Below are 72,089 nucleotides of genomic sequence, written 5' to 3' on the forward strand. Positions count from 1 at the left end.
CTTTTCACTGTCTGTGAATGTCCAATTTTGATCCTAAGGTCATATCAAAGGCAGCAATGCAAGTCTATAGGTTTGTGAAAAAAATCGGACCGCAGAAAGGAGATGGTGTAGAAACTGTTTTTTATTTTCATGTGCAAAAAAAAAAAACGATCACACTTAGATTACTCTCTGGTCAAACTCTGATCAAAACAATCAGTTCATTTTTCTTGCCCGTGCTAAAAACTAACATCTGAATGAGGCCTCATTTTTTCTCACGGTACAAGCAAAACCGACCAAGTTTCATCAGTGATTTTGAACAGGTTTTTTTTTTCCACTGGTGAAAGGAGAAACTTTTATTTTCTATCAGTCAGTGAAAAATGAGCAGCACATAGATGGCATCTTATGCTATCAGATTTTTTTTCCCACTCACCCATAGATTTGAATTGCTGATTTTGATCCAACACTCAGATCAATATTGGACATGTTTCCGCGATCTTGCACAGACTACTCAGTCCTATGAAAAAGTCAGATATGTGAACAGCACCATAGACTGTCATAGATACGATTACTATCCGTGAATAAAAACAAATAGCACCTGTACGTGAAAAACTGACCAGTGAATGAGACCTTATTTTGCAGTAGTTTCTGTCACAAATTGACTGCAATCTCCTGAGCTTTTATTATCAACTCCATCAATGCTGCTGTCTCTTGCCATCAAGAGATCCTCACACAGCATGACTGCTCTGAACTGCATAAACCCAGAGATCTGTATATATGTACTCCATCCCTTGCCTGTAAACGTTTGCAAACACAACTAATGTGGTTAATTCCCTTCTCCCTGGAGCCTATTAATAAGGCACAGTCACGCTTGTTAGGGTGCAGTCAGACGGCCATGTAGCACAGATGAAAATCGCATCGCAATGCTCGGACTGGCCTGCGGCTCTCCTGACCCAAGCATGGCAGCCTGTATTTCAGGAGAGCTGCCGGCCAGTCCGTGCACTGCTAATCATTCATCTTCGATGTTATATGGCCGTCTTCACACTAAAAGTGATATTCGCAGCAAATCTATCACATATACATTGCGACTTGCTTCTTCCAGGCCCAATGATATGTTTACTTTAGGCCACGTTTACACGTTGAGTATTTGGTCAGTATTTTACATCAGTATCGGTAAGCAAAAACCAGGAGTGTGCGATAAATACCGAAGTGGTGACGTATTTCTATTATACACTTTGTCTGATTGTTCCACTCCTGGTTTTGTCTTAAAAATACTGATGTAAAATACTGACCAAATACTGAATGCCTTAAAGAAACACTTTGATTATTCAGAATCACCTTCCCCTTCTTGCATGTCTAAAGGGGGTGCCTAGTCTGCTTGTCTGACTATTTTGCATATGATAAGAGTTATACACCAGAGGACTTGGCGCGGAATCATTGTCTATATTAATAGCAGCTAAATAATACTTTCATATCTTCCTTATCTCTTCTAGGAAACCATGTTGCATTGAGTAATATTTTTTATCCATCATCAATCAACATGTCAACCTACATGCACAAGGAATTTTCTCAGTTGCAGCCAATGCAGCATATTGGACACTCCAAAACTGATATCAAAAGTTCCCCATCTGGTCTACCGTCTGCTCTTGAATACAATGGCAATCAGAACATTATGCCAGTTGACCAGAGTCCAGTGTACATTCCTTCTTCATACATGGATAACCGCCATGAATACTCCTCTCTGGCGTTCTGCGGCCCGTCAGTCATAAACTACAATGTTCCTGCTAATTCTAGTGATTCTGAGGGTTCTGTACTGAGACAGACTATGAGTCCAAGTGTAGTATGGACCGCTCCAGACCACATGTCCCCTGTAACTTTACATTGCCAGTCTTCATTGCTATATGCAGAGCCGCCAAGGAGTCCATGGTTCGAAGCCAAACCAGAAGAACACATGCTGCCAATTACCAGGTGAGCAAAAAAATTATTGGGGCATACAGTACCATGACTGGCCACTTGGCGGAAATTTGGATTGAGTTTCGTATAAGATTTTCCCTGAAGAAGCTTAGGCGAAACGTGTTGAAGTGAGTGGATCAAACAGATGAGCTCTATAATGAAAACACATCTGTAGATTAGTTTTTGACTTTAATTGAATTTATTTTTTGTCTATTCTCTCATAAATGTATGTTCATATTTACTTATTTATTGGGCTTGTTCAATCTACCACTTATTGATTGCATCTTTATTGTTCTGCATATCGTCAGCCCACTTTATATTTCGCTTTATATATACTGATCGGCATTGCCAATATTTGCTTTCATTGGCTCAACGCAGCATTACATATAACTAAACCTTTTCACATCTGTTTACAAGGCTTAGTCTGGACCGTTCACTTAATTTTCTAACTTGTGTGATTTTATGTTTTTTTTCTTTTTTTTTTATCTTGGCCCTTTAGTTATTTACAATAAAGTAAGTTATTTAGTGATTCATCTTATTCCAACTTTTTGTTGCTGCTTTTTTTGTATACTATTTTTAAGGGATTTTTTTTCTAATCTTTTGTTTGTTTGTTTTTTCACCTTTGACATATGCACTGGGAAATCTTCAAATGCATACACCTAACCATAAGGCCCCATGGAATATTCCTAAAGAGCCTTTTTTATTACACTAGAGTCATGGGGTCACTAATTCCACTCTATGCCTATATAGTGGTCCACAGCACGGCCGTCTCTCTGAGGTATATATGACCATTTTAGAGCGTGAAGATGTTCATACCCATTATTCTAGATGTCCAATAAAAGCTTATATAGCCAAAAAGCAATTCGTCCCGACTCCTCTTCACAAATGCATGGTCAATTTGTGTGTAGTTTATGGAAAAGGAAAGGAAAGCTGCTGCAAAAGACACCTCTGCCAGTTATATAACACGATGAGAACAAAAGTATGTAACAAGTCAAAATCCATCATGGTGATCTCTTTTTTCCAACATCAGCCATCAGGGCAGAGTCAAGACACCCCTATACACATTAGATGATAGGCTAGACATCCATCTGTCTTTAGAAAATTTGCATTTCTTTTATTACTACTATTTCATGTTACTTCTAAATTTTATGATTTTTTTTTTCTAAATTTGTGCATTAAAATAATGGCCTTTCATGGTTTTTAACTTTTTATTGGAGGCGTAGAATAAAAAACCAAGGAGAGGTAAATTCCCCGTTATCAGCATGAACATTCCCTTTTCACTAAGGTTGGGATGAATGGAGCTTGAATGAAGATTTTAAGATTTTGTTGTACGCATAGCTCCCAACCGTCCCGGATCTGGCGGGACAGTCCCGTTTTTATTTGCCTGTCCCGCTGTCCCAGGCGTGAGCTTATTTTTCCCACATTGCACTGAGCCGCCACACCCCCCCATGCACCGACCCCATCCTCGCCCTCCCAGACAGACCCACCGGCATAACTCCCAACCATCCGGATCTGGCGGGACAGTCCCACTTTTGTTTGCTTGTCCCACTGTCCCGGGCGTGAGCTTATTTTTCCCACATTGCACTGAGCCACCACACCCCCTCATACACCGACCCCATCCTCGCCCTCCCAGACAGACCCACCGGCCACCGCAGCCCCTCACTGATAAATCCCTGCTCTGTGCACACAGGACCTGTGATGAGGTCACAGGAGGGGAGGAGTCAGGGGTCACATGATCAGGGGCATCGGTCAGAGGCCCCTGATCATGTGACCCTTGACTCCTCCCCTCCTATGACCTCATCACAGGTCCTGCGTGCACAGCCCTCGGTGTATGCAGGACTCTGCTGTGCTGGTTGTCATCGTGGTGGATGAGGGAAGTATGTGTGGGCTCAGGAGGGGTTTACAGTGTGGATGCAGCAGAGCCGTGTGTGTATGAGGTGTACGGAGCTGAGCTGCGTGTGTGCAAGATGTACGGAGTGGAGCTGCATGTGTGCAAGGTGTACGGAGTGGAGCTGCATGTGTGCAAGGTGTACAGAGCGGAGCTGCATGTGTGCTAGGTGTACGGAGCAGAGCCGTGAGTGTACGAGGTGTAAGGAGCGGAGCTGCATATGTGCGAGGTGTACGGAGCAGAGCTGCATGTGTGCTAGGTATACAGAGCAGAGCCAAGCGTGTACGAGGTGTACGGAGCAGAGCCACGTGTGTACGAGGTGTATGGAGCAGAGTCGCGCATGTGCTAGGTGTGCGGAGGGGAGCCATATATTCAAGGTGTATGGAGCAGAGCCGTGTGTGTATGAGGTGTAAGGAGCGGAGCTGCATGTGAGCGAGATGTACTGAGCAAAGCCACATGTGTACAAGGATTACAGAGTGGAGCCATGTGTGTACAAGTTGTACAGAGCGTGACCCCGTGTGTACAAGGTGTACGGAGCAAAGCCACGTATGTGCTAGGTGTGTGGAGCGGAGCTGTGTGTGTATGAGGTGCACAGAGCGGAGCCGCGTGTGTGTACGAGGTGTACAGAGTGGAGCCACTTGTGTATGAGGTGTACGGAACGGAGCCACGTGTGTATGAGGTGTATGGAATGGAGCCGTGTGTACAAAGTGTATGGAGCTGAGCAATGTGTTTACGGAGCAGAACAGAGCCATGTGTGTACGGGGTGTACGGAGCAGAGCTGCATGTGTACGAGGTGTACGGAGCAAAGCCGCATGTGTACAAGTTTACGGAGTGGAGCCATTTGTGTACAAGGTGTACAGAGGGTGGCCATGTGTGTACAAGGTGTATGGAGCAAAACCGCATGTGTATGAGGTTTACGGCATGGAGCCGCATGTGTACGAGGTTTACGGAGTGGAGCCATGTGTGTACTGAGTGGAGCCATGTGTGTGCAAGGTGTACGGAGCGGAGCAGTGTGTGTACAAGGCATACAAAGCGGAACCATGTGTGTATGAGGTGTGCGGAGCTATGCGTGTACAAGGTGTATGGTGGGGAGCATTCATACCTCCCAACCATCCCAGATCCAGTGGGACAGTCCCGATTTTGAGAGTCTGCCCCACTGACCCGGCTGGGAACTTACTTTTCCCGCGGACACAGGAGTACACAGCGGAGCCCCAAGGAGCACTTTAAAACTCGCATGTGACGTTTCATTCAAAGTGACGTGCTGGAAGCTGACCGGAAATGAGGTAATTTCGGGAGGAGATTGTGACGGAACCATGGAGGCACTTCAGGGAATGCTTCAGATCCATCACCTGACCTCCTCCGACAGCAAGATCGCCTTGGACTTGGGGATGTCGGCCATGTGAGCAGATCATGATATGTCCTACACCAGGAGGCTCAGATGGGCATTACAATGTGAGCCGGACTGGTATAGTATCTTCATAGAATCTTTCTTTCTCTCTCTGTTTCTTTCTCTCTCACTGTTCTTTTTTTATCTCTTTGTTCTTTCTTTCTCTCTCTCTGTTCTTCCTTTTTTCTTTCCCCTCTCTCTTTCTCGCTCTAATCTTTCTTTCTCTCTCTGTTCTTTCTCTCTTTCTCTCTCCCTGTTCTTCCTTTTTTTTTCTCTGTTCTTTCTTTCTTTCCCCTTTTTCTTTCTTTCTTTCTTTCTTTCTTTCTTTCTCTTTCTTTTTCTCTATTCTTTCCCCTCTTTCTTTCTTTCTCTTTCTTTCTTGCTTTTTTCTTTCCATCTTTGTTGTTTCTTTCCCGTCTTTCTTTCTCTCTCCCTCTCTGTTCTTTCTTTCTTTTTCTTTTTTCTCTCTCTGTTCTTTCTTTCCCCTCTTTCTTTCTCTGTCTGTTCTTTCTTACCCCTCTTTCTTTCTCTCTCCCTCTCTGTTCTTTCTTTCCCCTCTTTCTTTTTTCTCTCTCTGTTCTTTTTTTCTATCCCCTGTTTCTTTCTCTCTGTTCTTTCTTTCACCTTTCTTTCTCTCACTCTCTGTTTTCTTTTTTCTCTCTCTCTGTTCTTTCTTTCTTTTCCTCAGTACCAGTCAGTGTGCCCACAGTACCAGCCACTGTGCCCACAATGCCAGCCACTGTGCCCTCAGTACCAGTCAGTGTGATTAGCAGTGCTAAATGGGTATGGTTGGGGAGTGGACATGGGTGTGGCTAGTTGTGAAATGGATGTGGTCAGGGGCATGGCCTAAAACAGCCTTTGTCCCTCTTTCCCTTTTTCAAAAGTTGGGAGGTATGGTTGTACGGCTGGAGAAAAGATAGGCAGGAGAACACCACTTTCGAAAGCCAAGGATCTTGTTCTTCATGGAGACTATGTGTAGCCGCCGCTAACTTTTTATAACTGGGAACGTTTTATAGACACCAGGTTTGTTAACCATCCAGAAATTCCTGGACAGCCTGTTAAAATAGGGCAATTTGAGAGAGAGAAAAAATTTGATAGATCCATTAATTTTTTTTTCTGTAGCTGTAGAAATATGAACAATTGATTAAGACTTTGTAATTATCTTCATGTTACAGTTCACAGTGAATGCAGATAATGTGGCCATATCACTATTTTTGGCTGTAGAAATGGTTCAATTAAAATCTTAATACTTTATTATGGTTTTCCAATGTGTGCATAAAAAAATATTGTTGGTCTGTGTTTTTTTGATAAGCTGTCTAGAAAACAATAAAGCTGGCAACCCTGATGGGTACATTGCACTATCCAAAGTTATTGGCACAGAGGCACCGTCCTTGGCCACACCTAAATTGGCAAGATGTCTTCTGAACTTTGGACCATAAAGAACCTTGTTTTGCTTCAATCAGTGACTGCACCGGACTCTGAGAAGTCACTTAGCAAAGAAAGGACGTTCCACATAGAAAACTTGAGAAGTAGGTGACTATAATAAGGTGCTGATAGTGTAGGGTGACATTTTGATGATCCTTGACCATCTGTTTGTTGCTTTCCCTTAGTTTCCCCTAATTTTACCTTTCTTACAGAGAAACCATGAAGAGAAAGTCTATAGGGTCAGAATGCACCAACCATGTTGGAAGTAACCCCGGGTCCAAGCGAGACACCCACTTCTGTGCAGTGTGCAGCGACTACGCCTCTGGTTACCACTATGGCGTATGGTCTTGTGAAGGCTGCAAGGCTTTTTTCAAGAGAAGTATCCAAGGTCTGTTTCTTACGGCTTTGCATTCATGTAAATCTTCAGCGCTGAGGTTGATTAAAGACATTCAATTATGCGGAGTCAAGTTTTCTGCTGTAATTAATGTATTCAGGTTATTAGCAACCGCTTGATAATGACTTGTTCTTGGTGTAACAGAAATCCATTCAAAAGCCGGATTATTATTCTATTCATGTATTATTTTAGTATTGCGGTCACTGCGTGGAAAGGTAAGCTTTCTGTTCGGAAATTTAGGCGTTTCAATTTTTAATTCGGTAAATTCCCTTTTATAAAGTAGTTTTCTATAATCGCCAGTCTCAGTGGTTTTATAACAGGTTATGGCAGAGATATATGAAATTAATACTGGAAATGGTCCTACAGGTTAGCCACTATAGGCACTGGTCTAGGGTGCAATAAGATTTGTGAAGAAGGTGTTTTCCGTAGGGGAACTAAAGTCCATTTCCATGTTGGACACACAGGAATTTCCAGACAGGGCCATACTCCATATATTATACAATAGAACTGAAATATGTTGCATATTCTTGTAACGACTACATATTTTGCATGCAGTTGCCGATGTCCCAATTTTAAGAGTTTGCTATGGTGCATGGGTGATACTCCGAACTACAGCATTTAAACTACTGGACTCTTTGAAGATTTAGAATGTAAAACCTTTAACTGTTTGCAACAAAATTATACTTCTCCAATTTCTCTCATCCAAAGGGACTTCTCACCAATCGCAAGACTAAGGGTCAAGTGTCCCCTCTTGACTGGCTGGTAGAGCATGTGCACTGCACCTCTGCCAAAAATCTATAGAACTGCAGGTGATGGACAAGTACTGGGTCTGCTATCCCCGGCAGTACTACAGTCTTTGAATGTAATAGCCATGCTTGACTACTGACCCATTAAAATGGTGTGACTCTTGATCCCTGCACTCATAATTGGTGGGGGGTGTACCAGTTCTAAGACCCCCTAGAGAACACAATATTATGTAAACACTAATGCTAATTTCAAACATCCATGGAACCCGACGGACTGAGTACAAACTGATGTTTGGACTGACCCCAACTCAAAGCCTCATATACAGTATGCCTATGAGACTGATGAGTTAGTCAGGAGATCCGTAGCCGGTCCAGACATCGCAATCTGTACTCAGTCAATGTTTCACAGGTGTTCAAATTCAGAACATATTGGAAAAATAATCTCTTGTCCAACTCCTTTTAAACAGAATCTGTCACCAGGTTTTTGCTATGTAGAGTAGCATAATGTACTGTAAGGGAAGAGATCATTCCAGCTGAGCTAAATCTGCTGCCTGTTATTAAACCTGTAAGACCCTCTGGAGTATGGGAGCTACCTTTCCCACCCAGCCTCTTTTGGTAGCTCCTAAATCCCGGACCCAAAATCCAGTAAAAAATAAAACCCTCTTAATAACCTATTGTTACTGGTGGTGTGTCACTTACTGGGCTGCTTGCTGTAGTTTTGATAAAATAACTGTTTTATCAACAGGAGATCATGACTAGAGGATTAGTAACCATGCTACCTGTTAGTCTAACCATGCTCCACCACTAACTGGCAGCTTTCTGTATACACTGTGCATAGGCAAAAAGCTGCCAATCAGTAGTGTGAGCGGAGTTATACTGTACAGAACTTAGCATTCAGAGAATTGCTAGATCTGCTGCAGAGAAAACTGTGATTTTATCACAAACTACTGAACCCAGTAAAGTAAGTGACACATCACTGGAATCACGGTCTCTGTCCCTAAAGTGTGCTGCTTTCAGATAAGGTAGAAAAAAAATCTGGTGACAGATTCCCTTTAACATCTCAGAATCTAAGGAGCATAGCAAAAGTTGGTGCAGATTTACCTGTTGCACTCTGCCATAAGAAGACACCAGTCTAATAAATGATGCCTGGTAGAGATTTTGTGGTGGGCTTTTGCTTATACGCAGAAGCTAATTATTATTATTATTATTATTATGCATTTATATAGCGCCATTTATTCCATGGCGCTTTACATGTGAAAAGGGGAAATATAGACAAGTGTAATATATACAAGAGTAATATACAAGTGTAAGACAAGGGACAAGGGACACACAAGTACATAAGGAGAGGGGACCCTGCCCGCGAGGGCTCACAGTCTAAAGGGATGGGTGAGCATACAGTAGGAGAGGGTAGAGCAGGTCGTGCAGTGGTTCAGTAGACCGAGGATCATTGCAGGCTGTAGGCTTGTCGGAACAGGTGGGTCTTCAAGTTCTTCTTGAAGGTTTCCGTTGATGGTGAGAGTCTGATGTGTTGCGGTAGGGAGTTCCAGAGTATGGGGGAAGCACGGGAGAAGTCTTGTATGCGGTTGTGGGAAGAAGAGATAAGGGGGGAGTAGAGAAGGAGATCTTGGGACGATCGAAGGTTGCGTGCGGGTAGGTACCTAGAGACCATGTCACAGATGTATGGAGGAGACAGGTTGTGGATGGCTTTGTATGTCATGGTTAGGGTTTTGAATTGGATCCTCTGGGCAATCGAAAGCCAGTGAAGGGCCTGGCATAGGGAGGAGGCTGGGGAATAGCAGGGAGACAGGTGGATTAGTCAGGCAGCAGAGTGTAGGATGGACTGGAGCGGTGCTAGAGTGCTAGAGGGGAGGCCAGAGAGTAGGAGGTTGCAGTAGTCAAGGCGGGAGATGATAAGAGCGTGCACTAGTGTTTTTGTAGTTTCGTGGTTGAGGAATGAGCGGATCCGGGAAATATTTTTGAGTTTGAGGCGGCAGGAGGAGGTGAGGGCTTGGATATGTGGTTTGAAAGAGAGCGCAGAGTCGAGGATCACCCCAAGGCACCGGGCATGCGGGACTGGGGAAAGAGAGCAGCCGTTGACATTGATGGATAGATCTGGTGGAGGGGTAGAGTGAGATGGGGGAAAGATGATGAATTCTGTTTTGTCCGTGTTCAGTTTGAGAAAGCGAGCAGAGAAGAAGGCTGAGATAGCAGACAGACATTGTGGGATGTTAGTCAGTAAGGAGGCGAGGTCAGGTCCAGATAGGTAGATCTGCGTGTCATCGGCATAGAGGTGATACTGCAAACCGTGGGATTCTATGAGCTGTCCCAAGCCGAAGGTATAGATGGAGAATAGTAGGGGTCCTAGGACAGAGCCTTGGAGAACACTGACAGACTGGGGGCGAGGTGAGGAGGTGGTGTGTGAGAGGGAGACAGTGAATGCACGGTCCGTTAGGTATGATGAGATCCAGGATAGGGCCAAGCCTGTGATGCCAAGAGATGAGAAAATCTGTAGCAGGAGGGAATGGTCTACGGTGTCGAAGGCAGAGGACAGGTCCAGGAGAAGGAGGACAGAGTAGTGTCGCTTGCTCTTGGCGGTTAGTAAGTCGTTAGTGACTTTAGTTAGGGCAGTTTCAGTTGAGTGATGCGGTCGGAAGCCAGATTGTAACCGGTGAAAGAGGGAACAGGAGGAGAGGTGGGAGGACAGTTCAAGATATACATGCTGTTCCAGTAGTTTTGAGGCGTAAGGGAGAAGAGATATCGGGCAATAGTTAGACACAGAGGATGGGTCAAGGTAGGGCTTTTTGAGGATGGGTGTGATTGAGGCATGTTTGAAGGATAAGGGAAGGACGCCATTTGTAAGTGAAAGGTTGAATAGGTGTGTTAGAGATGGGATGAGGACTGTGGCCAAGTTGGGATGAGGTGGGACGGGAGTGGGTCGAGGGCACAAGTGGTGAGGTGTGATCTTGACAGAAGGGTGGAGAGCTGATCTTCTGTCATGGTGGAGAAGCTGGCTTTTTCAGAACAGGGCTGAGCAGTTAAGAAGGGCATTGGGGGCTGCGGGCCAAAGTTTTCTCTGATCGTGTCGATCTTCTGCTTAAAGAAGGAGGCAAAGTCTTCAGCAGAGATGAGAGGAGGGGGAGGAGGTGCTGTGGAGTGGAGTAGAGAATTGAAAGTGTTGAAGAGCTGTTTAGGGTTATGAGACAGGGAGGATATGAGAGATGCGAAGTAAGTTTGCTTTGCGGCAGAGAGCGTGGACTTAAATCTGGCAAGGGACTGCTTGTATGCGTTGAAGTGCTCAGTAGAATGGGTTCTCTTCCATCTCCGCTCAGCGGCCCTGGAAACCCATCTCAGTTCTATGGTCCGGCTGGTCAGCCAGGGCTGCCTGTTGATTGTTCGAGCTTTGCTCTGCGTGAGGGGGGCAGCCGAATCAAGTGTTGCTGTTATTGTGGTGTTATAAAAAGTGGCAGCAGCATCTGTGTCGTGAAGGGAAGCTATCTCTGTAAGAGGGAGAAGGGACTCAGAGAGTGATTGTAAATTGAGGTGTTTGAGATTCCTGCGAGGGTGAACGAGTTTATGGAGCGGGGGTTGCTCAGTGGGAGAGGAGAGGGAAGAGAATGTCAGTAGGTTGTGGTCAGACAGGGGGAGGGGTGAGTTATTGAGATTAGTGAGGGAACAGAGACGGGTGAAGATAAGGTCCAGCGTGTGACCATCTTTGTGAGTGGCCGCAGAGGACCATTGAGTGAGGCCAAGGGAAGCCGTGAGCGATAGAAGTTTAGAGGCAGCCGGGGTGGAAGTGTCAATGGGGATGTTGAAGTCGCCCATGATGATGGTGGGGATGTCAGCAGAAAGGAAATGGAGTAGCCAGGTGGTGAAGTGGTCGAGAAAGGTGGAGATGGCTAGTTCTGGGGGGCGGTAGATGACAGCCAGCTGGAGGTTGGAGGGGGAGTAGATGCGGACGGAGTGCACCTCAAATGAGGGAAGAGTAGCGAATGGTGGCAGAGGAATTGGGGTAAAGGAGCAGGTATCAGACAGGAGCAAGCCAACTCCTCCACCATGTTTGTTGCTGGAGCGAGGGGTGTGAGAGAGATGGAATCCGCCATAGGAAAGCGCAGCTGGAGTGACTGTGTCAGAGGGAGTGAGCCAGGTTTCAGTGATGGCGAGGAAGGAGAGTTTGTTGGTGATAAAGAGGTCATAATCAGAATAATAGGAGCTGCAGTCTGATATATGAGGCTGAGACAGAGCACCTTTCCGTACCTTTGTGGAGCTGCAGGTTGGAATTTGGATGTCCTCTTATTCTGGTCTGTCTGTGCAGCTGTTCTCCTCTATTGTATAACAGTCCTGCACTACAAAAAGCATCTTGCACTTTAAAAGCTCTGGCAATGAAACACTTGTAAAGGGCAGCAGAAAAGACATTATCTACAGTTAGCCTTTTTCCGCAGAGCGGCACTAGCAGTTAGAAATACCTGTGGATTTCGCTGAACTTCCGAGAGCTGTAATTAGAGACCTCACGTCCTGATTTAGACTTTATACTGGAACATCTGAAATCACAGAGAGACAATTCTTCTCTGTCCAGAGATTGTTCTGTGTGCGAGAGCCAATGCAAGGATGCTGCGTGTTACAATGAGCGCCAACTGAATATAGGTCATATTTTTGCTGAAAGTCCTCTTTTTTATGCCCTTCTCTTTTCCAGAACATTGCATTAAGCAATGCATTGTAGAGTAAAATAAATACACCTATTGATTAAATTTGTTTTTTTTTGTGTGTTAAATGTATTTTTTAAAGCTTTTTTCCCCCATATTGCGATATGTACTACAAATTAGAAATCTTGCAATTCTTACTCTGGCCATTGGGGCTTTTGTAGACTCCTACTTCCTTTTTCAGGAAATGCACACGTACATTAGCAGCAATAGACTCAGACTCTATCTATTGTATTGAAGCATCTAATGAACGTGTGAAAAAGTCATAGCGAAGGGTATGGGCGCAAGGGAAGCTGTGTCATTGCCTATTGCATTTGGTGCATCCTGTGTTATCAGTCATTGTCTTCCTGCCTCTAATGATAAGGAGACTGCTGAAAACTCTTAGACTGCTGCTTTTATGGTCATTGACACGCCCCCTGTGCAATTCCAGCTTGATTTCCATATGGTTTATGCGTTGGATCTCTGCAGAAATGGTATGCTTCTTATTGGGGAACAAGCACCTGTACAGCCATACCACCACTGCCAGAAATAAAAATGTGCTGACAGACTCCCTTAAAGTTCCAATAGGGACTGAATGCAAAAAGATATTGTATGCTGGAGTTGAGCAGAGAATTGATAGATTTGGAGAAAGGACTATTAGGTAGGTGCTCAGAATAAACTAGCCTCTATGTACTTGTATAAACACTGGATACTTTGTAGGTCACTGGATGCTGATACCATTTCAATGAGTAGTTGGGGATTTTTTGGCTTCTTGCAGATATGCTTTTGGCAGCTAAATCTGCAGCTCAGCACATGTAGATGGATGCAGCTCATGAGTCCGGTGCTGACCTCTAGCTCCTAGTGATTTGAACTTTCCCACACTTTTTTTCTGACAATGCACAGTCATGACATCCTACAAGTCATGAAGACAAGCTAACCGAGGACATTGACCACCAAGGATCCGTGCAAGATCAGTAGATGGGCTCCTTGATCTCCAACCGATAAGTTGTCAAAAGCAAAGTCTGCCTTGGAGTGCCGCCATCCTGCTTTTCTTCCTCTTCCCTAATTAGAGAGCACATTGTTTCGATTTTTCTGGTGGATCATAATCCTTGGATAATTGTCAGCCATGGGAATCATTAGTGCAGACAGCTCGCTTACCGGGCACAGGCTGAGCATGTGTTATGCTTCTCCTAAATAGAGGTCAACATTTATCTGGGGGCACAATATACACTTCTGTAGTAGGGTTCCCTGAACCACTTAGATCTTTCTGCGATTTCTTGGGGTGTCTCTCCGCTGAGCAGCAAAAAGTTTTTTTTATTAAACCTTTTACATATTTATTAAATGTTATGAAATACTATTTAAAAATAATTAAACATCTAAAGTGCAGACATTTAAAAGTACCAAAGATCGATGAATATTGACATCATCCGCTCAAAAACAAATACATAAGAAATCAGATGAAAAAACCTGGAAAATACATATATATTCTCAGCATTGAAAACGGATACTGACACAAAAATATAAGCTCCAAATGGTGAATATTAAGCCGAAAGATGTAAAATAAAATAGGGAAAAGTGATGTCACAAATAAATATACACAGTGACATCCCTTGACAAAGCTTGATGCGAAACCCATGTCAGGTGCCTTTTCTGTGATTGGTGAGGTTTTCTAAATGCAATTTTTTATATTTATTTATATGTGATATCACTTTTCCCACCCTTTTATAAATTGCATATTTTAGTCTACTCCTATTGTAAAATTCACAATTTTGGGCTTATATACAGTGGGGCAAAAAAGTATTTAGTCAGTCAGCAATAGTGCAAGTTCCACCACTTAAAAAGATGAGAGGCGTCTGTAATTTACATCATAGGTAGACCTCAACTATGGGAGACAAACTGAGAAAAAAAAATCCAGAAAATCACATTGTCTGTTTTTTTTTCATTTTATTTGCATATTATGGTGGAAAATAAGTATTTGGTCAGAAACAAGCAATCAAGATTTCTGGCTCTCACAGACCTGTAACTTCTTCTTTAAGAGTCTCCTCTTTCCTCCACTCATTACCTGTAGTAATGGCACCTGTTTAAACTTGTTATCAGTATAAAAAGACACCTGTGCACACCCTCAAACAGTCTGACTCCAAACTCCACTATGGTGAAGACCAAAGAGCTGTCAAAGGACACCAGAAACAAAATTGTAGCCCTGCACCAGGCTGGGAAGACTGAATCTGCAATAGCCAACCAGCTTGGAGTGAAGAAATCAACTGTGGGAGCAATAATTAGAAAATGGAAGACATACAAGACCACTGATAATCTCCCTCGATCTGGTGCTCCACGCAAAATCCCACCCCGTGGGATCAGAATGATCACAAGAACGGTGAGCAAAAATCCCAGAACCACGCGGGGGGACCTAGTGAATGAACTGCAGAGAGCTGGGACCAATGTAACAAGGCCTACCATAAGTAACACACTACGCTACCATGGACTCAGATCCTGCAGTGCCAGACGTGTCCCACTGCTTAAGCCTGTACATGTCCGGGCCCGTCTGAAGTTTGCTAGAGAGAATTTGGATGATCCAGAGGAGTTTTGGGAGAATGTCCTATGGTCTGATGAAACCAAACTGGAACTGTTTGGTAGAAACACAACTTGTCGTGTTTGGAGGAAAAAGAATACTGAGTTGCATCCATCAAACACCATACCTACTGTAAAGCATGGTGGTGGAAACATCATGCTTTGGGGCTGTTTCTCTGCAAAGGGGCCAGGACGACTGATCCGGGTACATGAAAGAATGAATGGGGCCATGTATCGTGAGATTTTGAGTGCAAACCTCCTTCCATCAGCAAGGGCATTGATGATGAAACGTGGCTGGGTCTTTCAATATGACAATGATCCAAAGCACACTGCCAGGGCAACGAAGAAGTGGCTTCGTAAGAAGCATTTCAAGGTCCTGGAGTGGCCTAGCCAGTCTCCAGATCTCAACCCTATAGAAAACCTTTGGAGGGAGTTGAAAGTCCGTGTTGCCAAGCGAAAAGCCAAAAACATCACTGCTCTAGAGGAGATCTGCATGGAGGAATGGGCCAACATACCAACAACAGTGTGTGGCAACCTTGTGAAGACTTACAGAAAACGTTTGACCTCTGTCATTGCCAACAAAGGATATATCACAAAGTATTGAGATGAAATTTTGTTTCTGACCAAATACTTATTTTCCACCATAATATGCAAATAAAATGAAAAAAAAACAGACAATGTGATTTTCTGGATTTTTTTTTCTCAGTTTGTCTCCCATAGTTGAGGTCTACCTATGATGTAAATTACAGACGCCTCTCATCTTTTTAAGTGGTGGAACTTGCACTATTGCTGACTGACTAAATACTTTTTTGCCCCACTGTATTTATAGGAGTATCTGTTTTCAATGCTGAGTTTATATACAGCATGTATATTCTTAGTTTTTTCATATTGTTTTACATACCGTATTTCTATTTTTGAGTGGATGATGTCAGCACTCAACTATTTTTAATACTATTAATGTCTTTTCTTTGAACATTCAATTGTTTTTAAACATAATTTAATAAAACTTAATAAATCTCTTTTCTAAATATATTGAGTCTTGCACATTTTTTACGTAGATTTTTTTAATACTGTGGCCCTTTACCTACAGCTTGCTATGTCAATCTAGGTTTAGACCGAAAACAAATCAAAACAGGAAAATGGTGAAACAACCTTTTGGGTAAAAAACCTGCCCTTTATTAAGCCAAAAGATAAAAAAATACAATATTCACTATATATGGACAGTTGGCACACTGCATTTGTCAATTTCAGACCTGTCCATCAGATGCCTGATTGAGATGCTTAACTTCGCAGAGCACATTTCCACTGTTACAAAGTCCAGTGGTGTTGGCTCTACACCACTCCATCCGACATCGGGCATGACATTGTGCTTGGTGATGTAAGGCTGAATGCAGCTGTTCAGCCATGAAAACCCATGCCATGAAGCACACAATTTTTATGCTGACTTTAAAAAGCCAAACCTCCTCTAACATTGATTCAGCAGAGCGTTAGAGACTCTTATGCACTATGTAGATTATTTACAAATCGTCTGTGATCGAGCACAATTCCGAAGCAGAAGGAATTAACTGCAATATCCTTGACACTTGGGCATTCCCTATAAGGCTGCTTTCACACATCCGTCTTTTTAAATCCGGCACGATGCGGCGAAAAGTGTGAAAACCGGATCTGGAATCGTCACATTGAACGTAATGATCGCCGCATCGTGCCGGATGGACATGTGGCGCTTCGTTTTTTTGCCGGATACAGCAAACATGAGCCGTCCGGCGTCAGCAAAAAATGTTCCCTGCAACGATTTTTTGCAGCGCCGGAACGGCTTTTTAAACAGCGATCTCTCTCTCGCCCGGACACTGAGTGTTAACCCCACATGTGTCTCTCTCCTCCCCCCCATACCTTTCGGCGGCTGTCTCTCTTGTCCCCCGGTGTATCTTCCTCCTGCGGCTCCTTTAAATCGTGTCCGAGCTGTATCAGGCGCCGCATACTCTTCCGGTGTCACCGCTGCAGGCCGGATCCGGCGACCCGGCTTTTCGCCGCACGCCGCCGGACCCCACACACCGGATGTGTGAAAGTAGCCTTAAATATTCAGTTTTGTGATTTGCCTCATTAGGAAACTGGTGTTAACTTTTGCACTGTTCTTTTTATTTTTCTTGTAGGGCATAATGATTACATCTGTCCTGCCACAAACCAGTGCACAATAGACAAAAACAGGCGCAAGAGCTGCCAAGCATGTCGTCTGCGCAAGTGCTTTGAAGTTGGGATGATGAAATGTGGTGAGGTTTTTCTTTTGCATGGTGAAATCACAATTTCTTTAAGAATATTATTACTGTTTTCCCCTTGCAGTTTTGGACTCAATTATAACAAGTTGGACCTAATTAATGTACCTTTTCCTGGGTAGCACCCGACTCTGCAAAATCAAAGGTTGTTGATACTGTACCATAGAGGCAGCTGCTGTAGAACTTTTGGAGAGATCATTTCTAGTTTGTCCCATCCCCTTTGTTAAACAGGACTCAGGACTCAGAAGTAACATAATGCAACCAATCAAGGTGGTGCGAAAATGGCCAAAGACTTATTAGAGGGGCCAAAAATACTTACCCCTTCTGTCTGGGGTTTCAAAACCTAGCACCATATTGGGAACATTTCTTGCAACCCAACATGTTTGAAAAAGGCAGCTGACTTTACATGCTAAATCAGATTTGTAAAGTGGCATACTAGTATGTTAGTTCGTTCTATTTTACTTTTATGAAACTTCTATAAACTTCTTAGGGTATGTCTCCACGGTCAGTATTTGCAGCGCTTTGGACGCAGCTCCGCCCAAAGCGCTGCTGGCTTTTGTACGCGCGGTGATTCCACAAGTGTTCATTGAACACATGCAGAATCACTGCATCCTATATATAGACAATTATATTTATCTTGCGGAGACTGAGCGTCTCCGCAAGATAAATAGACATGCTGCGGTCTATGAAGACGTGCCGCATGTGCGTATATGCAGGTCTGCCACCTGAGGCTTTGAACGCATAGTGGAGACGCGATTTCATAAAATCCCATCCACTATGCTGTAACATCTGGCCGCTGCGGATTGGACGCTTCGGCTGTGCGCAGCATCCAATCCGCAGCAAATACTGAATGAGGAAATGTAGAATAGCAGTTAACGCGGGATGCAGTGATGAGCAGGAGGCAGAGCAAGAGTTTTCAGGTTTATTACAGGGGAAACTCCACGCAGGTTAAGATACTGAATGTTGTGTCAGGTTAAGAACAATGGTTTATGAAACAGGTAAACTTATCAGTCTGATGGTTTCTGGGCTGTGGAAGCTTGAAATCCCACGGTGGGGCTGCAAGTGATGCGTGAAATCTCTGGCCTGATCCTGAAGAAAGTTGAGGCACTGTCTCCTGATGGAAGTGGCATATCTTGGCTCTCCTAGGCGAGATCCTGCGTGACCGGGGCTCTGTATGCTTCACCAGGTTAGACTTAGGCTGCGTGCTCATAGCAGTCAGCGGAACCGTGCGGGATAAATTCTCAGTGACAGGGGTGAGCAGGCACTATCTACGTTGCTCACAGTCAGTGTGCGCATAGGCTGGAGAGCTGCAGTGCTGGCCTGAACCTTTACGTCCCTCCACGGAGAGTGAATCAACCTCCTGCTGCCCACTCTGTCTTCCCGCCAAGAGACCTGCTTTCCCACGCACCGTCCATTCTATCCCTGACACGCCCCCTATAGTGGAGTGCAAAGGTCTGTCAAGGTCAGAAAGCTTTACCCCCTGCCACAGTGGTGACTGCCCCGATAGTTCCGAAACCGACGCGAGAGAGGTACCACCGGCCCGGTCCATCTTCCTACAGAAACATACCCTTAGGAGCCTGAACATAAAATTATAGGAGGTTGCAAGTTGCCACTTTAGTTATTTTTTACCTCGCCTTCTCTCAAACCCCTCCATCCCCCCCTCCAGTATTTCTCGGCCTAAACACATTTTAGGATTAATATCTAATTTTTGGAATATTTTTATGGTTTGCATATTTCTTACCAGGAACCAGACGTGAACGTTGCGGATATCGCATCATACGTCATCGGCGTCACTCTGAGGAACAGATGCATTGTTTTGGGAAAAACAAAAAAGTGATTGAAGCTATAGGCCGAATAAAAGATGTCCTCCCCTGCTCCACTGACCCAGAACAGTTTGTTTTGTCGCTCATTGAAGCTGAACCGCCGAATGTTTTACTGATGAACCGTCCCTGTAAACCCTTCACTGAGGCGTCCATGATGATGTCGCTAACTAAACTCGCTGACAAGGAGCTGGTTCACATGATCGCATGGGCCAAGAAAATCCCAGGTATGAACAAAATCTATCTTTAGATTAGTATTACTGGATCCTGGTTTTCAGACGAAAATTCTACAATTTACCAGTTAAAAGTAGTAATTTAGGTAAGGTGGGTGCAGAGGTTGCAGTTGTACCTTGGGCTTAAGATTTAGCGGCCAAAAAAGTATCTTTTAATGACTTTTAAAGACCTTTGATAGTTTGGATCCTGTTGGAAAATTTGCATTGGGGCCCACAAGTTTGAAGTTACACCACTAGTTAAAATGATTTTACTCTTTCACCGAGATATACCATGACATTCTGATCTGTGGGAGTCCATCCTCTGTGACTCCGGCTGATCACAAGACCAAAGACATTGGGGTTCAAGTGAATGGGACAGTATCATAGCTGCCTCCACAGTGAGTGGCTGGGGGTATTGTCATGGACCAAAAACAAGCGCACAACAACCACTGCCACCGCTTTATTCTGGGGTTCAAAAGAGCACCATGCTGGTGTTTGGCACGTCTATTAATTCTTTACCTGGATATTGGCACAGTGTTCTTTCCAACCAGATTGGGGAACCTTCTCCAGATATTTATGGCAGATTCTGCGAGTAGCCAAAGTTGGGAGAACCCTTTTAAAGGTCTGATAAACAAAAACAACTTGTTTTTGCAGGTTTTATAGAGTTAAGCCTTTATGATCAAGTGCGACTACTCGAAAGCTGTTGGCTGGAGGTTTTGATGATGGGTCTGATGTGGCGGTCCATTGATCAACCTGGAAAGCTGATCTTTGCCCCAGATTTAGCTCTTGACAGGTAAGTCCCAATATATCTAAAATCATTTTCCATATTTTTTTCCATATTTTTACATGTTCTTTAGTGATTCAGCCAAAATAATTTAGATGTTTCAAAAATGTTATTGGACAAATCTTTGTATTTTTTGGAAAATTAGTCAGTCCGTGATTTCTTACTTGGCGATACAATTAGGAGAGGTGTGAGGCCTTGCTGGCTCCATATGTGCATCAAGAGCCTTAAAGAGAAAGATTTTTTCTAAGAGAGCATAATGCATTTCAAGGGTACTTAGAAAGCTCCTTGGTTTCTTAAAATCTAAATATCACAACTTCACAAACGGTGCAAATTATCTGGTTTACATAAGGTCTTCCAAGAAAGTCTTTCTGTTTAAGATGATTAAATGACTCCAGGGAAGTCTAATTGTTTAATTGCCTTTTCTACTCATTGTGCCATAGCCTCGTATAATGATTGGTCATTGATTAAAATGGCTGCCTTTGCCACCATCCCAAAAGAAGTTAAATCAGTGCTGCACTTTTTGAGCATTGCTACCACTTCATTCTACATTGGCAGTGGTCACAGATATGTCACCATTATCTATTGGGAGATAACTTGGGTCAGCATGGTGGCTCAGTGGTTAGCACTGGAGCCTTGCAATGCTGGGGTCCTGAGATCAAATCTCACCAAAGACAACATCTGCAAGGAGTTTTTACGTTCTCACCATGTTTCCATTGGTTTCCTCCCACATTCCGAAGAGATACTGATAGGAAATCTAGATTGTGAGTGCAGTGATGATGATGTCTGTAAAGCGCTGTGGAATATGATGGCACTAAATAAGTGGATGTAAATAAATAAACTTAAAATTGTCTTTGAAAATTCAGTTTTCAGTAAAAAGGGTCCATAAAGTGCTCTCTCTCTCACACACACATATATATATATATAGGTTATTTTGGCTTGAATAATTTATCTTTGTCATTTATGATATTTTTAAAGAAATTTTCCATGTGGAATAATAAAATAATTTCATACTTTGTTTGTACATGGTGCTTGTTTATGTTTTAAATTTACATATGAAAGAGATAGGGTTTTTAAATATATATATATATATTATTATTATTATTATTATTATTTATTGTTATAGCGCCATTTATTCCATGGCGCTTTACATGTAAGGAGGAGTATACATAAAAACAAGTACAATAATCTTAAACAATACAAGTCATAACTGGTACAGGATGAGAGAGGACCCTGCCCGCGAGGGCTCACAATCTTCAAGGGATGGGTGATAATACAGTAGGCGAGGGTAGAGCTGGTCGTGCAGCGGTTTGGTCGATCGGTGGTTACTGCAGGTTGTAGGCTTGTCGGAAGAGGTGGGTCTTCAGGCTCTTTTTGAAGGTTTCGATGGTAGGTGAGAGTCTGATATGTTGTGGTAGAGAGTTCCAGAGTAGGGGTGATGCGCGAGAGAAATCTTGTATGCGATTGTGGGAAGAGGAGATAAGAGGGGAGTAGAGAAGGAGATCTTGTGAGGATCGGAGGTTGCGTGCGGGAAAGTACCGGGAGACGAGGTCACAGATGTATGGAGGAGACAGGTTGTGGATGGCTTTGTATGTCATGGTTAGGGTTTTGTAATGGAGTCTCTGGGCAATTGGGAGCCAGTGAAGGGATTGACAGAGGAGAGAAGCTGGGGAATAGCGTGGGGACAGGTGGATTAGTCGGGCAGCAGAGTTTAGAATAGATTGGAGGGGTGCGAGAGTGTTTGAGGGGAGGCCACAGAGCATGAGGTTGCAGTAGTCAAGGCGAGAGATGATGAGGGCATGGACTAGGGTTTTTGCAGATTCTTGGGTGAGGAATGAACGAATTCGTGAAATATTTTTGAGTTGAAGTCGGCAGGAAGTGGAAAGGGCTTGGATATGTGGTTTGAAGGAGAGATCAGCGTCAAGGATTACTCCGAGGCAGCGAGCTTGTGGGACTGGGGAGAGTGGGCAGTCGTTTACTGTAATTGATAGGTTCGTAGGGGGGGTCACGTGAGATGGGGGAAAGATGATGAATTCTGTTTTGTCCATGTTGAGTTTCAGAAATCTAGCGGAGAAGAAGGATGAAATAGTGGACAGACATTGAGGGATTCTGGTTAGTAGGGAGGTGATATCTGGTCCAGAGATGTAGATCTGTGTGTCATCAGCGTAAAGATGATACTGAAAGCCATGAGATTCTATGAGCTGTCCCAGGCCAAAGGTGTAAATAGAGAACAGCAGGGGCCCAAGGACTGAACCTTGTGGGACTCCGACAGATAGGGGGCGAGGTGAGGAGGTGGTGTGTGAGTGGGAGACGCTGAATGTCCGGTCTGTTAGGTATGATGAGATCCAGGATAGGGCCAAGTCTGTGATGCCGAGGGATGAGAGGGTCTGTAATAATAGGGAATGGTCCACTGTGTCAAAGGCAGCCGACAGGTCCAGGAGGAGGAGGACAGAGTAGTGTCGCTTGCTCTTGGCGGTTAAGAGGTCATTGGTGACCTTAGTAAGGGCAGTTTCAGTGGAGTGGTGTGACCGGAAGCCAGATTGTAAGCGGTCGAAGAGGGAGCAAGAAGAGAGATGGGAGGACAGTTCAAGGTAGACGTGTTGTTCCAGTAGCTTGGAGGCGTAGGGGAGAAGTGATATAGGGCGATAGCTAGATACAGAGGATGGGTCAAGAGAGGGCTTTTTGAGGATAGGTGTGATGGAGGCATGTTTAAAGCTTGAGGGGAAAACACCAGTTGTTAGTGATAGGTTGAAGAGATGGGTTAGGGTTGGGATGAAGACAGTGGTGAGGTTTGGTATGAAGTGGGATGGGATTGGGTCGAGTGCACAGGTGGTGAGATGTGATCTTGAGAGTAGAGTGGAGAGTCGATCTTCTGTGATGGTGGAGAAGTTGGTTTTGAAGGTGGAGGGCTGGGAAGTCAGGAGGAAGGGCTCTGGGGGTTGTTGACCAAAACTGTCCCTAATGTTATCAATTTTCTGCTTGAAAAATGAGGCAAAGTCTTCAGCTGAGATGAGTGGGGAGGGAGGAGGTGCTGGGGGGCGGAGGAGAGAATTGAAGGTGTTGAATAACTGTTTAGGGTTGTGAGACAGGGAGGATATGAGAGATGAGAAGTAGGTTTGTTTAGCTGTGGCGAGTGTGGTCTTGAAAGTAGTGAGGGACTGTTTGAATGCGATGAAGTGCTCGTTGGAGTGGGATCTTTTCCATCTGCGCTCAGCAGCCCTGGAAGCTCGCCTCAGCTCTTTGGTCAGGCTGGTGTGCCAGGGCTGTCTGTTGATTTTGCGAGTTTTGGTATGTGTAAGTGGGGCAGCGGATTCCAAAGCTACAGCTATTGTGGTGTTATATAGGGCAGCAGCGTCATCTGCATTGTGTAAGGAACTTATATCTGTGAGAGGGAGGAGGGATTCAGAGAATGAGTGTAGGTCAAGGTGTTTAAGATTCCTGCGAGGGTGTGAAAGTTTGTGGGGTGGGGATTGTAGACATGGAGTGAAGAGGGAAGAGAATGTGAGCAGGTTGTGGTCAGAGAGAGGGAGAGGTGAGTTAGAGAGGTTAGATAGGGAGCAGAGGCGGGTGAAGATGAGGTCCAGTGTGTGGCCATCTTTATGGGTGGCTGTAGAAGACCATTGAGTGAGGCCAAAGGAGTAAGTGAGAGATAGGAGTTTAGTGGCAGCTGAGAGGGAAGTGTCAATGGGGATGTTGAAGTCGCCCATGATGATAGTAGGGATGTCCGCAGAAAGGAAATGAAGTAACCAGGTGGTGAAGTGGTCAAAGAAGGTGGTGGCTGGCCCTGGGGGGCGGTAGATGACAGCCAGTTGGAGGTTGGAGGGGGAGTAGATGCGCACAGAGTGCACCTCAAAGGAAGGGAGGGTAACAGAGGGTGGCAGTGGGATTGGGGTGAAGGAGCAGGTATCTGACAGGAGAAAACCAACTCCTCCGCCATGTTTGCTGCTGGGGCGGGGGGTGTGAGAAAGGTGGAAGCCGCCATACGAAAGTGCAGCAGGAGAGGCTGTGTCAGAAGGGGTGAGCCAGGTTTCGGTGATGGCGAGGAAGGAAAGTTTGGTAGTGACAAAAAGATCATGGATGTAGGAAAGCTTGTTGCAGACAGAGCGAGCGTTCCACAGAGCTCCTGTTAGTGGGACTAGGGAAGCGGGGGCTGGGTGAATGGGTATAAGGTTGGAGAGGTTACGGAAGGTTGTGATAGAGCGTGGATGGGAGGTAGAAATGACTGTGGGAATGTGGTGAGGACGACCAGGATTTGGAGAGATATCACCAGCAGTGAGAAGGAGCAGAGAAAGTGTTAGCAGGTGGGAGCAGGAGAGGGCATGAGGGGACTGTCTGTGTTTGGAGACAGAGGATTGTATGTTAAGGAACAGTTTTGAGGCGGAGGTGATGTGGATGGGGAGGATTGAAGAAGAGATGAACAGTTCCTTACTAGGAGTAGGGATTAGGGGAATTAGCAGAAAGTGAAGGATTATTGGGGTGAAAATGAAAACAAACAGAAACATTGTTTACAGTGACTGTACAGTTACCTTCAGTTCCAATTCTGGTTTTAATTCTTAAATTAATCTTCACACTTCTAGAACACACTTATAGAAATCACACTGCAGACTGAAGTCTTTATGCAGACTTGTGCTCTGCAATATATGTACAACTAAGTGCAGTCAGGTGTGAAGCAGAGGAGTGGTCTCTGCTCATTTTGGCCAGACAATTAAGAGTGGACCAGATGTATATGATCAAGCCAGAGTAAACAATGTCATAAATAACACTGGGGTAAGCTGGGGTTAGCTGAAAGGCATACCATGTGAATGCTAGGTGCAGAGGCAAGTCTATGTGCAAAGCTGGGTGATGCACTGTGTGCCCTTCATAGACAGGCAGCAGGAGAGCTGGGTGGATGGACATACCTGTCGGAAGAATATATATCTATATATTTATTTATTTTGTTGTTTTGTGGCAGCCAATGGAATAGGAAGGAGCAGTCTGCTGCCGCGTGCTATACAGTAAAAATAGTCATGCCAATATATAGCATCTTATGGAGACACTTTTGGCCTCCATTGAATTAATTTGTTTATACTGATGATTGGCATGTATGCTAATATATTTCCTGGTACATATGAATACATCGAACATGTTCACATATTATGATAACAACAGATCTTAATGGGATTATCTAGCTTTAGTCTGTGTATAGCAACGTTTGAAGTCCCCGATAATCAGCAGGATCAGCCAACAGTCTAATGTGTAATGGACTTCCATGCTCTTCCCGAAACAGGTGATGTTGGGGAAGAGAAGGATCCGGCATGTTGAATTTCAGCAGCTGATCTTTTTGATCTACCTGGAGATAAGCCTTCGCCAGACGAGTCTGAGGAGGAGAGAGGAGTCAAACAGTGGCACTCTCATATAGAACACAGGAGCGCTTGGCCAAGTTGGCATTCCTGTGTATGGAGGCTGTTGGCCAAACGATCGTTCAATCAATAGCTATCTAATATATATAGGCTCCTTAAGACATTTAAAGTGTTGTAAAATAATTCTTAATGTTGGATAACATCCCCATAATGATTTTGAATGCAACATGCAGTAATAAAGTCACTGCATAGACTTCGCTAGACTTGTAGCAGAAAACCACTTTGGGTGTTGCTTTGGTCAATTGAAAAACTATTTTTTCCAGTAATTAACCATTTCCTTACCGATGACGGAATAGTACGTCATCGGTAAGCAGGGCTGCCACTAGGAATTTTGGGGCCCCATACTGGCAACATTTTCGGGGCTCTCTTGAGACTCTGCCCAGGCTCCACCCCAGCCCCGCCTCCACCCCTCAAACTGTCCACAGTCCCACCATTCTCTCTTGGAAAAACTCCACTTCTCACCAGTCACACATTAACAGTTCCCATCACCAGATCACACATACAGCAGGCAGCTTTTGTTTTGGCCAAAAGATTTTTTAAGCCGCCACCATAACACGGTAGACACTTTTGGCCGAGCTCTACTCTAGTGTAACCTATTAAATATTTGCTAAAATATGCAATGCAATTTAGATATAGTTAAAATATGCAATACAATTTAGATATATTTTTATTTGTTTTTCAATTTTTAAAATGACCAATAATATCACATACAAGGAACAAATACCACCACACCATATCCAGACCACATATTACCACCACAAAGTGGCCAAATAATAGCTCATGCAAGGGACAAATACCGCAACACCATGTCCAGACCACATATTACCACCACATAGTGAATGAATACTACAATACAGAGCAGTAATATAAAAAAAAACAATACTATCACGATAAGTGCCATTATACAGTTGTGGCCAAAAGTATTGACACCCCTGCAATTCTGTCAGATAATACTCAGTTTCTTCCTGAAAATGATTGCAAACACAAATTCTTTGGTATTATTATCTTCATTTAATTTGTCTTAAATGAAAAAACACAAAAAGAATTGTCCTAAAGCCAAATTGGATATAATTCCACACCAAACATAAAAAAGAGGGTGGACAAAAGTATTGGCACTGTTCGAAAAATCATGTGATGCTACTCGCTTCTCTACTTTGTGTAATTAACAGCACCTGTAACTTACCTGTGGCACCTAACAGGTGTTGGCAATAACTAAATCACACTTGCAGCCACTTGACATGGATAAAGTTGACTCAACCTCTGTCCTGTGACTGGGGTAAGTGGTAGCGGTGCAGGGTGGCGAGTGGCAGGCCACCTGTGCAGCTAGCAGCTGCGACGGGGAATCCGCGGCAAGCAGAGGCTCGGCCCCTGCCGTGGATCGGAGCGGGACAGTGGTGGCCGCCGACGGCACTGGACTTGCCGCAACCACGGGTGAGGGCAGAGCGGCTGCGGGTGGCGGGAAACAGGCCGCAGCCATGGGCTGGAGCGAGGCGGCAACGGCCACGAGCGACTGCGGGCAGGCCGCAGCCGCGGGCTGGAGTGAGGCGGCAACGGCCGCGAGCGACCGCGAGCAGGCCACAGCCGCGGGCTGGGGTGAGGCAGCAACGGCCGCGAGCTGAGGTGAGGCGGCGGCTGCCGTGGGCTGGAGCGGGGCAGCAGGTCTCGGACAGTCGTCTGGGCGCCATCCCTCTGATGTCCTAGGTAAGCGTCTTCCCTGGCACTGGTGAGTCGCTGTGGCTCTCAGCCGCTCCCACTGTCTCCTGCTGCTTCTGTCCCGGTCTGCTGACTCATCGGAACTAGCGCTCCCCTCCCCTTTTATACTGGCTCCTCCCTCAGCCCATCTGTCCATCTCAGCGGTCCGTCCCTGAACTCTGTCCCCCGGGAACAGTTTCCCCCGGAACCTAGATGACGGTCCCCTTGGTTACGGCCCGGACACTTGGTGGGGGCCGTTCTTCCCACACAAGCATCACACTGATGGAAAATGAGTCTATCTGAACAAGGCCTAAACCCCTAAAAATTGCACTGAAAAATTGTTCTTCACCTGCTTTCTTTTACTTTTGTAAATAGAGTGTAGGGAGGAGGACCCCCACAAAGTGTCCGTGCCAGAACCAAGGGGACCGCCATCTGAGTTCCTAAGGAAACAGTACCCGGGGAACAGAGGAGAAGAGTGGACTGTAGAGAGTGACAGGACAGCAAGGGGAGGGGCGAGTATAAAAGGGGCAGGGAGCGCGCAGAGGAGTCAGTTGGTGATACGTCAGACACGGAGCAAGAGACGGAGGGGGCGTGAGAGAGCGGGAAGGACACTGACAGTTCAGAGAAGAGACCAGCAGCAGAGGGTAGCTACGCAGTGGCCCTCAGGAAAGAGGGGCCGATCTTACCGACAGGGGACTGTCTCTTCACCCCAAACCTGGGTTACGATCTGCCCCCGGTCATCCTCGGCCATTACCATTGAGCTCGAGCCCTCCGCGGCCTATCCGCTCCCTCTCCCGGCTGCTGCCATCCCCCTTCAGCCCGCGGTTGCGGCCTACCCGCTGCCACCCACGGACACTGCCAGATCACGTCAGCCCGTGGTTGCGGCCTGTCTATCACCGCTCACAGCCGCCTTCACCCCGCTGCAGTCGGCAGTTGGGGCCTGTTCCTTGTCAACAGAGACACTCTGCACACAGCCCCAGGCTGTGCGCGCGTCCAGTAAACTGCCACTCTTGAGCACTGCGACACAACCCTGCTTGGGGACAGGAGTCCCATTGAACTCGCTAACAAGCACAACCCCACTGTTACAACAGGGGGTTACTTCATCTCAGGACTCCATCAGGGCCTGTTGTGCCCCAACTCCTCCTGGGCGCTAGGGCGTCCGAAGACTACTCCAAATCTTCCGCAGCTGGGCCCAGCGGCTGCGATGCCAAGGCAGCCTCATCAAAGACGCCAAAGCAGCCTTATCAAAGACACCAAAGCAGCTTCATCAGCAACGCAGCTTCCACAGAGACGCCGAGGGATGTCAGGACGGATAAGTGACATTATAGAGTATAAGGACCCGTAGACGGCCATACCGTGGCCCCATAGTAACGGGCCTCGGCCAGGTTAGTCGTGTTCTTTCCAAATAGTGTTTGGTTGTACTGAATCCCTGCGAGGACAACTGTTGTTATCCCTTTTTGGTTGCTTAGTATAGCCCTAGCGGCTTTAAATGATAAAAGTTTGCTTTTCAAAGTTAAACCAGTCTCGCGTCTCGTCACTGCATCCTGTGAACCTGCTGTTTCCTACAAGGCCATGAGCATTATTGCTGTTTTATGATCTCATACAACCTCTTTAAATAAGGGTGGTATATTGTGAAGATAATATTTCTTGTTTTTCCTGTGACTCATTCTTCTTATTAGCTGTTTACCCAACAAACATCCTATTAAATCATTTTTACACTCATAATAACACTTGTTAAAAATCCTCGCCACCGCCCGGCGCCAAGACATCTCTCCTACAAGTAAATTCTGTGATCGGTGCGACAAAGCCCTGAGCTCCATGTCAGGATAACAAAATCTTCAAATACTTTTCAATCCTGGTGAGAGCGCTCACAAGGCAACTCATTATTTCTTAATTTGCTCCTCAATGTACTGCAGCTTCTTCTGCATTTCGGAATCTATTCCAATTTCCTTTGAATGACTTGCAAATTACAGCTTTTTTTTGGCTTTTTAGTTGAACCACTGTTTCCTCCTGTGAACCCTCTTGTGATTGGGAGTTATGTGCTGAAATATTCTTCATTCTCCGCATTGTGTTAACAAGAGGGTCAATTCGGATTTGACAGCTGTTGTTCAAGTAAATATGTATTAAGAAACATCCATAAAAGAACATTTGAGAATGAGCGCAGGTTCCCCTGATAAAGATTGTTACTTGTCTTCGTTTTTTATATTATTTTTATTTAAATTTTTTCTTAAAGGCCGAGTACTAATTTCTAATTGTGTGCCTTCACAAAATAGTGATCCAGCACTGAACTGTCCCTTCTTCAAGCTGGAAAATCATAGGCTGTGTTAAGAAAGTTAGTGTTCCGGCTTCCTGGTCCCCAATTTTTCACACTAAATTTTTCCTCAATACTTGGAAAGATCTTGGAATAGAAGACATTTCTCTTTTTATTACCAAGCACCTATTGTGCCCATTCCATAACTTGCATTAGTTTCTCAAGTATCCATATCCTCATAGATGGTAGGCAAGGATATTGGCCTTTCTTGGGATCTACTAGGCTCTGAACCACCAACTAGAGTCACCACCACCCCTGATCTTCTGGTAATAATATATCCTTTGGGAATTTGATAGCTGATGTTATACATAAAATGGACTTGACCAAAGTACCACATTCATCGCTCTTCCTGATGACACAAAGATTACTGTTTCAGCCAGCTGCCAGGTACAGTCCCTTAAAGCCATTTTGGCTTCTTCTCTATTAATCTTCAATTTTTTTTTCTCAGCTCAAAGTCTGCTCTGTATTGGACATTGGAGTTCTGTTACTTTTCTACATGAAACCGATAAGACACTTGTTCTAAATATAAATGTTTAATTACATTGCCAAATTTCTGAACCTTAACCCTGATGTTTCTAGTGACGTGCAACCCTTGGCTTGATGACAAGTCAAAGTAGAATCGAGTGCTCTTCCTTCGTCCAGAGACCTGAACAATGAATTGCTTCACTTACGGTACTTAGCCCCGTATCTAAATATTAGAAAGAAGCCTCTCTGCTTTCCTCTTTAGTGGCAATGCTAGAACTTTCTCTCTTGTAATTATACTCTGATGCCATTAGGTTGGTCTACAACTCTGAGAGCAGTACAGGCTGGAACTTCCTTCTGTGATTCTCTGTAGCCCTGGGGTAGAGCCCCATATCTAACAAGTGACCCATACCCTCACTACTGACTAGCAATGATGCAGACACTTTTCTGATGGGCAACACAATTATTATTCTGCCATGCTGTCTATCTGTAAGGGTTGGACCTCTACTAGCAAGAAATACCATGTTGCTTTATACTTTGTGCCATCATCACCACAGGCAACATCTGGTCCAAGTTCAGGTTTGAGGGGGTTTTTTTAGTTCTGGGGTCTGAATTCATTCTGAGGTATGATGAAAGGGATCATTTGAGCCACTGTAGGGGAGAGGGCCCCGGAAAAGGGGCCCGCCGTGTGTCCGGGTCGGAACTAAGAGGGCTGTCACCTGAGTTCCTGAGGGGTACGTTCCCAGGAGGATCAATTACAGGCCATGACGGACCGTTGACTAGGAAATGTGGGGGCAGATCAAAGAAAAGGGGCGGAGTGACTATAAAATGAGCAGTGCAGACCAGCAGGGGGCACTTGGCGGGGAGAGAGACGAGAGACAGTAGGGAGGAGTCTGAGTGGCGTCCAGGAGCGAGAGTGAGTCAGCACTTTTGGGACAGGAGCGACAGGGGCTCACTTGACAAGGGAAGTGGACGGTGCTGAGCAGCGCGAGGAGGATACACAGCGAGACCTGCGGCCTCCTCTGCCTCGCTTCGTGCCACGGCTGTGGCCTGTACCGTGAGACCCGCGGCCTCCTCTGCCCTGCTCCATACCATGGCTGCGTCTGTACCGTGAGACCTGCGGCCGCCTTTGCCCTGCTCCATACTGCAGCTGCGGCCCGTACCGTAAAACCGGCGGCCGCCTCTGCCCCGCTTCATAACTCGGCTGCGGCCTGTACTGTGAGACCCGCGGCTGCCTCTGCCCCACTCCATACCGCGTCTGCGGCCTGTGCCGTGAGACCACTGCCACTGTTCGCCGTACCGTTTAGTTCAGTGTTATTTTTGTATTTGTGTTTGGCTTCCCTGTGTTGAAAATCATTGTCAGTTTTATCCTTCATCTCTATATAAAAGTTAAATTTAACCCTTGCTCTGCCTCCTGCTCGTCATTGCATCCTGCGTACCTGCGAGTTCCACATTTTGGTGTAGTCGGCAGGATGCAGTCTCTGAGCGTGGAAGCCACAGACGAGGGTGGCCCCCGCACCAGTATATCTATAGGGGCCGTGTTGATTAACCTGCCAAGGTTTACAGGCAATAATACAATGCTGTGGAGCTGGGCTGAGCGAATGCGGGGGTTGTTGAGGATGCACCCGATGACCCCTGGAGGCCGAGGTGGCTCTGATGGCGTTGGACGGGGAAGATAGGGACTCAGTGATGTTATGACCCCCCGGCCAGTGAAACACCTTCCCACGGTATTACAGATCCTGAAAGAGACCCATGGGGATCCTACTGACTTAGGGGAGCTGAGAACCCAGTTGTTTAGTCATGTGCAAAAGAAGGGGGAGACCATAACGCAATACATGAATGTCTTGCAGGAACTGTATACAGCCATTGAACAAAAGCACGGGGTTGGCATGGGGCCCATAGACATAACATTACGTGACCTGTTGGTGACCGGGCTGCGGGATCCCGGGTATGAGTGAACCCGTGTCTGACCTTCTCTGAGATAGGAAATGAGGCGCGCACACGAGAATGGGAGCAGGGGGTGACAGTCCCTGTAGGGATGGTCCGGAGCACCGAAGTCTCCGTGAATGCCGTCGGTGAACCCCAGTGGGTGGAAGAAATGAGACAAGAGTTGAAGAATTGGCTGAGGTGAAGGAAAAGGCCGAGGCCACGTGTAACCGACCGGAGCTGAGCGCAGAAGTTCTGAACGCTTGTGGCCGGCCTCTGCGATTCCTCACCTGCTATGGTTGTGGTGAAGTGGGGCACTTCGCCCGGGAGTGCCCACGGCATGGGAGGAACTCGCCCCACCGGTCATTAAGACTAGAGGGCTCTGAGTTAGGGGGACGCCTCTCAGAGCCAAAATCCACAACGCGGGGTGGTGGAAGTCCTGAAGATTTAGTAGCAAAGTGCCATTAATCTGGGCAGAGTTTGAGAGCCGCGCGATGCGCGGCCTGGTGGATGTGGGGTCACAAGTTACAACCATGCCGGAAAACTACTTCCAGCAGCATTTCCCCGAAGCAGCAAGGCCCCCAGTGGGAGTCTGTAATCAACCTGTTGGCCGCTAACCAGTTACCGATCCCAGTCGCCGGGGTAGCTTGGATGCAGATCTCGATGTGCGGCAAAAAGCTGGGCCGACGAGGCGTGGTCTTGGCCCGAGGGGGCACAGGCAACAGACATGCTGTCACCCTGAGCATGAATGTGCTAAAAGAATTCGGCAGCCTCCTCCTCAGTGAACCAGCTCAAGAGACTCTGAAACAATGGGGCACCCGCACCTCCCAAGGACAGATCTTCCAACAGCTAGTACGGAGCGAAAGTCCAGGAGGCCTGCCAGGAGGGGGAGGTGTTGGGAAAGGTTATTGCACCCGTGGCCACACAGCTAGTGCTGCCGCCAGGCCAGATGGTAATCTCCCTGCCCGTCCGAGCCCGTGTACCCCTGGATGAAGTGGAAGTGCAGGTGGAACCATCGTTTTCCGAGCACTTGCCCCTTGGGCTCCTGGTGGCTTGTGCCCTGGCCACCATGAGGAAAGGGACAGCCCTTCTATGCTGTGTCAATCTCGAGGACCAGGACATCATCGTGAAACCCCGCAGTGAGATGGCCAAGCTGGTAAAAACACTGGAGGAGGCGCTCCCGCCCTGCACTGCAGCTGGGGGTAAGCCTGGGGAATCCCTGAGCCTTGACTGTAAATGCAACCCAGACCTCGGGGTCCCTGCCTAAGCAGGAGAGACAGGCAATATTGGAGCAGGTGCGAGCAGAACTCTCTGGGCTGGGGCAATCTCAAGTACAACAAGTGGAGGCCCTCCTGGCCTATTACAAGGAAGTATTTGCCCATCACGAAGACGATTTTGGCTGTACCACGGCTATTACTCACGGAATTCCCACCGAAGGGACGGCCCCCATCAGAGAGCGCTATTGGTAGATTCCCCCACAATTGTACCAGGAGGTAAAGACACCTTTGGTTCAAATGCTGCGGAAGCGGGTCATCCGGGAAAGTCAGAGCCCCTGGGCTGCTCCCATCGTGCTGATACGGAAAAAGGACGGCACGTTGCATTTCTGCATGGATTATCGAAAGCTGAATGCCTGCACCATCAAAGACTCATATCCGCTTCCCTGAATAGAGGAATCCCTGTCTGTCTTTGGGAAGGCAAAATATTTCTCAACCCTGGACCTGGCTAGCGGATACTGGCAGGTACCTATGTCGGAACAAGATCGAGCAAAAACCACTTTCATCTTACCCATGGGGCTGTTACAGTTCAATCGTATGCCCTTCGGACTGGCCAACGCCCCCGGAACCTTCCAATGGTTAATGGAGCAATGCTTGGGTGACCTGAATTTCGAAACAACTCTAATCTACCTGAATGACATTATCATCTACGCTGCTACGTTTGAGGACCACCTGTACCGTCTGGGCCAAGTAATCGGCCTGCTACAGAAGTATGGGTTGAAGGAGAAGCCCCAGAAATGCCATCTGTTTCGCACACAGATCGAATACCTGGGACATGTCGTTTCTGCCGAAGGTGTGAGACTGTCTCTGGAGAAGGTCGCTGTGATACGGGAGTGGCCTACCCCCGAGACGGTGAAGAACGTGCTGGCCTTTCTGGGGCTGGCAGGATATTACCATCGCTTTGTGAAAAACTTTGCTCACTGAGCCCGGCCCCTACAGGACCTGTTGAAAGGAACACCGGTTGGTGCCAACAGCTGGAAGATTCAATGGCACGAACTGCAGGAATAAGCGTTTCGAGATCTCAAGGCCGCACTCTCGGAGGCCCCAGTGCTCGCTTATGCGGATTTCTCACAACCGATTATTCTGCACACCGAAGGGAGCTTGCACGGGCTGGGGGCTGTGTTGTCCCAGATGCAGGACGGTAGAGAGAAGGTGATCGCCTATGCCAGTTGGTCCCTTCACGACTCCGAACGAAATCCGGACAACTACAGCTCCTTTAAGCTCAAGCTCCTCGCGTTGATGTGGGCCATGACGGAGCGATTCGCAGAGTACCTAGCGGGTTTCGAGGTGCTGGTGCGAACGGACAACAATCCACTAGCTCACCTCGAAAATGCCAAATTGGGGGCCCTGCTACAACGATGGGTAGCCAGGATGGTGAAATTTAAGCATAAAATCATGTGCAAATGAGGAGCGGAGAACGTCCACGCAAACGCCCTGTCCCGAATTCAACACATGACCCCAGGGCCAAGCCGGGACAAGGAGTTGAAAGGGGAAGAAACACCATTTTCCTCAGGCCCCGCCGAGACAGTGGCGGTTGCATGAGAGCAGTCCCGTGAGGAACTGACAAGGGGCCTCCTGGAGCAGTCCAGAGACGAATGGGTGCGCCTGCAAGAGGAAGATGGAGAAATTGCCCCCCTACGTCAATGGGTGGCCGTGAAACAATTGCCCAGTGACGCCCAAAGAAGAACATTCTCTCGGGACACGTTACCAATGCTACGCCAGTGGGAGAGGTTGGCGATCAAAAATGGACTATTGTATCCAAAAGCAGAATTGCGGGCGGAGCCGACATTCTCCTGGCAGGTGTTAGTACCGGGAGCCCAGTTGGCCGAAATTGCCCGAGAAGCCCATGAAAAAGGGGTGCACTTCGGGGCTCAAAAGACCTTCCAGTGGCTGCAGCGGATAGCCTACCATCCCCGATTGCAGACCGAAGTAGAAGAGACCTGCAGGAGATGTCATCAATGCGAACTGACTAAACCACCGGACTGACTAAACCCTCGAACTGTTAATGGTAGACTATCTGACCATTGGCCCAGCCAACCAGGGGTACGAGCATTGCCTGGTCATGGTGGACCCCTTTTCAAGTTCGCCGTGGTGACCCCCACCAGGGACCAAACGGCAGAATCTACTGCCTATGCCATTTGCAAGAGCTTTATTCAAGTCTATGGCTGCCCCCAACGTATTCATTCAGATCAGGGTGCCTGCTTCTTGGGAAAAGTAATGGAGGAGTTGCATCATCTATATGGCATCGACAAATCGCGGACCCCAACCTTCCACCCGCAAGGAAACGAGGTCTGCGAGCCATTTAACCGGACCCTAATCCAGATGCTGCGTACCCTGGAGGGCAATCGAAAGACCCGTTGGCCCGAATACATCCCTGAGTTGGTCTGGGTATACAACAATGGGGTTCATCGGGTCACCGGCTACACGCCATACTCGTTACTCTTTGGCCGAGAAGGAAAAGGGATCACCGAAGTAGAGTTGGACCCAGATGAAGAATGACCGTGGGCAGGGGTCTCCTCGTGGGTCCGAGATCACCGGTATTGCCTGCAGACTCTACACAGGCTAGTACAAACAAGGCTCTGAGAACTGAAGCACCCAGGAAAAGCCCAGTCACAGCCAGCAGAATTCCAAGTGGGAGATTGCGTCCTCGTACGGGAGCAACGCCCCTAGAACAAGTTGGAGCACCGGTGAGAGGAGGATCCTTACCAGGTACTACGTCGAAATAGCCCAGATGGGCCTGTGTACGAAATACAATCTGAAAAGGAAGGAAACCGACTTATCCGAACAGTCCATCGCAACATGCTACGGCCCTGTATATCCACTGACCCCCAACATCCTGAGGTCCTTCTTGAGGCCCCAGATTCAGCATCAATAGTCTGGGAAGATGAAGAAGATGAACACTTCCCAACAGCAAGAGCCGGCTCACCAAGGGCCACTGCCCCCATGACCCCAGCTACCCAGCCGCCTTCCACCACCCCAGATGACTCCATTACACCACCCGAACTGCGACGCTTCATGCGGTCAACTTTGGTTAACCCCCCAAATGTTATGAACAGACCAGTTTGTATGGTATAAATGTCTCCAACGGCAGGACAAACGCACAGACCCCCCAAAGCCCTCGCCCGTGGACTGGCGAGCAAAAAGGGTGGGGGAGTGAAGGGGAGAGGGCCCCAGAAAAGGGGCCCGCCGTGTGTCCGGGCCGGAACTAGGAGGGCTGTCATCTGGTTTCTGAGGGGTGAGTTCCCTGGAGGAACAATTACAGGCCAGGACGGACCGTTGACTAGGAAGCGTGGGGGCGGGTCAAAGAAAGGGGGCGGAGCAACTATAAAATGAGCAGTGCAGACCAGCAGGGGGCACTTGGCAGGGAGAGAGACGAGAGACAGGAGGGAGGAGTCTGAGTGGCATCCAGGAGCGAGAGTGAGTCAGCACTTTCGGGACAGGAGTGACGGGGGGCTCACCTGACAAGGGAAGAGGATGGTGCCGAACAGCGCGAGGAGGATACACAGCAAGACCCGCGGCTGCCTCTGCCTCGCTCTGTGCCGCGGCTGTGGCCTGTACCGTGAGACCTGCGGCCGCCTTTGCCCCGCTCCATACCACAGCTGCGGCCCGTACCGTGAGACCCGCGGCCGCCTCTGCCCCGCTCCATACCGCGGCTGCGGTCTTTACTGTGAGACTCACGGCCACCTCTGCCACGCTCCATACCGCGGCTGCGACCTGTACTGTGAGACCCGCGGCCGCCTCTGTCCCGCTCCATACCGCGGCTGCGGCCTGTACCATGAGACCCGCGGCCGCTTCTGCCCTGCTGCATACCGCGGCTGCGGCCTGACGCGGGGCCTGTATCGCCCACCCCTCACCAGAGCGCAGGAACTTCCGAAGCCTTCGGCAGCTCTTCTTTGGCTGGACCCGGTGGCTAACGCGCTGCCAGGACACTCCCCGGACACCAACTCTGCAGGACATCAGAGACCGATAAGTGACACTCCGTTGCTCATATTCCTGTTTAGTCCAAGGGACCTTAGCCAGCCAAACCTTGGCCATATAGCCGCCACTGCTCGCCGTACCGTTTAGTTCAATGTTATTTGTGTATTTGTGTTTGGCTTCCCTGCGTGGAAAATCATTGTCAGCTTTATCCTTCATCTCTATATAAAAGTTAAGTTTAACCCTTGCTCTGCCTCCGGCTCGTCACTGCATCCTGCGTACCTATGAGTACCACACCACTTCTATTCCAAATTACAAAGTCTATAAAAGTGAGAGGCAACTGTTAAAAAAGCACACAACACTTAGACAGTTTCATTCTGGCTCTCCATTAAGTGATGTCCTAAATCCTAAACCTTGGGAAACAGGAACTTTAAAGATTGCACCCAAGAATTGAAAAAAAAAATGTCATTACTGCATAGCCAGGTATACATTTTTTTCTGTATGCCTCATAACATTATGATGGAGACACCCTTTTGGCTTCGAGCCCAAGAATACATACAATGTGAATTTAGCCTAAAGCGTCCAAAGCTCCATATAGACATTTGTTTTTTTGTTTGCAGATGCCACCTTTTTTTAAGTGGAAACTGAGTGAAAACCCCAAAGTTTTTAGGAAGAATCAGAGTTTTTGCTTCCAAAATTCATCCTAAAACAGTGTGTGCACTTACCCTTACTAACCCATGAAAGTCAGTAGGACCTTGTTCTAGGGCCATGGAGCACTTTGTATATTTATTCTAATGATCTGTTCATTATCTGTATGTGGCACTTTCACAATGCACTGCACGTGTGGCTGATATGTATATGCTCTGTATTTACAGGGATGAGGGAAAATGTGTGGAGGGAATATTGGAAATATTTGATATGCTGCTAGCTACAACGTCAAGATTGCGGGAGTTAAAACTTCAACACCGAGAATATCTCTGTCTGAAGGTCCTTATCCTGCTCAACTCCAGTGAGTATTTCTAGACTGTCATAGTATAGTTTAAAAGTTATTGCTATGGTATAGAGGATCATTCAGTATTACTGTATTAAAAAATCAGGCAAATGTGTAAGGGTCCAATCCATCCACCATCCATGGGTCAAATGTTTATGGTTTAATGTCCGTCGTTGGGTTGTTATACTAATTTTAAGATCATCGGGGTTTCCTGTTATTCATTATGTCTTAAGTTGGCTACAAGAATTGTCTACCAATTAAAGATAAAAACATTATGACTTTCCTCCAAATATAGTGCTGCAACTGTCCATGGGTTCTCTGGAACTCTGGTATTGGAAATTAGGTCCATTGCAGTGTATGAGGCAAAGGTTCAATATTACACACAAACTGTGGACAGGTACTATTTTGATAAGAAAGCAGCCATGTTTTTTAATACATTCTACTAGGTTTGTAGGGTCATCTGGGTCTTTAGGCTACAGCCACTATGTGCCCAATATCTAGCCCAAATTACGCTTTACAGGTTTAGAGCAGATTTACCGAGTAACTGTCACAAAGATGGGTCATGACTTTGAAATGCTTCTACTTTGAATTTCGTCTATGCCTTTTTTGTTCCACTCTTGATTTAGATATCAATTCAGCAAATATTTTACAAAATCAGATTTAGCTATTTCCTCGTCATGGAGCAGATAATGAATAGAGATTATCAAATTAATTTGCCAGACTCTGGTTCAACAGCCATGTCAGTAGTCCATGGTTGCTGAATCTAAGCCCTTATAATCACTACCTGACAGCATCTCTGTCTCCTCTTTTGGCTAGCCAGTTTGGTGGGTCATTGCTGTGACGTCAAATACACATGGTGTTGTGCCATGCCTACTAGTCAAAGGAGGAGCTACAGATGCTGTCAGGCAAGAGGCTGTTTGCGGGCCTCCCATAAAGCGGCCATGGAATACTGACCTGTGAGGTGGACCTGAATTCTGTGAATCCATTCACTCTTATCTCATAATCAACAATCAACCATAATTTCTTTTTTTTTGTTATCTAAAAGGCGTTCCTGCTCTAATTATAGTGTTGTGGCATTAGTATATGTTGCATACGTGCACCATATATGATTGCTTGTATGACCAAGCTGAAAACGAGATGACCATACAATCAGAGATGAGCTAAATTTGTGACCTGGCTCAACTTAATCTATGCTGTTTCTACTCATTCTCCATGATGGCGCCAGAGGACATGGACTCCACCAGTTCAGAGAGGTTTTTGGGGGGCAGGGCACTGTGGCCAGTAGCAGGGTGTTGCTCAAAACTTTTACTCACTCAGCAGCAGACTGCAATGGGGGTATCCCGTCATCCTTTCAGGGCTATGCCTATCTTCTATGGGCTAGACCTGACCACTCTGCCTCCTTCAGTTAGTATAAGTGGGCTTCTAGGTGAGCTTTGGTCCTCTTCGAAGCCTAGCGTCACGTCCCTCATTTGCATTGTGGGTTTCTGGTCTTTCTACTTCTGGACCTTCTTTTCTGTTGCCCTCCAGTTGGATTGCAGGCTACTTCCATTGGCGCCAAGTTGTTCTGTGGACTTCTTCAGCAGCTTTGGTTTTCTGTAGCCAGTATGGTGGCGCCAAGAAGTACCATTTACAACTTCTGACAATACCATGTGTTTGGAGCTTCTTTAAGTGGTCATTGCATATCCATTGAGAGTACTCTGTGTGATCCAAAGCTGTGGAATAGCCGCCAACCATCCAAATTGAGCTAGTGCAAACAACACAAGTTAGTTGCTTTGCTGACAAGCATAGTGATTACTATAACACTGAGATTGTCTTAGGATGTGCCCAAAATCTCTGCCAAGTTACAATTTTTTTGCGCACAATTAAATGTTTGACCCTCAACTTGGGGTCCCAGTTGCTATTTTTAAACTTGTCCTTCAGTGATAAAATGCACTACATACTGGCATATGTTGGCCAATGACTGCAGTGGTTGTGTGCACATGTAGGACACCTCAAGAAGACTGACATCAGTTGCCTATTGGTTATCTTATTTTTGTAGCTTTAAGGCATTTATATAAAAAAAAAAAACATCCTGGGCACCCTCTTTACAGATGAACAACCCTCTCTAATTGAATTTCTTGTCTCACCACCAATATGATTTGTCAATCTTCTTTGACCTCCTTTTCCAAGACAATATACTGTCAGTATCTGCTCCTGTTACAGAAGAGATGAGGAGACTCATACTTGAGGAAAACTCTAATTTTCGATTCAGGTAGTTACTGGTTTTCTTTTCCAATGAAAGATCTATTCTTTCTTATCATCTTCTTGTAGTGATGAGTTATTACAGATTATAAGAAGCGCCATGAATATAGAAATGGTTATGAAAAAAAAGAACTGTACAGGAAGAAATGTTTGTGTAGCCTCTTCCCGATTCAGGTCATATTTTATGTTTTGAATGTTTATATGACAGGAGCAATTTTGAAAAAAGCATTTGAGAGAAATAAACTCAACAGAAGAAATTCTACCCTCTATACAACAGGTCAATGGCTTGACATTGCCTGTGCCCCAGACTTTTCTATTATAGAGGGACAAGCCCGATGGCTAACGATGTGGTCGGATGAAATGGTTTTGAAATGTAATCTTTCTACGCTACCTTTTGAAGGTGAATTTGTTTTCAGACCAGTTCTAGATAAGATTCTTGAAAAAATCAAGACAAATGGAAGGGTTTTCTTACACCTAAACAATTCAATATGGTTGTTTTCATCCTTCTGGTTCCAAACTGGAAAAGTCCTGGAAGAAGCATGAGGTCATATTAAAAGGGGGCAAGGGAAGACATGCACTATCTTTCTCAGTTATGCAAATCATAAAAAAACAATTACACCATGTTGGACAAAAGGTTCTTCACCTCGTAAAAGGAATGGAAAAATTGAATTAGATCATATGGAGGATGCATACTTTCAAAGTCTTTTCTTTTATTAGAAATTTGACTAGCTTCACGTTTATGGTGGAAATTGTACCATATTTGGGCATATTTGTGATTGCTGCAAAAGCTAAATGTCCATAGGAAATGATATGTCAGTCTTAGGGGTCCATGGCTGCATCCTTAGAGACAGTCGCTTGGTGTGAAGGCCACACGAGACCTCCATAGTCTCTAAACCAATAGTTTCACTGCCTACAAAGACTGTTATGCCTCTCCTCAAACTATCAAGAGTATGGTATGAGAGGCCCTACAGGCATATAACAGTGGAGACAGTAGTAGCCCATCTCTGTCACTAGAGAGGTACAAGACAGGATGTCTGTGAGCCATTTAAAAGTGTGATGCAAACTTCCATCAATCGGGTCGGTGAGATCCATCACAAGCTTGTACACCTCATGTAAGGAACTATGAGAATTCTAGATGACAGAATCATCTTAAAACTAACTTCATCCTTTTACGCAGTGTTCACAGAAGTTCACTTCCCAAGTTATTGTGTTACCTTCCATTTCTCAAAATCTTTGCAATCCTCAGATTGAAAATGTTCCATCCTGGATGTTTGCAGGATGGCGCCAAATAACCTGGAGATTTAAAAGGTTAATTTCCTTTTCTTTCAATTGCAAGATATAAATAAACAAAATAAGTTATTCAAAATTACCTTTTATTATGTCTGGATCAAGAAGACAATTTGTGCATGATAAGTAACCTTGACCTTTTGCACAAATTTTTGTCCAGTTCACCAATACTTTTTGGTGGTTAGCTCATAGAACAGATTGGCTGCTACCTTGTCTACTCGCCATACTGTTTCTACTCATTTCTGTTTGGACTTACTATCTGTAAAAGTAAAAAGTCCACGTTGTTGTCCCTCCGTAAGGAATTGTTCACACTAACTTTTTATTTGGTCCATGTACACAACGGATTGCACATCGATAGCACATGGAATAATTGTAGCCTATGTGCTTGTCCTCATGGGTAAGAGACCTGAGGTCCATGTAGAAAAATTGCAGCATATTCAAGAAGGGTTCAGTTTCGGATTAGACTAATGTGTATAAATAGCAGGCAGCTCCGTTCACTTTTTAGATGAGCACATGGAGCCAGTCAACGTTTTAATTTGTGGACATGACTGGTCCTTTGGGTTCAGTGCTCAGCTGAATTTAGGGTAAAGCTTGTTACTTGACTGGAGAAAATCTAATTAGTTCTTAATTTGGTTTACAGAAATTTTCTTTGACCGAACAGTAATGTTGTTACACTGCTTAAATAGATATATGTAAAACACTGACAGAGTAAAAATGAAATGAGGGGCTTTAAACCTTTATGTTTCCTGTCCCTATTGGGGCCTACATTAACTCTAAAAAATCATGTCCAGCGCTTTCTGCACAGAAGCGCATAGATTCTCTGCAGCTATGGTCATAGGTACACAATTAGGTGACCCTAATACCACATAGCTAAATGCCTTAATATCCAAATCATATGGTGCAAAATGACCATTTTCTTGCTCAATTTAATTTCCAAGGGCCTAATTATTCCCAAATAAGGTATTTTAAAACGTATACTACTGTCATGGGTTTACTGCAACAGAGAGGAGCCAAAAGACTGTAGCGTCTGATTTCTCCTACTCCTGCACTGATTCAAAGCACTTCACCTTCTTATTAAACAGTGCAAGCTTTTTTTGGCAGTGCAGGGGACAATCTGCTCTGTTGAGAACTCCTGAAGCTAAGGCTCTCAGCTGTGACACAGTTAGCCACTCCAATCTCCTATGTAAACTGGCTACTGGCTAGCACTCATTGTCAGAGCGAGCTTATGCTGCATGGCTGGTGGTTGCTGTAGGTATTTGTTGTTGGAGTAGGTGTTTCGTGGATTTATCTGTGACTGTTGCTAGGTTTTGAGTGTGTGATAATTCCCTTTATTCTCCTACTTTGGTTTATATTCCTCTGTAGTCTGTGTGCTTATACAGCTATGGCAAAAATTAAGAGACCACTTCCAAATGTTCAGTTTGTCTGATCTTTCTCTCTATAGGTATACTAGCTGAAGAGCCCGGCGCTGCCCGGGCATAGTAACTAACTGTGGTTAGTTATAACAAATTATAATTATCCTCCATCCCATAGTCCCGTGCCCATATACCCATCATAGATATCCACGATCCCATAGGCCCGTGCCCATATACCCATCATACATAGCCTCCGTCCCATAGTCGAGTGCCCATATACCCATCACACATCCTCATCCCATAGTCCCATGCCCATATACCCATCATACATATCTTCCATCCCATAGTCGAGTGCCCATATACCCATCAAACATCCTCCATCCCATAGTCCCATGCCCATATACCCATCATACATATTCGCCATCCCATAGTCGAGTGCCCATATACCCATCACACATCCTTCATCTCATAGTCCCATGCCCATATACCCATCACACATCCTCCATCCCATAGTCCCATGCCCATATACCCATCATACATATTCGCCATCCCATAGTCGAGTGCCCATATACCCGTCATGCATATCCTTCATCCCATAGTCCAGTGCCCATATACCCATCATACATATCCGCCGTCCCGTGCCCATATACCCGTCATGCATATCCTTCATCCCATAGTCCAGTGCCCATATACCCATCACACATCCTTCATCCCATAGTCCCGTGCCCATATACCCGTCATACATATCCTCCATCCCATAGTCCAGTGCCCATATACCCATCACACATCCTCCATCCCATAGTCAACCATTATGACATCATAATGAGCGGTGGGGCTTGAAACCTATGATGACATCAGCGTCGCCATGTCAACCATTATGACATCATAATGAGGGGCGGGGCTTGATACACACACACTTTTTCCCCATTATGTAGATAGGGGCAAAATTGTTTGGTGAATTGGAACGCGCGGGGTTGAAATTTCACCTCACAACATAGCCTAGGACACTCTCGGGGTCCAGACGTGTGACTGTGCCAAATTTTGTGGCTGTAGCTGCGACGGTGCGGCAAATGGCAGCCATTGAACAATAATTTAGTTAAAATAAGGGCCAACAGTCATTCTCACATGAACTCTAGCTCATGTCCCTGGGCCTACTGAAATAATATGTCTGGATAATTCAGATTAAATGCGATGTCACCACACTCAGGGCCGGCGTTAGGGGCAGGCAGACCAGGCAGCTGCCTAGGGCCCCCGCTCCCCCAAGGGCCCCAGCTAGCGGCACATCATGCTGCCGCTATGGGGCTCCTGTGAGGCAGGAGGGCCCGCCTGGCCCCAGCGCCGACTGCCCGCACCGCCGCCAGCCCCCAGCGCCAACTCCCCCAGCCATCGCAATGATGGAGGAGAGAGCATCGGCTGATGCTCCCTCTCCCATCATTCCCCGCTCTGCCTCTGACACAGCGCAATGACGTCATCGCACTCTCGCTGTGTGCCAGGCAGAGCAGGAGACAGAAGCCGGGAGCAGCCAGCAGCCAGCAGCGCGGGCACGAGGAGAAGGTGAGGAGTTTTTTTTTTCTTTTAATATATCAGTGTGAGTACTGGACTGTGGGGCCATTCTCGGGGGGGGGGGGTGCTATATACCATGGTGGGCTGTGCTGCTATATACCATGGTGGGGCTGTGCTGCTATATACCATGATGGGGCTGTGTTTCTATATACCATGATGGGGCTGTGCTGCTATATACCATGGTGGGGGTGTGCTGCTATACACCATGGTGGGCTGTGCTGCTGTATACCATGGAGGGCTGTGTTGCTATATACCATGGTGGGCTGTGCTGCTATATACCATGTTGGGCTGTGCTGCTATATACCATGGTGGGCTGTGCTGCTATATACCATGGTGGGCTGTGCTAATGTGGTAGTGGCCCGGATTGGGGGGTGGTCCACTGCTTACCGCTACCAGACGACACAGAGACGAAACGGAGGCAGATTTCAGTTGCAACAGGTCCGAGTTTCTTGGCCGTCCTCATGATGACCGTAGCCATACACCGCAGTTCCTTTACAGCTCTCCGTATTCAGGCCCGGGTACCTTCACATTCTTTCTATCGTAGTGACACTCCTCGCGGATCTTTCGCTGGGGCTGTCCTAGATCTATCTACCACCAGCGCTTCACCCGTCCGAGGTCGTCGTCCAATCGGTACCCCCGGGGCCTCGTCTGTCCTGCGGTCCTTTGTGTCAGGGGCCACCCCCCTGACTGTCTCTTCCTGTCAGTCCCCTGGTTGGGTATTTCACCGTTGTCATTCTTCTGTACTGAGTCTTCTCCTCCCGAGCTCCTCCCGGGACTAGCCTAGCCTGGAACCCTGTCCTGTCCTATTTATCCCCCTCCTCGGGAATTTCCCTCCTGGGTTCCTGTCTCCCGCCCCCCATGACTAAGCAGTTTCCTAAGCCCTAAGCTGATATCAAGTCCTGAACTACGCTCCCCCATGCCATCTTGTGGTCAATTCTAGGTATTGCACTTCCTTTTCCATCTACCTCCAGCTGTCTCCCTTCTGTCATTACTACCATCCGTCTCCAGTGCACAAACCATCCTTTCTCCCTCCAGTCAAGTCCGTCCATCAAGTCACCTTCCCCACACTGCTATATACCATGGTGGGCTGTGCTGCTATATACCATGGTGGGCTGTGCTGCTACATACCATGGTGGGGCTGTGCTGCTATATACCATGGTGGGCCTGTACTGCTATATACCATGGTGGGCTGTGCTGCTATATACCATGGTGGGCTGTGCTGCTACATACCATGGTGGACTGTGTTGCTTTATACCATGGTGGGCTGTGCTGCTATATACCATGGTGGGCCTGTACTGCTATATACCATGGTGGTCTGTGCTGCTATATACCATGGTGGGCTGTGCTGCTATATACCATGGTGGACTGTGTTGCTATATACCATGGTGGGCTGTGCTGCTATATACCATGGGTGGTACATTTTACATTATATTCTATGGAGGAGGCTGTGTTATATAGTATGGGGGGCTACATTATATTCTATGGGGGCTACACTATATTCTATGGGGGGGTCTATATTATATTTATTATATTCTATGGGGGTGATTGCATCATACTCTATGAGGAGGTTACATTGTATTCTATGTGGGGCTGCATTATATTGTATGGGGGGCTGCATTATATTCTATGGGGGCTGCATTTTACTATATAAGGAGGGCTACATTGTATTCTATGGAGGGGCTACATTATACTATATGAGGGAGGCTGCATTATATTCTATGGGGGGTTACATTATATTCTGTGAAGTGGCTGCATTATACTCTATGGGGTAGCTGCATTATTCTCTAAGGGGTGGCTGCATTATACTATAAGAGGGGGGCTGCATTATAGTCTATGGGTGGTTACATTATACTCTGTGGGGCGGCTCCATTAGACTATATGAAGAACTATGGGGTGCATTATACTGGGAAGTGAATTGTACTACATGAATGACTATGGCGGTGCATTATACTATATGGAACACTATGAGGATTGTATTATACTATATGGAGGACTGAGCAGTGTATTTTAATATATGGAGGACTATGAGGATTGTATTATACAATATGGAGGACTATGGGCCACATTATATGGAGGACTATTTGGTTTAAACTGTAGATGTGCTGTTGATAGCATGCTACTGTATGGTGATCCATTAGTGATTGTTCTGTCCCCATCATTCCTCCTCAGATGGTGGATCGAGGCCGGGAAACAAGTGTTGAACGATTTCAATATTGTCGATCACACTCATTTAGCGGCCTGATCTCAGCGCATGTAAATACAACCGAAGTGCTTTTGTGTGATGTGCAATATGTTAGCATTTGGGGCCCCATTTTAAACTTTGCCTAGGGCCCCACTTTGCCCAAAACCGGCCCTGGCCACACTACCATTAGGAAATAATTCTGCTCTTATAAATGAAATGCGGTAGCAAAATAGAAATTATCACAATATACCAACCATGACTATGTGTTGTAGATGAGCAATCACAAGTAAGTCTAGTTGTGAGAAGTTCTCAGTATTGCACAGAGATGTTTTGGTATATTGAAGCAGTGGACATTGTCGTCAGCAAACGTGTAGCTATAGGCGTGTGCCAATGTAGCAGTGACACCCAGGTCCTCTTGTCATAAGAAGACTGTCTTATAAATGGCACGTTAAGTGGGGCAGTTACAGATTTTGCATTTGGCCTCCAGGAGCTTCATGTAATTCCTTTCATGGTTGGCTAGTTGTAAAATGCATAATCTCCATGTGTTCTAGCTGCTCATAGTATAATTGAACTGAAGCCATATTATCCATATTGGGATATTTAAATTCATTGCACAATTTCCACTTTATTACCTACAGACATGTTTCCACTATCAACGTCAGAGGAAGAGTCGGAGAGCAGTCGGAAATTACACCAGTTATTGAATACAGTCACTGATGGACTTGTCTGGGTCATTGCCAAGAGTGGAATACCTTTCCGTCAACAGTCCACCCGTTTGGCCAATTTACTGATGCTTCTATCACATGTTAGACATGCCAGGTATGTACACACTGAAAACTAATCCAGAGACCAATACAGCAGTTAATACGTTGCACAATAGAGCAACTGATTCCATTTCTTGATGATATATCACCTATTTGCAGATGGCATCTCATTTAGTAGTGAATCAAGTGACTATTGATGCTCTTAGTGCTAATTTGATACAAAACCTCAGGTACAGAAACCATATTGAACAGAAATAGTCCTAAGGTTGTACACCCAGACTAATGTGGGCTGTAGCCCTGTGGAGCTCCCTGTTAACATAGAGACATGGAGCACATGAACCACAAAAAAAGTAATAATTTAAAAGGTATATTTTAATGACAAATCAGTTCATAAAAGACAATACAAATGTATATCACAATAGTTGCATCCAATAACAGAGCTGTTCAAATCCAGTCAAAAAGGTGCACCAAAAATTTGGGGTCACCCCACATGCACTAATACATGGAAGATGAACACAGAACTATAATATTCAATAAAGTATATATAATGTGACAGTGCTAGTTAGTTATACAAAAAGTCATTAAATAATGACAGATTCACAGACACCACTGAGAGGTTATATAAAGTACCATTCATTCTATAAGGTCAGTGACCATCTAAGCTTGCTTAATCCTAACAGTGGTGGAGCAAATCATGTCAATATTGGCTCTTACCCATATTCATGGACGTAAGTCTAACACACTTCCCTACGCGCGTTTCGCACCGGCTTCGTCAGAGTGCCAAGATGGTTTAGGTGTCCCCAATGTCCTTCTTAAATACCACACTGAATTGGATCCCACTTATCACTGAAGGCGAGGCTTGCGGTGGAACAAACGAGCATCGGGAGCTCATTGCACCCCGGCATCATCATGGCTGTGTGGGTCACGGGGAACTCTCCAATGACGTCAGTGACCCACAGACGTCACTACCAGGCGCCAAAAGCGATGACGCAGCTAGAGCTCGTGTTGGAGACAAACGCACAATAGAGCTCGTGTTGGAGACAAACGCACAAGTGATTACATTGGAATACTGCCCCCCGTCATTTGCAGAGGAAGCGCTTCCTGTACGGAGTCACATGTGGGTAGAGGAACTGGCAGCACGTGGCCCACAGGCGGCCAGACACTACCAATGAGTCAGTCATCAGCCCCAAAATTCCAATAATGCAAGATCACTTGAGAGTCACATAAGATATATAAAATTATATATGCAGCGCATAGCAAATTATTTAAAGTGCAAGTGCATAATTATACAAATAAATAAGATATTGAAATAATGAGACAAATATATAGATAAGCGTAATAATAATAATAATAATAAGAAGAAGAATACCATGATGATGATAATAATACAAAGAAATGCTATGCACAGATACACCAAATGTTAGGTGAATATAGCAATTACACTACAATGTGCCCTACAGGAGCAGTTATAATTCCATTAACCCTAATTAATTAGGTGTTATAAACAAAGTGCTATTGTAATCTTTATAACAACTATATAGTAAGTGATTAACACATATACAAACGATATAAAATTAGATAACATGATAAATATTGTGAGTAACATGTATGACAAATACTGCAAAAAGCGATATATTGATCCAAAGGAGAAGCGCTGTTCCATTAAGGGTAGGCAGGTGTGGGAATGCAATCCTTATTAAGTTGTAATCAATGGGTCTTCCAAGATATGATATTCTGAGAGTGATATTTTAGAGTTCTTTGATACGTCAAAATAATATTACAAGACATAAAAGAGACAAAAATAATTAAAAACAAATATAATAAGTGATTATCAGTGCAGAGATGGTGCCAATCCCTATAAAAAAAAGATGCAAAACTAAGCTGCTCATTTAGTCCCACAGGTACCATTGTGCCCAACATTGCAATTCCGTGGCATTCTTTCTGTGTCAATATACATATTCCATCACCTCCTCTGATTCCCATATGTACACAGTCAATGCCCCATATCTTTAAATCCCCAGAGTTACATTTATGTTTCAATTTAAAATGTCTGGGAATTGTTTTCAGAGAATCCACGTCATCCACATCAGCCGTCACAGGCGGCCTCAATATCTCTAATATGTTCACTTGTTCTCACACGTAGTTCTCGGGATGTCAGTCCAATATAGATTAAATTGCAACTACATTTTGCATAATATACTGTACCACGTGTGGTAGTACATGTAATGTAGTCCCTGTCCCCCACATGGTGTGGTGGTCTCCCCACATGGTGTGATGGTCTCGCACAAGCCTTCAACATACTGTTAGCCCACCACAACTTCCCTATACACGGTATGATGGTCCTCCCCAGCTCTCAGCCCCTTCACACATGGTATGATGATCTTCCACAGCCATTTTGCACCCGGCATGATGGTCCACCACAGCCCCCTCATACAAAGTATGATAGTCTTGCATAGCCCCCCAAACATGGTATGATGGTCCTCCCACACACAGTATTATGATCGCTTGCAACCCCTCCACACAAGGTATGGTGGTCTTGCACAGCCCCCCACACATGGTATGATGGTCCTCACATATGGTATGATGGTCTTGCACAGACCCCCACACACAGCATGATGGTCTCCACTCATGGTAAGGTGGTTCCCACATATATAGAGATGGCCTCTCACATGGTATGATGGTCTTGCACAACCCCCCAACACAGGGTATGATGGTCCCCCACACACTATATGATGGTCTCCACTCATGGTAAGATGTTCCCCACACATACAAAGATGATCCCCATGCATGGTAGGATAGTCCCTCACACACGGTAGGATGGTCCCCCAAATATGGTAAAATGACCCCCCCACATATGGTAAGATAATCCCTCACATATGGTATGATGGCCCCGCACACACGCTTTGATGGGTTCCCACATCCACTGTCCCACATGCACAGTAAGATGGTCCACATTGCATGGTAAAATGGTCACCCTCAGCCCCCCACACACTGTATGTTAGTGGACCACACACACACGGTGTGATGGTTCCTCACGCGCGGCATGATGGTCTCACAGTCCCCCATGGTCTTGCCCAGTCCTCCAAACATGGTCTGATGGTACCCCACGCACGGTATGATAGTTCTTCACATACACACGTGGTCAAAATTGTTGGTACTCCTCGTTTAATGACAGAAAAACCCATAATGGTGACAAAATTTGAATCTGACAAAAGTAATAATAAATCAAAAATCTATGAAAATGAACAAATGAAAATCAGAAATTGCTTTTCAACCATGCTTCCACAGAATTTGAAAAAAAAAATAAAAGTCATGAAATAGGCCTGGAGAGAAGTGATGGTACCCTTAACTTAATATTTTGTTGCCCAACCTTTTGAGGCAATCACTGCAATCAAACGATTCCTGAAACTGTCAATGAGACTTCTGCACCTCTCGACAGGTATTTTGGCCCACTCCTCAAGAGCAAACTGCTCCAGTTATCCTGTGTTTGAAGATTGCCTTTTCCAGACTGCATGTTTCAGCTCTTTCCAAAGATGATCAATAGGATTTAGGTCAGGGCTCATAGAAGGCCACTTCAGAATAGTCCAGTGATTTCCTCTTAGTCATTCTTGGGTGTTTTTAGCTGGGTGTTTTGGGTCATTATCCTGTTGCAAGACCCATTACCTGTGACTGAGACCAAGCTTTCTGACACTGGGCAGCACAATTCTCTCTAGAACCCCTTGAAAGTCTTGAGATTTCTTTGTACCCTGCACAGATTCTAGACACCCTGTGCCAGATGCAGCAAAGCAGCCCCAGAATAAAACAGAACCTCCTCCATGTTTCACAGTAGGGACAGTGTTCTCTTTTTGATATGCTTTATTTTTCCGTCTGTGAGCATAGAGCTGATGTGCCTTGCCATTTTTGTCTCATCTGTCCATAGGACATTCTCCCAGAAGCTTTGTGGCTTGTCAACATGTAGTTTTGCAAATTCCAGTCTTGCTTTTTTATCATTTTTTTCAACAATGGAGTCCTCCTTGGTCATCTCCCATGAAGTCCACTTTAGCTCATACAACAACGGATTGTGTGATCTGATACTGATGTTCTTTGAGCTTGAAGTTCACCTTTAATCTGTTTAGAAGTTTTTCTGGGCTCTTTTGTTACCATTTATATTATCCATCTCTTTGATTTGTCATCAATTTTCCTCCTACGGCCACGTCCAGGGAGGTTGGCTACAGTCCAATGGAGCTTAAATTTCTGAATAATATGTGTAACTGTAGTCACAGGAACATCAAGCTGCTTGGAGATGGTCTTATAACTTTTACCTTTAAAATGTTTGTCTATAATTTTTTTTCTAATATCCTGAGACAACTCTTTCCTTTGCTTCCTCTGGACCATGTTGAGTGTGATACACACCATATCACCAAACAGCACACTGAGTATCTGTAGCCCTCCATACAGGCCCACTCACTGATTCCAACATTGTAGACACCTGTGATGCTAATTAGTGGACACACCTTGATTTAAGATGTTCCTTTTGTCACATTATTTTCGGGGGTACCATCATTTCTGCCCAGGCCTATTTCATGAGTTTTAATTTTTTAAAAATTCTGTGGATGCGTGGATGAAAAGCAATGTCTGACTTTCATTTGTTAATTTTCATAGATTTTTTATTTATTATTACTTTTATCAAGTTATTTCTGTGACCATTGTGGGTTTTTCTGTCATTAAACAAGGGGTACCAACAATTCTGACCATGTGTGTATGGTAAATGACCCTTCACACATAGTAAGATGGTTTCCACATATGGTAAGATGGTCCTCCACACATGGTTTGATAGTCTCTGACAGTCCTCTATGGTGGTCCCCCACAGCTACTCAACACATCGTATGATGGTCCCCCACACTCGTTATCATGGTCCCTCCATGCATTGTGTGATGGTCCACCACATATGGTAAAATAACCCCCACACATAGAAAGATGGTCACTCACATATGGTATGATGTTCCCCCACACAAGGTATGATGGTTTTGCACAGCCCCCCACACGGTATGATGGTCTCCCACACACTATATGATGGTGTCTCACAGCTTCCCCACACAAGGTATGATGGTCTTGCACAGCCCGCCACACGTGCTATGATGGCCTCTACAGCACTTCCACACAAGGTATGATGGACCCCCCATGCAGTAAGATCATCCTCCCACATGGGCAAGATGGTCCCACCACAGCCCCGCATGCACAGTATGATGGTCCCCCACAGCTACTCAACACACAATATGATGGCCTTCAAGTTTTTTCCAGTTTATGATATGAAGGTGCCTCACAGTCTTCTTCACAAAATATGAAGCCCCAATATTGTTTTTTGGCCTCCACAGTGTCCCATCACAAGCAGAGACTGACAAAATAAAATAAAAAACTACATAACCAGTCCCATTCTGCCAAAGAGCTGCTTAGCGCTGTACAGTGTGTGGCTTCAAGCAATAAGTGCATCTAGTAATGTCATCGTGTCTACTGTGTGGAGACACAGGATGAATAGTGGCATAGAGAGAAGATGGCTCCCTCTTCCACTATTGTAACACACTGTATATGTAACAGTAGCCTGAGGCTGCAGTTACCATTGAAATTGAGTCACCTGGTATGGTGGGTGGTGGTGAAATTTGTGACAAGGCCCCCCCACCAGATCATGGGCTCATAGTGTCCGTATGGTCTGCCACTATTAGCGGTATGCCACTGCGTCCATACAAAAGAATAATAGACAGCTTGCAGTACCACTCATGGCTACTACACTGTGACTCCTTCAATCAGCTGACTGATGAGAGTTCTTAGTCAGACCCTCATTGACTTGATATTGATTGCCTGTCCTACAGATGGGTCACAGAGAATCCCTTTTAATAAAATCCTGCTTCTCAATTTATAGGGTAGTATGCTACGAATGACAGAGTAGCCATTGTCCCAGGATTTATCCATCATGGAGTTAATATATATATATAAAATTATTTTTTTTTCCCAGTAACAAAGGAATGGAGCATCTTCTTAGCATGAAGTGTAAGAATGTGGTGCCCGTATACGACCTCCTGCTGGAAATGCTGAATGCACATACTCTGCGGGACCACAGGAAGCAGATGTCCCCCGCAAGTTACAGTGCCAAAACCCAAGGTGACGACAGGGACGCAGTGGCGCAGCCTCCTCAATAATCCAACAATGACTGGCATAATGTAAGAGGATGTGCCCGCACCTGTTTACAAGCCACCCCTCACAGGAAATGATGGAGACTTTATACACTTTGTATAGTCGTTTGAAAAAGATGAAACTTTTTTTTTAGGGAATCTCAGGTGATTTGCTCAATTTGCATTTTTTTGTATATATTTGATTGGCAGCACCAAGCCTTATACTTATTTCTGCACCGTCTATTGTGTCATGATGCTACAAGTTGGAAGAGTGCTTTCAAGGGGTATGTCCAGTGGTGGCTACTTGTGGCCAATATGTAGGGACCAAAGTGCTCAACAACCCGTCACTCTACCGTCTAGTACCCCTTATGTCCCAGGACTTAGTATCCCTGAGGATGTTAGCCAGCCAAAAAAATGGCATTTTGTCTTTGCCATGGTATTTTAGCCCCTAATTGTGCCAATTGATCTAGAAGCCTAAAATGAAAAGTTTAGGAATTAATGGAATATTATAAAGGGGCTTCTCGCCTACAATATTGTGGTCTTCTTATGGGGCAGTGGGGATTTTGGGACCGCTTTGGTGCCAGGGCCCAGGTACGGCTGCCACCTCTGCACCCCCTTTATCTAAACTGCTGGTTTCTCTGGTGTTTTCCTTTTTAATTGTTTCTTGTTCTGCCAAATCTGTTTTCAAGTCAATGAAGTAGTTGAGTAGTTTGCTGGAATCTCCATGAAACCTTAGTTCAAAAACATCCAAAAATGCCTGAATAATCCAGAATACTAGGCTAAAGAAGGATTCACCGTGTGATTCCCCTGTGATCGTGGCAAGTATTGCATTCCATTTTTTTGGTGTAACCTCTTGATTGGTACATACAAATGCATCTGAAAAGGCCATATCCTAGGCTGAAAGAGTTGTCCAACTTGGGAACGTTTTTTTAGGTTATAATTGGAGCAAAAAATTACTCCCCCCCCCCCCCAAAAAAAAAAAATAATAATTCAGCATTTGCATTCTACAGCCTCTGCGGCACAGAAGCTGAAGACAAAAAAAAAAAAAAAAGGGTAAGAGAATTTCAATAACAATATGCAAAGTTGCTTTTACCTATTATTTTAGTTGCGTGATGCAATAAATAATTGCAAAAGTTGGCACAGCCCTTCATCTTAAATTCTATATTCACCAGGTCATTTTTTTTTTAATGTTTTTCTCCGTGGGGCGCTATTTCCCACAGTCGGTTCTGGTCTTGCTGATACAACAGTAGCCATGTCTTAGGCCGGGGTCACACTAACCAACGCAAAATACGGTCAGTATTTTACATGCGTAATACGGATGACAGACCCCTAAATAGTGCTCCGTATCCGTAATCAAGGTGTGGTCGCGTATTTTGCGCATGTCAGCATCCGTATGTAATGGAGCCCTATGACAGTTTTAATAAAGAAATGAAAGAATAGATATAGACACATAGAATGCATATATATATATTTATATGTATGTATTCTATGTGTATATATATCTATTCTTTCATTTCTTTATTAAACCTGTCAGTGTGAGTTTACTGTATAGCGCACTGAATTGCCGGCTTTTCTAAAAGACACCGGGTGTGTATTTCTCGCAAGTCACATGTGTTGTCCGTGTGTAATCCGTATTTTTTGCGCACCCATAGACTTGCATTGGCGTACTACGGGCGTAGTACACTGACAATCGCAGCATGCTGCGACTGGCACGGAGCCTGGAATACGGATGAGAAATATACGGCTGGTGCGAGGGACCCCATAGAGAATCATTTGTCCGTGTCTAATGCGTGCTTTTAGCGCCTCTCACTCGGCCGTATTCCTCGCCAGTGTGACTCCGGCCTTACAGTGCGGCTGACGGAAAAGCTCCACAACCCTGTAGTGCAGACGTACTAGCAAAGTGAGAGGTGAAATGAGAATGTCAGCCCTGCTGTCAGAGCTGAGAGTTCCTGCTTTTGCCACCATAGTTTTGCATTTTTACATACGCAATACCAAGTTCTACTCATAAAGTGGTAATGATTGAAAGCCACTTGTACTCATGGCCAGAAAGGCCACTTACTGCACCTTCCTATGTATTCCAAGGACTTTCTTCTGATGTCACTGAAAAATGATCTTCTCCAGCTTTTTAAAAGGGATCTATCACCAGATTTTACCATACAAACTGCATACATTATTAAATAGATCTCTTAGACCGGAGGGTGCTGGCATACTTACTTTCAAAATCCATGTCAAAATGGTTGTATAATTTATAAGGCTGCAAATAAAATGAGCATTTTAGAAGTCCAGCTAAAGAATGAGCTAGCTTTATGGGTCCAAGTGTACAGTTTCGGCTCACACAGCCTGACTGACAGCTGCAGCTTGTACTGAGCAGTGTGAGCTAGCAGGAGGGAGGAGGGACACTGAGGAGTTGTTAATCTGGTGGATAGATGGAGAATGAGTTCAATCTTTCTGAAAGTATTATGCAGCCATTTCGACAGTAGAAATCACCCTGCAAAATGGATCTTCAGGTCAGTAGGTTTATAGCGATACCAAACTTTAATAGTTAAAATAAATAAATAAAAATCCGACCTTTGCAAAACAATAAAAGAAAGTTAGTCATCTCAGAAGATGGTGACACAAATTTATATTTTTCTGTTGCTGGAGCTGTGTGAGGACTAGCTTTTTATGTGCTGAGCTTTATTGTTTTTTGTTCTATTTGGGTACATATGCTTTCATGGCTTTTTGTTCCCTGTTTTTTGTTGTTTTTTTTCTCTAAAAAGAGGTGTGAAGATGACATTTTGGGCAGTTCCTTTAAAAAAAAGTTGTTTTCTTCTACAGTAGTTTTACTCATATGGCGATATAGAAATCTGACTTTTTTACTCTTTATTTTTGGATTGGGAAATATCCATTTTCATATTTTTCATTCTTGAAAACTTTTTAAATTAACTTTCACTTATTCTTTTAGTCCCTATTGTACTTGAACCTGTGATCGTTTGGTCCCGTATAATTATGTAACGCAATGTATAGTAAAAAATGGTGACCTCACGTGAAGCTTAGCCAAAGGGAAGAATAGCAGCAATGGGGGGCTTTTAGTGGGACCCCTGTATACTCTGGTAACCCATCGGCACCTGCAAGGCGTCACAGGGGGAAAAGTGTGCAGTGGTCGCCCAAAAATTAGGAGCAAAAGTGCCTTTGTCAGAAGCAGCAGCATCTAAACAGAGGGTAGGGAAAGAAGGACTTATGGGTCAAAGCCTGAGACCATGTCCACGTGCACTCGCCATATGGATTATTACTTTCCTATTTGCCCATGTTGTAAAGGAACAAGCACCGCTGCTCTTTGGACATTTGCTGTTACAGCATGGTGCTGGGTATGGAGCCATGGCCAAGCACCTCCCAGGAGCTAAGGGTTTATTCACATGTAGCAAAAATGCAGCGGATTTTAGCATCCATTCATTGCTCCACTCGGGACTTGCTTTCTAAACCCCTACAAAACAGGATTTTCGGGTGTATGCGCTGACAAGGCTATAGACTATAATGGTGCCGAGAAAGTGAACGTGCCCTCTGTCATGCATCATTTTTGGGCGTGTATGCCTACAGGAGGCAGACACTCAGATGTAGTAGACTTCGTCAGGGTGTTCATCTCCAATACGCGTACACCCCCTGTAAATAATATAAGAGCGCACGTTCACTTTGTCGGCACCATTGTAGACTATGGCCCCATCGACGCATATGCTCAAATCCCGTTTTCCGGGGGGATTTGGACGCAAGCCCTGACGTGAACCACGAATGAGTGCCTGAACACAGTGTGAAAGCACCCTTAGAATCTCATGCACATGCAAATTTATACTTTTGGAGGTGAGTGTGAAATTCACTCTTTGCAATTCAGAGGGGGTACGGGCTTACCTTCTCCTTCTTTGCAGAAGGTAATACAGCTGCAGATATCACTGTGGGAGTCCACAGAAAATATTTTGTGGGAATATACCTTACAGAACCAGTGTCTTTCTGGCAATGCTCAATGGCAGAAAAGCATGCAAAGTAGATAGTGATCCTGTAAATCGATGTCTGACCCTTCAACAAGCCTTAGAGCCTGACCAGGGAGAAGGTCCAAGCTGCCAATGTATCTACAGACAGCTGTTTTGGGCGGCCCGAGACAGCTGCCTGTGGCGGAGTTTCTGGTTTCTTGGTCTTGTTATATGGTCAGACATTGATTTTTTTTTTTCGCAGCTTTACTACTTGGCCTTAATGTACTCATAGGTAATTATTCCCTTCCTGAGGGTCATCTATGGGCCAAGGGTCTATGGTTTCCCAGGGCTAGAGCTAGATCATGATTTTTATACCAGTCTAGGAAAAAAATTTTTAACATAAAAAGAAATATCTTAAGTCTCAATGGAAACTCATCACATAGAGAGCGCCGGTGTGTTCTGATGTACCGTACATGGCGTCTTGGCAGAAAGCCTTGAACTACCCAAAGACAACCACCTGAAAAATTATGTTAAGAACCGGTGGCGGTAGTGAAAGCATTTCATCTTGCCAGCAGGTAATACTTTGCCTAAACAATCAGGGCACATTATGCTTGGCTTTTTGGAGATTCTAGCGGACTGTACAGGGGATTGTGAGTGACATTTGGAAACAATGCGTTTTATTTTAGACTGGATTTTATTTGAATGTCTAAAACAGCTGTGACAAATCTACCTCTATTGTACAGAACAAATGTGCTGTTCAGCTGCTTTTTGTGGGACTAAGGGGAGCACAACTATCAATGATGTACTTTTTTAGTATTGATATTTTTTGTGATTTTTGTTAAATGTTAAAAAAGGAAAATTCAAGTTCTAAAAAGTGATGTGTATATATATCGTATGTTCGATTATTCTGCTTATCTGAATTGTGCCTTTTTGATCCTTAAAGAGAATGTCCTCCCCTAAACACTTTTTTTTTTAAATCTTAGATTAGACTGATTAATTTCTAAATATATTATATAAGAGCACCAAACTTCTGGTCAGAACTCCAAACACCCTGCATAGACTGGCAAAGGTGACCCGCTGCTTAACCGTCACCACTAGAGGGAGCTAGAAATTATTTTATGGCCTAGTATCACCCGAGTATAATAATGTGTACGACGAGATCCCTATACTGGTGGCAGCAGGTAGCGTATCACCACTACAGCTAGTGATTGGTTGCAGCAGCCACATGTCTGTTTGGATCAAGCAGTGCGTGACAGACAGGAGCAGTGGGGTTAGTAAGGTAAGCTTTTATTAATTTTTAAATCATTTTTCAGCTTTCTTTTTAATTTTTGTGTTTCTGGAAACCCCCTTTAACTATGACTATGTAGGGTATTCGGAGCCTTCACACCTGAATTTTTTTATTCCAAAATAGATCAAAAACTTAAAAGGGTTCTCTGCCCTAATGCTAGATGTAGTAGATAAAACAAGGCATACTCTCCCCTGCATTCTGCTCTGACCATCTCCATTGGGTCAGTGGTCACTTCTCACCGACCACCACTGATCTGACCACTGGTGGTCGTTGAGACAATTTGAGCAGCAGCAGACTGTGGGGTGGGGTGAGTATGTCTTGTTTTAATAGCATGGCTCACCTTGGGCATACTTATTATTTGGGGGGAGAACCCCTTTAACTTGCAGTTTGACCTTTCTATTAAAAAAACAGCTATATTGTAAGAGTGGATACTTTAAAGTGAAGGTCCAGTTTGGCGCCATCTTAACTATTGCACTAAGAAATTGTATTTCGAGTGACCCTCTATAAAATCATCCCAATTGCTCTGATTACAAGCGGTCGTCACCAGGCGCCATTTATAGCAGTCTGTATTCTGCAAATTGTGTGACCATCTGTAGTGGGAGCGGTTCCGACAAGGGGGATTTCTCACAAGACACTTACTATTGCAGTGATGTGACTGTGGAGCTGGGATTCATTATATTGATGATGTTCAAGCTGTTCGGCACCGAATTTCTAGAATGACGATCGTTTGGGTAACGGTGGATGTTGTGTGCGATGTAAAGACATTAAAAGTTCTGTTTTTTTTGCCTGACTTTGTCTTTAGTTTCTTTGCTTTAAACCATTTAGGCCATGTGCACACGATGCAGATTTGCAGCGTTTCCGCAGCGGATTTTACCGCGCAGAAACGTTGCATATCCGCATTGTGATGTACAGTACCTTTAAAATGAATGAAAAAAAAAAAAAACGCTGTGCAGACGCTGCGGATTTTTCCGCGCGGTTTTCCTGCGGTACAAAATCCGCAGCATGTTACTTCTTTTGTGCGGTTTTCTATCTCCCCTGTTACCAAATCCACAGGGGGAAACCGCACAAAAACCGCATGAAAACCGCGTGAAAAATGGAAGAAATCCGCAGGAAAAATGCAGGTCATTTGACCTGCGGTTTTCTTCCATTCTGCACGGAAAAATCCGCAGGGCTCAAAACTCCGTCTGCACTCAGCCTTAGAATTTCTTCCAGAACCCTTAGCAAAGAATTGGCGTCCACCATGATCACTTCGATCTAGAGCAAGTGAGCCGCCTGCATCATAATGTTGCAAGCACAATAAAGGTAAAGCTAAAAGCTTCAGTAGGCTGCTGGAAAGTCTGATAGAAACCAGCTTGAACTGCTTGAACACAGGGAGCGATCTTTTGCTTACGGTCAGTGAATGGGAACACTTTTGGAAATATATTGCTTTTCAGTCTGTAGCAACTTTTGCACGCCATAAAAGGGACGCGCCAGCTCCTGATTTGAGCCGTCCAGCCGTACACTAGATTTCCCCTGACTAGCGGTCTCAAATTGAGGTTCTGTATTATTATATTATGTATATTTATCAATCCTCATTTATCTAAAAATAAAAAATGATCGCTGTGCTGCAACTGGCTGCAGTGTGCATTATAAATCTGCCCCCATTGTATCACTTATCTGGTATGAATGACATCAGTATAGTTACCTGTAATTAGAATTGTGCTGGATGCTACTGGAAACAGTCAGCAAGTGTAGTCAGACACACACACCTCATTTATACAATTGTAGTTTAACAAATTCCTCCCCAAATGTTACTGATCTTGATGTTGTTTTAAAGGGAATTGTACAGTATTAGAAAAACAATGCATTCGGCAAAAAATAGCGCCACCCATGGCATCAGGTTGTGATTGGTATTGCTGCAACTCATCCCCAGTCACTTTAACCCCTTAGTGACGGAGCCAATTTGCAGCTTAATGACCAGGCCAGTTTTTACAATTGTAAGTCTGGAACGCTTTAACGGATCCTGCTGATTCTGAGATTGTTTTTTCGTGACATTTTACTTCATGTTAGTGGTAAAATTTCTTCGATATAACTTGTGTTTATTTATGAAAAAAATGGAAATATGGCGAAAATTTTTAAAATTTTGCAATTTTCAAACTTAATTTTTATGCCCTTAAATCAGAGAGATGTGTCACTAAAATACTTAATTAATAACATTTCCCACATGTCTACTTTACATCAGCACGATTTTGGAACCAAATTTTTTTTTTGGTTAGGAAGTTATAAGGGTTAAAAGTTGACCAGCGATTTCTCATTTTTACAACAAAATTTACAAAACCATTTATTTTGGGACCACCTCACATTTGAAGTCACTTTTAGGGGTCAATATGACAGAAAAAAAACCAAAAGTGACACCATTCTAAAAACTGCACCCCTCAAGGTGCTCAAAACCACATTCAAGAAGTTTATTAACCCTTTACCTGAGTCACACGAACTGACGCAATGTGGAAGGAAAAAATTAACATTTCTTTTTTTTTTTTTACAAACCTTTTACTTCAGAACCAAGTTTATAACGTAGAGCCATGAAAATAAAAAATTTATTCCACAAAAATGATCTTTTTGCCCCCAAATTTTTATTTTCACAAGGGTAACAGGAGAAACTGGACCACAAAAGTTGTTGTGCAATTTGTCCTGAGTACACTGATACCCCATATGTTTGGGTGCATGGGAGAGCTCGGAAGGGATGGAGCACCATTTTGGAATGCAGACTTTGATGGAATGTTCTGCGGGCGTCATATTGTATTTGAAAACCCCTGATGTGCCCAAACAGTAGAAACCCCAAAAAAGTGAACCCATTTTTGAAACTAGACCCCCCCAGGAGCTTATCTAGATGTGTGGTGAGCACTTTGAACCCCCAATGCTTCACAGAAGTTTATAACTCAGAGACTTCCGGTGGATCCTGCGTCTGGAGGCACGTTTGCCCCTGCTCCCCACCATACTAAGCTTACCAGCCCAGTCTGAGGACAGTCTGTCCCTAAACTGAGCACACGGAGCTACTTTACAGGTTCACATCCTATTGCAAGAAATCTAATATATAAAGCTCAAAGTGTGTATGTGTGTGTGTATGTTTGTTTGTATGTCCGGGATAGGCATCCGCACCGTCGCAGCTACAGCCACAAAATTTGGCACAGTCGCACGTCTGGACCCCGAGAGCGTCCTAAGCTATGTTGTGAGGCGAAATTTTAACTCCGCGCGTTCCAATTCACCAAACAATGTTGCCCCTATCTACATACTGGGGGAAAAGTGTGTGTGCGTCAAGCCCCACCCCTCATTGTGATGTCACAATGCCCCTATTTGCATATCGGGGAAGCAGTGTGTGAGCGCCAAGCCCCGCCCCTCATTATGATGTCACAATGGTTGCCATGGCGACGCTGATGTCATCAAAGGTTGCAAGCCCCACCGCCGCTCATTATGATGTCATAATGGTTGACTATGAGATGGAGGATGTGTGATGAGTATATGGGCACCGGACTATGGGATGGAGGATATGTATGATGGGTATATGGGAACGGCACTATGGGATGGAGGATATGTATGATGGGTATATGGGAACGGGACTATGGGATGGAGGATGTGTGATGGGTACTGGATGGGCACTGGACTATGGGATGGAGGATATGTATGGCGGGTATATGGGTACGGGACTATGGGATGGCGGATATGTATATGGTGTACGGGACTATGGGATGGAAGATGTGTGATGGGTATATGGGCACTGGACTATGGAATAGAGGATATGTTTGACGGGTATATGGGCACGGGACTATGGGATGGTGGATATGTATATGGGCACGGGATTATGGGATGGAGGATGTGTGATGGGTATACGGGCACTGGACTATAGGATGGAGGATATGTTTGACGGGTATATGGGCACGGGACTATGGGATGGTGGATATGTATATGGGCACGGGATTATGGGATGGAGGATGTGTGATGGGTATACGGGCACTGGACTATAGGATGGAGGATATGTATGACGGGTATATGGGCACGGGACTATGAGATGGCGGATATGTATGATGGGTATATGGGCACTCGACTATGGGATGGCGAATATGTATGATGGGTATATGGGCATGGGACTATGGGATGGAGAATATGTATGATGGGTATATGGGCATGGGACTATGGGATGGAGGATGTGTGATGGGTATATGGGCACTCGACTTTTGGATGGAGGATATGTATGATGGGTATATGGGCACGGGCCTATGGGATCGTGGATATGTATGATGGGTATATGGGCACGGGACTATGGGATGGAGGATAATTATAATTTTCTATAACTAACCACAGTTAGTTACTATGCCCGGGCAGCGCCGGGCTCTTCAGCTAGTCTATTATAAACACGTAACTGAAGAAGGTCATTAATTGACCGAAAAGTTTTACCTTCATACTACAATAAATCTCCTTTGATTACACTTAAGTTGAGTGCTAAGTTTATACCTATTATCTATATGGTTTGGGAACTTAACTTCAGCACCACCCTCTAGTTGTGCTCACGGTGTTTTGTTTTATATAACTCAGAGCCGTGAAAATAAAAAATCTTTTTTTTTCACAAAAATGATTTTTTAGCCCCCAATTTTTATATTTTCCCAAGGGTAACACGAGACATTAGACACCCAAAGTTGGTGTGCAATTGGTCCTGAGTACGCTGATGCCCCATATGTTGGGGTAAACCACTGTTTGGACACATGTCTGGGCTTGGAAGGGAGGGACCACCATTTGACTTTTTGAAAGCAAAATTGTCTGGAATCAATGTCGCGTTTGGAGACCCCCTGATGTGCTTAACTAGTGGAAACCCTTCAATTCTAGCTCCAACCCTAACCTGTTGTGAGTTCATTTTCTGGTCTACCAGTTGTGAGTTCTCCTTCCAGGCTCCCTCTGGTGGTAACAGGAGGTAGTAAGGCTGATTTAATCAGTAGAGATCTGCCACCTGATAATGAGGATGACGATTGGACCTCAGGAATCTCAGATTGGATTTAAGTCAGCCGACGCCCTACTCTGGTGCTGGTGATTCCTTCTGCTTGTCAGGTCTTGGTTCTCAGCTCTGTTCCAGTCAGCTCAAGCTAAGTTTCTCTGCTAATGTTCACACTTGATTTTGTTGTTCTATTCATTTTTTTGTGTGGTCAGCCAGCCCCGGCTGGGGCTGTGCTGAATTTCCACTCTTATTTATCTGTATTTGCCAATTTGCTTTTTGTCCCTTATTAGATTGGCCTCTTTTTGCTCTGTCTCAGAATATTTCAGAGTGCTGATATAGTGGGAGAAGTCTAGTGACTTCAGGGTTAATTTTGTTATCAGAAGTGTTGGTGTCATGAACTCATTTTCTGCTCCACCAGTTGAGAGTTCCCCTTCCGTTCTCCCTCTGGTGGTGACAGGATGTAGTGCGGTTGGTTTAAGTGGTAGTGATCTGCCACCTGATGAGGAAGATAACGATTGGATCTCTGGAGTATCAGACTGGATATAAGACAGCCGACGCCCTATCCGTGTGCTGGTGATTCAGTCTCCTTCTCAGGTCCTGGACTTCAGCTCTCTTCCAGTCTTCTCAAGTTAAGTTTCTTTTTTGCTAATGTTCACACTTGCGCTTGTTGGTCAATTCAGTTTTTTGGGTAATCAGTATTTGCCAATCTGCTTTTTGTCCCTTTTTAGATTGGCCTCTTTTTTGCTCTGTCTCAGAATATTTCAGAGTGCTGATATAGGTTTAGAAGTCTAGTGAATTCAGGGTTAATTTTGCTATCAGAAGGGTTGGACAATATTTTTCTAGGTTTTTTTTGGCTGATTGCAGACAGTGTCTTTCCTTTTCTGTCCTTTTTAGTTAGCCGGGCCCCATCGTTTCCTCAGCCTATATTCCTGCCTTTGTTTGTATTTTCATCTTGTTTCACCGTCAATACATGTGGAGGGCTGTCGTTCCTTTGGGGTCTGCTCTGGGGCAGTTAGTTTTTCTCTTTTCCTGCTTTAGGCTTATGTAGTTCTCCGGTTGTGACGAGGCGTCTAGGACCAACTTAGGAACGCTCCACGACTGCTGCTAGTTGTGCAGTTAAGATCAGGGATCTGCAATCTGCATAGTTACCAACTTCTCTGGTTTTCTGAGACTTAGCTTGTTGTCCTTTTTTCCTCCTCGGTTTCCCATTCATAACAGAATCACCAGCCATACTGCAGATTCTAGGGTACTCAAAAGCAGGAAAGAATTGTTAGAGAAAGAAAAAAAAAAAAGTGCCAGAATTTTTTTTTTATTATGTATTTTTTCCTCTTTTTCTCTGGGGCCGTAGGATTTTTTTCCTAATGGAGATTAAGCAACTGTCTGATCGTGTGGAGCAGCTTGCTGCTGAAGTACAGGGAATTTCCACCTACCTTATTCAGTCACATGCTGCTGAACCCAAGATTCCTACTCCTGATGTGCTTTCTGGGGATTGGTCTAAATTTCTGAATTTTAAGAATAATAGTAAATTATTTCTTGCTTTGAAGCCTAACTCATCGGGGAGCTCTGTGCAGCAGGTCAAAATTGTCATCTCCTTGCTGCGCGGCGATCCCCAAGATTGGGCTTTTTCTCTGACACCTGAAAATCCTATTCTGACTAATGTGGATGCATTTTTTCAGGCCTTGGGGTTGTTGTATGATGAACCTAATGCCGTTGATCAAGCTGAGAGAACCCTGTTGGCATTAAACCAGGGTCAGGAGCCTGCAGAGTTGTACTGTCAAAAATTCCGAAAGTGGGCGGTCCTTACTACATGGAAGGATAGTGCATTGGCAGCTCTCTTTCGGAAAGGTTTGTCAGAGACCGTAAAAGATGTTATGGTGGGATTTCCTGTTCCCTCTGGTCTGGATGATTTCATGTCATTAGCCATTCAAGTTGATCAGCGTTTACGTGAACGTAAAACTACACGGGAGGCGCTGCCACCTTTTGAACAAATGTCTGGACCTATGCAATGTGATGGGGTTTTGTCTAGGGCGCAACGTCAGAAGTTTAGAAGGCGTAATAAGCTGTGTTTTTTCTGTGGAGATGCCTCTCATACTATTGCTGTGTGCCCTAAACGAGAGAAACGTTTTGTACACACATTTGCTGTGGGAAGTGTACAACCTAAGTTCCTTCTGGCAATTACTCTGATCTGCTCCTTATCCACGTTTTCCACTAAGGCTTTTGTGGATTCAGGAGCAGCGTTGAATCTGATGGATTTGGACTTTGCTAAACGTTGTGGTTTTTCCATGACGCCACTGCGGACGCCTATTCCTTTGAGGGGTATTGATGCTACTCCTTTGGCGGAGAATAAACCTCAGTTTTGGACCCAGGTGATAATGCGAGTTACCCCAGACCACCAAGAAAATTGTAAATTTTTGGTGCTGCATTATTTGAATGATACCATTGTTCTGGGTTTTCCCTGGTTGCAAACTCATAATCCAGTTTTGGATTGGAAATCTGGGTCTGTGGTGAGTTGGGGTTGTCAGTGTGTTCTTAGGGACGCTCCTGTTTTCTCCACCTCTCCTCAGTCTCATGATATTCCTGATTATCTAGCCGATTTTTCTGATGTATTTAGTGAGAGTAAGTTTGCATCTTTGCCTCCTCATAGGAGTTATGACTGTGCAATTGAGTTGATGCCTGGGTGTAAATTTCCCAAGGGTCGGCTTTTCAACTTATCAGTACCCGAACATGATGCTATGCGATCCTATATTAAGGAGTCGTTGGAGAAGGGTCATATTTAGTGTTGAGCATTCCGATACCGCAAGTATCGGGTATCGGCCGATACTTGCTGTATCGGAATTCCGATACCGACTTCCGATATTTTTTCAATATCGGAAGTCGGCATCGGAATCGGAAGTTCAAAGTTGATTGACAGCCTGACGTCATCATGATGCGCGGTGTGTGCGCATCATGATGCGCCGTCATTTCGGGCCTTCCGGGGGTCTCTGCCGGCCTGCCGGGGGGCTGTGTGGACTGCCCGGGGTCTGTACCGGCCTGCCGGGGGGCTGTGCCGGCCTGCCGGTGGTCTGTGCACCCTGTGGGGGTCTGTACCGGCCTGCCGGGGGGCTGTGCCGGCCTGCCGGTGGTCTGTGCACCCTGTGGGAGTCTGTACCGGCCTGCCGGGGGGCTGTGCTGATGTCCGGGGGTCTGTGCAAGCATCGTCCGATGGGACTACAAGTCCCATCTGGCGATGCCTGCTACCGTGACAGTGATTGACACATTAGCCAATGATGGGACAGTAGTAGTCCCATCATCCGGCTAATGTGTTAAATGTTAAAAAAAAAAATAAAAAAATACTACATACATACTACATGCATGCTACATACATACTACATACATACCACATACATGCTACATACATACCACATATATACATACATACTACATATATACATACATACTACATACATAACACATATATACTACATGCATGCTACATACATGCTACATATATACTACATACATACATACATGCTACATATATACTACATACATACATACTACATATATACTACATACATACATACTACATATATACTACATACATACATACATACTACATATATACTACATACATACATACTACATATATACTACATACATACATACTACATATATACTACATGCATGCTACATACATACTACATGCTACATACATACCACATACTACATACATACCACATACATACTACATACATGCTACATACATACTACATGCTACATACATACTACATATATACTACATGCATGCTACATACATACTACATGCTACATACATACTACATATATACTACATGCATGCTACATACATACTACATGCTACATACATACTACATATATACTACATGCATGCTACATACATACTACATGCTACATACATACTACATATATACTACATACATACTACATACATACTACATGCTACATACATACCACATACATACATACCACATACATACATACTACATATATACTACATGCATGCTACATACATACTGCATGCTACATGCATGCTACATACATACTACATACATACTACATGCTACATACATACCACATATATACTACATACATACTACATACAATACATTCATACAATACATACATAGACATACAGTACATATAACATAGAGTAACATACTTACCAATACTTGTCACATTGTTCCCCGAAGCCATTGTCTTTTACGGAATAAATATTAACATAAACCACAAAAATACTCACCCACGATCCGAAGCAGTCCACGAGTGTGTCCCACGACGATCTTGGGTAGAGAACTGCAGCATCAGCTGTTGCTGCCGTTCTCTACGGGCTGCAGGAATCCAATGACGGAAGGTAGGTATCCTTCCGCACTGTATTCCTCCGCCACTTAAAAAAAAAAAAAGTCCCTAGTCTCACTTTATGCCATTGCTGTGTGGGAATTTCCCACGCAGCAATGGCATAAAGTGAGACTAGGGACTTTTTTTTTTTTTTAAGTGGCGGAGGAATACAGTGCGGAAGGATACCTACCTTCCGTCATTGGATACCTGCAGCCCGTAGAGAACGGCAGCAACAGCTGATGCTGCAGTTCTCTACCCAAGATCGTCGTGGGACACACTCGTGGACTGCTTCGGATCGTGGGTGAGTATTTTTGTGGTTTGTTATGTTAATATTTATTCCGTAAAAGACAATGGCTTCGGGGAACAATGTGACAAGTATTGGTAAGTATGTTACTCTATGTTATATGTACTGTATGTCTATGTATGTATTGTATGAATGTATTGTATGTAGTATGTATGTAGTATATATGTGGTATGTATGTAGCATGTAGTATGTATGTAGCATGCATGTAGCATGCAGTATGTATGTAGCATGCATGTAGTATATATGTAGTATGTATGTAGCCTGTAGTATGTATGTAGTATGTATGTGGTATGTATGTAGCATGTAGTATGTATGTAGCATGCATGTAGTATGTATGTAGTATGTATGTAGTATATATGTAGTATGTATGTAGCATGTAGTATGTATGTAGCATATATGTAGTATGTATGTAGCATGTAGTATATATGTAGTATATATGTAGCATGTAGTATGTATGTAGTATGTATGTGGTATGTATGTAGCATGTAGTATGTATGTAGCATGCAGTATGTATGTAGTATATATGTAGTATGTATGTAGCATGTAGTATATATGTAGTATGCATGTTGCATGCATGTAGTATATATGTAGTATGTATGTTGCATGTAGTATATATGTAGTATGCATGTTGCATGCATGTAGTATATATGTAGTATGTATGTTGCATGTAGTATATATGTAGTATGAATGTAGCATGTATGTAGTATGTAGTATGAATGTAGCATGTATGTAGTATGCATGTTGTATGTATGTAGCATGTATGTAGCATGTAATTTTTTTTTTTTTTTTTTTTAAATTCAACACATTAGCCGGATGATGGGACTACTACTGTCCCATCATTGGCTAATGTGTCAATCACTGTCATGGTAGCAGGCATCGCCCGATGGGACTTGTAGTCCCATCGGACGATGCCTGCACAGCCCCCCGGCAGGCCGGCACAGCCCCCCGGAGCCTGCACAACCCCCCGGCAGGACGACACAGACCACCGGAGCCTGCACAGACCCCCTGGCAGGCCGGCACAGCCCCCCGAAAGGCCCGTACAGACCCCAGAGAGGCTGTACAAGGGAAAAACAGGATTTTTCTTATTCCGATACCGGAAGTCCCATAGACTTGAATGGGACTTCCGGTATCGGAATCGGCGATACCGATACTTTTTTTTTTTAAGATCGGCCGATCCATTCCGATCCGATACTTTGAAGTATCGGACGGTATCGCTCAACTCTAGTCATATTAGACCATCCTCGTCACCTTTAGGTGCTGGGTTTTTTTTGTGGCCAGGAAAGATGGTTCATTAAGACAGTGTATTGATTATCGTTCCCTTAACAAGATGACGGTTAAATATCAGTACCCGTTACCTCTGATGTCTGATTTATTCTCCAGAGTTAAGAGTGGCTGCTGGTTTACTAAGCTTGACCTCAGGGGGGCGTATAATCTTATTCGCATCAAACACGGGGATGAATGGAAGACGGAGTTTAATACTCCGGAGGGACATTTTGAGTACCTGGTGATGCCTTTTGGGCTCACTAATGCCCCTTCTGTCTTCCAGTCCTTTATGAATGATATTCTCCGTGACTTTGTGGATAAGTTTTTGATCATCTATCTGGATGATATTTTGATCTTTTCTAGTGATTGGGATTCTCATGTGGAACACGTCTGGACTGTGTTCCGGATTTTGAGGGAGAATTCCCTGTTTGTTAAGGGATCGAAATGCCTCTTTGGTGTACAGAGGATTTCATTTTTGGGATTTATCTTGTCTCCATCGACTATTGAAATGGACCTGGCCAAGGTACAGGCCATTTATGATTGGGTTCAGCCTACTTCTTTGAAGGCCCTCCAGAAGTTTTTGGGTTTTGCTAATTTCTATCGTAAATTTATAGGTAATTTTTCTGGTATTGTCAAACCACTGACTGATCTGACCAAGAAGGGCGTTGATGTGCTGAATTGGTCTCCTGAGGCTGTCTCAGCATTTCAAGAGCTTAAGCGGAGATTTACTTCAGCTCCGGTTTTACGGCAACCTGATGTCTCACTTCCATTTCAGGTGGAGGTAGATGCTTCTGAGATTGGTGCAGGAGCTGTTTTGTCCCAAAAGGACCCTGTGACTTCTAAGATGAATCCCTGTGCCTTCTGTTCTCGAAAGTTCTCCCCATCTGAACACAACTATGACATGGGGAATCGGCAATTGTTGGCCATGAAATGGGCATTTGAGGAGTGGAGACATTGGTTGGAGGGAGCTAGACATCAAGTTGTGGTCCTCACCGATCACAAGAATTTGATTTATCTGGAGTCGGCCAAACGCTTGAATCCTAGACAGGCTAGATGGGCCTTGTTTTTAACGCGTTTTAATTTTGTGGTCTCTTTCCTTCCGGGCACTAAGAATGTTAAGGCAGACGCCCTTTCTAGGAGTTTCTTTGCCGATTCTCTTAATGTGACCGAGCCTACTACCATCCTAGGTGAGGGGGTAGTTCTTTCTGCCATTTCGCCCGATTTGAGACGCGCCCTGGAGGAATTTCAGGAGGATAAACCTGAGCGTTGCCCTATGGGAAAATTGTATGTTCCTGACCAGTGGAGAAAGGGAGTGATGTCTGAAATTCATTGCTCCGCATTGGCTGGTCATCCAGGTATTTTTGGTACCAGAGATTTGGCGAGTCGATCCTTTTGGTGGCCTGCCTTAACTCGTGATGTCAGGAATTTTGTACAGTCCTCTGGGACTTGTTCTCGGTCTAAACCCTGTTCTCGTTCTAGTGGGTTGCTGATCCCCCTGCCGGTGCCCAAGAGGCCATGGACCCATATCTCAATGGATTTTATTTCTGATCTTCCTGTCTCTCAGAGAATGACTGTTATCTGGGTGACTTGTGATAGATTTTCGAAGATGGTCCATCTTGTACCACTCCCAAAGTTGCCATCTTCCACTGAGTTGGTGCCCTTGTTTTTACAACAGGTGGTTCGGTTACATGGGATTCCTGAGAACACTGTGTCCGACAGAGTTGTTCAGTTTGTTTCCAGATTCTGGAAAGCCATTTGTTCTAGTCTGGGAATTCAGTTATCTTTCTCCTCCGCATTTCATCCCTAGACCAATGGACAGACAGAGAACAAACCAGACCTTGGAGTCTTATTTAAGATGTTTTATATCTGCTGATCAGGATGATTGGGTCTCCGCCTCTGATATTCATGCCAATAGATTGGTTCGTGCTTTTCACCGGGCCCATCCTGATCGGCCTGGTGGCGTGGATGAGGGTTTGGTGACCCCTCCTCAAGGGGGGTTACTGTTGTGAGTTCATTTTCTGGTCTACCAGTTGTGAGTTCTCCTTCCAGGCTCCCTTTGGTGGTAACAGGAGGTAGTGAGGCTGATTTAATCAGTAGAGATCTGCCACCTGATAATGATGACGATTGGACCTCAGGAATCTCAGATTGGATTTAAGTCAGCCGACACCCTACTCTGGTGCTGGTGATTCCTTCTGCTTGTCAGGTCTTGGTTCTCAGTTCTGTTCCAGTCAGCTCAAGCTAAGTTTCTCTGCTAATGTTCACACTTGATTTTGTTGTTCTATTCAATTTTTTGTGTGGTCAGCCAGCCCCGGCTGGGGCTGTGCTGAATTTCCACTCTTATTTATCTGTATTTGCCAATTTGCTTTTTGTCCCTTA

General features: G+C 44.9%; 1 protein-coding gene across 2 annotated transcripts; it reads left to right on the top strand.

Moving 5' to 3' along the window:
- The first annotated feature begins 1,516 nt into the window (after positions 1 to 1,516).
- ESR2 (estrogen receptor 2) lies at positions 1,517 to 59,620 on the top strand. Of its 2 annotated transcripts, none has more exons than XM_073570801.1 (8): positions 1,517 to 1,944; positions 6,842 to 7,017; positions 17,164 to 17,280; positions 19,028 to 19,330; positions 19,970 to 20,108; positions 37,951 to 38,084; positions 47,330 to 47,510; positions 53,445 to 59,620. In XM_073570801.1, the coding sequence occupies exons 1-8, from the start codon at positions 1,517 to 1,519 to the stop codon at positions 53,626 to 53,628; spliced, it is 1,662 nt and encodes a 553-aa protein (XP_073426902.1). In that variant the 3' UTR covers positions 53,629 to 59,620. The 2 variants fall into 2 exon arrangements, with proteins under 2 accessions (XP_073426902.1, XP_073426899.1); XM_073570798.1 differs by lacking the exon at positions 1,517 to 1,944 and adding an exon at positions 6,582 to 6,733.
- Positions 59,621 to 72,089: the final 12,469 nt, after the last annotated feature.

Source organism: Dendrobates tinctorius, unplaced genomic scaffold (assembly GCF_039654945.1).
Source record: "Dendrobates tinctorius isolate UK_male_01 unplaced genomic scaffold, ASM3965494v1 ptg000006l, whole genome shotgun sequence".
In the NCBI taxonomy this organism is placed as follows: Eukaryota; Metazoa; Chordata; class Amphibia; order Anura; family Dendrobatidae; genus Dendrobates; species Dendrobates tinctorius.

Coding starts and splice junctions, on each gene's coding strand:
- ESR2 (XM_073570801.1), top strand. CDS start 1,517: ATGTCAACCTACATGCACAAGGAATTTTCTCAGTTGCAGCCAATGCAG. Junction 17,281..19,027: donor AGTTGGGATGATGAAATGTG/GTGAGGTTTTTC, acceptor ATTTCTTACCAG/GAACCAGACGTGAACGTTGC. Junction 47,511..53,444: donor TCACATGTTAGACATGCCAG/GTATGTACACAC, acceptor TTTTTTTCCCAG/TAACAAAGGAATGGAGCATC.